Raw genomic sequence first — 72,089 nt, forward strand, 5'->3', positions numbered from 1 at the left:
CAAAAATTGTCCTTCACCCTAAATTATTTTATCTTGAAAGAGTATATTTAAAAGTGAGTTACAAATTAATTACAATTAGAATTTACCTATATGCCCTTATTAATAACATTAAATACACATATTAAATGAAGTAAAATGGAGCATTTCTATTGGTTAAAAACTTATTCTTTTTATTCTTACAAAATTTTCTTCTCATTTGAACCCTCCACTATATATATATATATATATATATATATATATATATATATATATATATATATATATATATTGCAGTTAATCTTCTATTTACATCACGTTGGTTCTGGATTGTTTACGTTTAATTCTTATGGTTTTCTGTACATTTTATTTAACGTGTTCGTTTAATTTAACAAAATAAACAACATTAAGAACTTATATTATATACATTCTATAAAAATAATGACGTAATTATAAAACAACTATGAATTATATGTAATAAAACTCAGATAAAAATTTTTCCTCCAAAAATCTCTACCAAACTAATCCAAACAAAAATCCCTACCAAACTAACCCACATCAACCCACATCCCATCTGCTTAAAAAAACATCCAAAGTGCCGCGCTATGGCCAAAGCGGGGCGCTTTGGTCTTAGTCAACAGACAAGGACTTCTGTCAGTCGTCCTTGTCTGTTGACCAAGACCAAAGCGCCCCGCTTTGGCTATAGCGCGACGCTTTGGATGTGCAAAAAGACAAATGGCGTGTGCGAATAGACCCACCCTTAAAGAATTTATCCCGAAGTGAAGCTAAAGGAATAGAAAAATCGGTAAAAGTACATGGGCACAATCTGCTAGTAATTAAAGTTAAAGGGGGTGAATGGTTTCTTAGAAACAAAGTAAGGGTGTGTAACTGCAATTAATCCAAAGACAGAGCGAGACAAGAACAAGAAGCGTATGATAAATTGCTAAACCATCAAATTTCAACTGTATTTGTCCATTTATTAAACAATGAATTTGTTTGGTAGATAAGGCAACCCGGGGCACTCCCGTGATGATATCACGGAACAAAGGTTGACGCGTTATAGCTCACCGCCAGTACAATGTTCAACGCGTTATTTTATAACGCAAACCCGATTTCGTGATGTATTCAACGCGTTATGGTTTATTTTTGTGAGGGTATTTGTTGGTTGGGGGGAAATTGTTGGGTGTGGTGGTGAGTGATGACCACCCCCACTAAAAATGGTTGTGAGTGATGGAAAAATGGTCAATGACATGGCGAAACTTGATTGGTGCTTGTGAGTGATAAATTCTATCACTAGTGAACCACCCCTAGTCCCCTAATGTTACACATAGGATTATTAGCACCTGTCCAGTCGTTTAAAAATTTACTTATTACTACTAGACAACATAATATTTGTTTATTTGATATCAAACATGGATATGCTGCTTGCATTATCAAAATACTTGATTGAAAATATATTGTTTAGAAAAACAAATAGAATTATATATGATTTTAGTCCATTACTCCATTTGATTTGATCCATATAACTATTTTAATCTAAAAGATTAAATTTGACTTTTTAATTAAATAGTTTGATCTTTTATCATTTAAAGTTAAATCTTTTATCATCTTGCATTTTCTTTTTTTTATGTTAGTTTCTTGTGAAGAGACAAAAATACTCTTAGGCTTTAGCCAAGAAAATAACAAAAAATTGGATGAAGTTAGCATATCAGGCCTTGATTGATACTAAACCAAAATATTTACATAGTAGAAATTAGTAACAACTTGATGCATAGAGGTGTTGTATCTCATGCGTTGAGTGGGTTTTAAAAAAAAAAAATTATATTACACTTTTAGCTCAAAACTATTTGATTTTGTACTTTGACCGAAAAGTTTTTAGTTTTTTCAGTTTAACCTCACGCCGGAGCCCGGTTAAGAGGGAAACCCCCACATTCCCCTCTTAACGAGTAACGGTGTTCTGTTTTGCAGGATTAAAACATCAAGTCGGAGCTCAAATATTCATTAGAAGATTAACCACTATGGTAGAAACATAAACCAAACTGATTAGTCCCTATAATTAGTTCAGTGTTTCTTCAATGCTGTTTGTCACGGTTTTACGCCCTCACCGCAACGCAGGGTAGCTTAATACTAATTGAACTAAAAAAAAATCAAATTTTCGCTTTTGGACTAAAATGAAACATGAGGGATTAAAATTGTATTTAACTCAAACAAATATTTTATGTTACACATCACTGACATCAGATTAAAAAAAAAAAAAAAAAGAATTTGAATTCAATCTTCTTCTTCTTCTTCCACTTGAAACCCTAGATGTAGAAATCGAAACTCTGGATCTTGATTACCGTATTCATGTCCTTTGTGCTACTGGATGCGATTCTCTCATAAGTAAGATATTCGAACTCTATTACTGTTTCTTTTGTAATAATTCGGCATCTATTTTGAATTCCGAATGCGATTGAAATATCATGCTTTCTTCGTTTATGTTCAACAACCATTTGTGAATAAAGCACTCGTCTTTTTTAAAGATTTGCTATGATTTTTCAGTGTTGTGATATTATTCATAACTGGGCCGTACCAGAGAATTCATGTCCCCTGTTCGAGCTCGAAAAAACGTGTCCTTAGACCTTAACGAAATTGGGCATTGGGCTCACTAAAGGTCTAAATCTAATGTCAATGGGCTAATGACGAATCTAAACCATAAAAATAGTTTTATAAGTGGGCCTATGTTGGTGTTTGTATGGGTATACCCTATTAATTTATTTATTTTTACATATACATATCAGAGGTTTTTTTTTAAATAGCGTGCCCTTCGAAATATTGGGCCCTGTCCGGTGGTCCTCCAAGCCCACCTTCAGGGCCGGCCATGCTCTCATTACTTGAAACTGTATTGGTTATTGAATGAACATGATTACTGGCTTGGTTTTAAATTGCTATGCGTTTGGTCCAAAATTCTGATGCGTGATGCGCGACTTATGTGATGCGCTCTTTATAAAAAATATTAAAAAGGTATTTATACATAAAAACTTATAAAAGCATACTTAAAGTAAAACAAATGACATAATAAGAAGATAAGGGTTGTGCTTTTTGGTTCAAACAAGGCATACTAAGATATTAATCGTTGAAAAAACCGAACCCGGTTCATAAAATCTGGAAAAAAAACATAAGAAACCATAGTTGTTAAAAGCCATCGCCTCTTGCGCCTAGGCCCATTTTTCAGGCGAGGCGAGGTAGTTGCGCTTTAAGTCGAGGAAATTGCGCTTTAATTCTCTAGGTGATGGTTTAGGCGCACATTCCGGCGAGATTCCTAGATTCCGGAGAGTTTCCGGCCAAATTCTCTAAATTCCGACAAGATTCTAGCCAGATTTCTACTTTTATCTAAGGAAAACTACTTTTCTACACTAATACACTAATATTTTTAGAACTTTTGGTTCTAAATAGATGATATATAGTTTTATATAATAGATTTTGTTTATTTTATTTGAAGAATAGTATTCTTTTTCTAATATATAATATAGTTTAACTTTTTTTCATTATGCGCTTAATTTTTTCTCAGGCCCTCGCTTTTTTGCGCTTTGCGCCTAGGTCCCAAGCGAGGCCTATGCGCCTAAGTGCACTTAACGCCTTTAACAACTGTGTAAGAAACAATGTTGCGTGCATCAGAGCGCATTATGCGAAATGCGCACAATATTCTCACATCACATAAACGCAACGCATCAGCTGTGTGGCTATGCGCTCTGATCAGCGCATCGGGCACATCACGTATTATGCGCGCATTTTAAAACCAAGATTACCGGAGAGGTACATATAGGAAATGGTTGGCATTAATGGCGTTTATACTTTATCGATCATGTGTCATCCGGACGGGGAATGTCTGTAAGATGTAGCTGTTGTGCCACATGTCGGTGTTATTGTGATATCACGTAGCGTTTAATACTCTACTTCGTTACCATTGTATTAGTTATTTGACGTACGGATGGTACTCGTATCTTGTTGTGTAGGAGTAACTATTTATTAATGTTGTTTAACTGTCAGGCCTATAAGACGCACTTGCATAGTGTTCAGTAATGCTACTTTTGTTATACACGGTAAAAAATTGACATACTTGATTTAAATAATTTTGTCGTCATTAAAACCCCGAGACAGTAATCTTCATGGCAACCAAGTGTTCTATCGCTCCAGCCGTTGTATGGAATTGGGTCATTGAAGCCCTAGCAAGTTCCGAACAAGCAGATATATCTACTTTAATCGGTACGCTCCGTTTACTTTTTATTCGTTACCGGAAACTTCCATTCGGTATGCTCATTGATCAATATTTCATTTCAGGTCTCGTAAAAATGGCTCCTGCTATCTCAGGTGATGCAGGGAAAGATACACGAGAGATCGTCTCTTTAAGAATATTGGAGAGCTTGTTTGATAACGGTAATGAAGCTACAGTGGATGGTAAAACCCCTAAAATAAGTTTCGATCCTTCGGAACGCTGTGAAGACGTTCTTAAGAAGATATTACATGAGGTAATACCGTAATATTGATAATTGCTGAAAAAGTAGATAGAACTCAAGCATGTTGGAAATTATGATTTGTGCTTATTTAGCTTATTTTTTTACTTTGTTTTTTTAATTTTTGTAAAGGAAAAATTACAAGTTTTGTCCTTTATCTTTATACCACTTTTCAGGCGGTGTCTTTTTTAACGAATGTTGACAGGTGGTGTCCTTTACTAGGTATTTTGTTGCAAGTTTAGTCCTTTCCACCCGACCCGGTTAAAAAACTCTGTTAATTGTTGGGTGTAAACGACTAAACTTGCAACAAAATACCTAGGTAAAGGACTAAACTTGCAACAAAATATTTAGCAAAGGACACCGCCTGTCAACAATTAACAAGTTTTTTTAACTGGGTTGGGTGTAAATGACTAAACTTGCAACAAAATACCTAGTAAAGGACACCGCCTGTCAACATTCGGTAAAAAGGACACCGCCTGAAAAGTAGTATAAAGATAAAGGACAAAACTTGTAATTTTTCCTTTTGTAAATGTTGCAGACACCGGGGCCGAATAAATTGGAAAAAGAAAAATGGGAAGTTGGGCCTTTCGTAAAGCATAAACGGTCTTCCTTGCCTGAATGCATGTTGAAAAAGGTGACGTATAATGTATATCTCGAATGGTTGAAGAAAATAAGATTTGTTGTCGATTTACATATTGCTAATTGGGTACGTTTTGTTTTTTATAAAACAGTTGAAGGAAGCGATACTTAATGATAATAATCCGCTTCTTGCATCACTAAAAGAAAAGAGTAACCTGGAAATTCCAAACGCATCGGAAGATACAAATCCGACTAACGATGAACCGTTGAACTGTAGAAACGATAAAAACGAATTACAAGAAAACATGTTGCAAGATGGCAACATGCCCCCCCAAGACATAAATACAGAGGGACGTAACGAAAGGGTATCGGTTGATAGCATGGAAAATTTGGAATTTGTTGTTAGATCTAAAGATTCTGAAAAAATTGTCCAACGAAATAACGAAAGAGCCAATGATGACGATGATGAGAGAACTGACGTCGCTGCTAAAAAAGATGCTTTTTTGAAGTCTCAATGCACAGTTAGTCAGGATTCGTTGACTTTGACCGAATGGTCAGAGATAGATCGTTGTATGAAGTGTAACGAAAGTGGTGAGTTGCTACTTTGTAGTTCCGCTTCCTGCCCGTTACGGTTCCATGAAAGCTGTCTGGGCTCTGCTGTCACACTTGAAGAAAACGGGAAATTTTTCTGCCCGTTTTGTGCTTATTCGCGTGCAATATCGAAGTATCAAGACGCCAAGAGAAACGCTTCACTGGCTAGAAAAAATCTACAAGCTTTTTCTAGCTTCACAGTGAAACCGAAACCAAACAAATCCTCTACAAAACAAAGCGGATTAGCGGAAAATGAAAATAGACGAATGGAAGCTAACGACGTTAATTGTATGTCGAACGAAAAAGATTCTGCCCAACGTGATCCGATTATACCAGATGTTAACGATGAGGATGGCGCGTCTCTTGAGCAAACTACCGAGTTGCCTCAGAATCCGATACCAGAACCAACTACCCCGAAACAGAAACGCAAGGAAAAAGAAAGTCAAAGGTCAACTGAGTCTAGTTTGACTACAAGACTCCGCAAGAGGAAAGCGGAACAGTAAGTTTTTCTCTTGGACTAAAGAAAAACATGTTAATTTGTCGATAAAAATTTAAAACCGTGGATAATCTTTTAAGTAACGTGTAGCGCCCCTCCACTGCCGGTTCTATTGGTAAGGCGAAAAAAGCTTCCTTGGACAAAATCAGAGGAAGAAACACTAAAGGTTAGTTTATGACTTATGTATTTATTTTGTAATGAAATTAATTTGATTAGCATATGTTTTATTTGAATGGTGAGAGATGTCATTCAAGTGAATTGGAGTTAAATGCCATTTTAGTCCCTGTGGTTTGGGCCATTTTGTCAGTTTAGTACAAAGGTTTCATTTTTCGCCTGTGGGTCCAAAAAGGTTTCATTGTTGCCATTTTAGTCCACTGGGTTAACTTCATCCATTATTTTTGTTAACGAGAAGGGCAATTCAGTCATTTATATGGCCGAATTGCCCTTCTAGTTAACAGAATTACATACAAAATGATGACCGAATTGCCCTTCTCGATAGCAAAAATAATGGATGAAGTTAACCCAGTGGACTAAAATGGCAACAGTGAAAACTTTTTGGACCCACAAACGAAAAATGAAACCTTTGAACTAAAATGGCAAAATGACCCAAACCACAGGGACTAAAATGGCATTTAACTCAGTGAATTGTTTCAGGAAGGTGTTGAGAGATATTCAAGTGGTAATAATGCAAAAATTCCATGGAAAGAGATTTTAGATTTTGGACACAATGTGTTCCACAAAGGGCGTACTGCTATAGACTTGAAAGATAAGTGGAGAAACATGTGCAAATGAAACCAATATATATGTATAATAAATTTATATATATATATATATTCTTTTTCCTGTCTCCAGTAGGTGTTTTTTTAAATACAGTTGATTTTCTGTAGTTTTAGTAGCACTTTTAGTATTGTTTTTTTTTTTTTTTTTTTTTTTTTTTTTTTTTTTTTATGTTTGCATTGTTGTTTTCAAGATGTTGTATGATTCAAAATAGCAAAAATCCTTATTACAAAACTTAATAAATTGGAATATAAAAATAAGAGTAAGATGCCATTTTCGTTACTGAGATTTAGCTAGTTTTGTGACTTTCGTCTAAAGGTTTGTTTTTTTGCATTTAGATCAAAAAGGTTTGAAATCTTGTCATTTTTATCTGACTCGTTAACTTCATTCATTTTTCTTTGTTAATTCAGGTATTTCTGTCTTTTTGGTAACTTAATAACCAATTCAGTCTTTTTACATAAAGTGAAAAGACCGAATTGCTCTTTAGGTTAACAGAAAAGACAGATTTAACTCTGACTTAATGGAGAAAAATGGATGGAGTTAACGAGCCGGGTGAAAATCGCAAGATTTCAAACCTTTTGGATCTAAATGCGGAAAAACAAACCTTTGGACGAAAGTCGCAAAACTGGTCAAATCTCAAGGACGAAAATGACGTTTTACTCTAAAAATAATTAAATAACGTAAAGATTCAGAGACGATTAAGAATAAACGAAGAACAGATCATACTTACCACCCCGATAACTCTAGGCGCAATGCCAAGACCCGTGCATATTCCACCACCATCTGATAGCAGAAGATCAAGTTTATCCAGGAAGGTATCCATATGCCTTAAAGTCGCTCACTCTTATACCGTTTCTGATAACTTTGCTAGAGTAACAGGGCCCGATTCCTCTTTTCGTAGTCCCGATGAACGAGTTGGCTAGCTCGGCGTCTCTCAGCTCATCTATTTCTTGATGATAATCGAAAAGTAAATGCCAACAATGGTACATTATTGTTGCCTTGGGAGTTATAGATGGTGTGTCCAGCATTAGCTCCACCCTATGGAATGCCAACAATGGTACATTATTGGTTTTAGAACGTGTGCATCAAGAGCGAATAATGCGCACACCAAATTATGCAGTTATGAGGTCGCATCGCTGCAGGTGACAATGTGTCACATAATGCGGCGCCTTATGAATTTAACCAGTATTTGAATAAATTAGACCGTTGATCGCAATGGGTCTAAGTTTCTACTCTGAACAAATGACGAAGAATAAGGGCAAATTACAAATTACGACCTTTATGTTTAGGGTCACTTGCACTCACCGACCTTTAACTTTGAGTGAATTTCAAGGATTGTCCGTTATCTTCATACCCATTTTCAGGCGTTATCCTTTATGTTCAAAATTGACGAGTTTTGTCCTTTTTGTTTTCATATCATACACATTTTGTCCTTTAGACCTAACCCAGTTAGTTTTTTCATTTAAATTTGGTCATATATTTTGCACATGAGGGCATTTTGTCAATTCAAAGGTAAGTTCAACGGCATATTTACACCTCAAAGCTTCTGCAACCTTTGAATTGACAAAAATGCCCACATGTGCAAAGCTCATGACCAAATTTAACTAAAAAAACTAACTGAGTTAGGCCTAAAGGACAAAACGCGTATGATATGAAAACATGAAGGACAAAACTCGTCAATTTTGAGCATAAAGGACAGCGTCTGAAAATGGGTATAAAGATAAAGAACAATCCTTGAAATTCACTCATTAACTTTAATAAATAAATTGAGTCACTTGTTGTACAAACCTAACCTTTAGCCTAATGTCGGTTTAATTTTACCATTAGAAAAAGGTATGTACTCCTTATGTGAGGGCAAACTTGGAATCATGATTTTACATGACAATTATATTAGATGTTAACAAAGTATAAATTAGCGATTTTTTTGTTGCATTATGTGTTGTACCCCAAACTTAGGGAGTTTTTTTTTTTTTTTTTTTTTTAAACTTTGATTTTTCATTTTAAACCCAAACATTTTCATATGTTATATTTTAACCTCTTTTAATTTTTTTACTTTTAAACCAAAGTTTTCCATCTTTTATAATTTAACACAACACTTTATTATTTACAACTTTGGTCACCCATGCTTTTTATCTTTCGTAAGTTTTACGTTTGATTCTAAATTTTGTGAGTTAACACGTCGTAGCGTGCATGTAAGGTTCAACGTTTTTTGCTCTATTTTTTTTAATATTTGACACACCCGTCGCAACGTGTCCATTTTTTCCCTTTTGACAAGTTCGCCGCAATGGGCGGGTCCTAGATAGACTAAGTTATTATTTTCTACGTTTTACGTTCCTGGTTAATTTCTTCGCATTAACAGACTGTAACGGGTGTGCGTGGTTCAACGATTTTAAATCTGCTTTTCGTTTAGTGTAATTTTTCCCATTTTATCTATTTTATTTTTACGATGTTGAGAGTCGATGCCGTTGTGGCATTGGTGCTACTTGGCACTGTTTTACGAACGTTTTTAACCTATTAAATTTTTTAATAATATTTTGTTTCGGTTTACCCCTATACTTCCTTTACTTAAAAACTATTTTTTACGTGCATATTTTATGTATGGGTAGGTATAAATATGATTTGTTCTACATTTCGACGTAAATTTTTTTTATAGATGAGTCAGGTCAAATATAATACGTTTTCGTTTAAAGAAACCATTTTTACGTGCATATTTTTATGTACGTTTTGGTATAAATTCAAGTTGTTCTACGTTTCGACGTAAACTTTTTTGGGAAATGATTCAGGTCAAACATAATATTTTTCGTGTTTATTTTATGTATGTTTCATAAAGTTTGTTTCGAACCGAGTGGAGTCAAATTATGGTTTATTTTTCTCCCCTTTTTTCGAAAGCTCTGATTAATTCCTTTTGATTACATGTGCAAATTTTCCTTTATACCCGTTACGTTTTCTATATATGAGTTGGGTCACATATAATACGTTATGATTCTTTGATATGAATTTGATTTACTTTACGTTTGATCCCATCACAATGTTTATACAGGTTACAGTGAGTTCAACTGGATACGTCTAAATGTATGTTTTCATATGGTTAATGCATCATATAACGTTTGGACCAATCCATTCAATATTTACGATGTACCGCGCCGCAACACGGGCGGGTCTTAATTCTAGTTATATAAGGGTGTCCGGAGTGGTAATCGGTAAAGGGTGGCAAACCCCTTTACCGAGTGGTAAACACCACCGCCAACAAGTGTTTAGTCACCAAAGTTTGCCAAATCGGTGGTGGCATGCCGAATCGGTGAGGGGAGGAAGGAGAGAGAGAGGGGGTGTGTGGGTGGGGTCAATTCCATCTCTCAACCAATCACACTTTTTTCCTTTTTTTTAAAGTTTACCACTTTATCAAATGTCTAAACCATTGCCAACACTTTTCACCAAAGTTTAAACACTTTTCACTGATTGACATGGCGCGTTCTGATTGGTCGGTTTTTTGGTTTGCCACTCCAAAGTGTTTAACTACTCCCCACACCCTAAGAATTGTAGAAATAATTACCATGCATTTCTTCTAACTTCGAATATTAATATATAAGTCATACTTAATATTAAAATGTCTAATTCTAAATAATCATCTATTAGCATCAGATCAAAATGGTTTTGATATCACATAAAAAAACCATGGGTTTGCTCAGTTCGATTCGGTTTTTTAGTTGATAGTAAAACCGAAACCGAATCATGGAACTAGTTTTTTTTTTTAATCAAAAAACCCAAAACCAAATCGTTGGATTTTTTTATTGAGGTTCGGTTATTTCGGTTTTATTATGTTGATTATTTCAGTTTCGTGAACCCCCTAAGTGATACAAGGTCGGCCTATGTACAGAAATGGTGATAGTACATTTAAGAACCAGGGCCGGCTCATAAGCCGTCCAACCCGTGTCGACGCTCGAGGCTCAAATTTTCAAAGGGCCTGAAAAGTTTTTATAAGTTTTTATATATTTATTAAATTATACAATTTAGTATATTTATCCGTTTATTAAGCAAAAAAGTGTTGGTGGTGTAGTGGAAAAAACCATCTCAAGATTATGTAAAGGTCTTACGTTCAAGTCTTGGCTCCACCACTAAAGTTATATTTTTTAAATTCATTTCCCCTTAACCACAATTTTGGGCCCTACTCTTTCTTACGCCCGAGGCCTAAGTTTTTTCGAGAGTTTTCGGAGACGGCTCTGTTGAGAATTATATGTTTTGAGGGAATATAAATTCATTTCCCCTTAACCACAATTTTGGGCCCAACTCTTTCTTACACCCGAGGCCTAAGTTTTTTCGAGAGTTTTCGGAGACGGCTCTGTTGAGAATTATATGTTTTGAGAGAATATGCTTACATGTCTATATGCTTACATGTCTTTCTCAGGTTGTACTTGCTGTAACACACAGTCATTCGCTATATGTCTATATGTTTACATGTCTTTCTCAGGTTGTACTTGCTGTAACATGCACCGTAGAATTTGCCTTATTTTTTGTGAATCTTATATAATATTTAGTATAATTTTCATATAAATTCATGATTCCATGTTTGCCCTCACATGAGGAGCACGTGTCTTTTATTTAAAGGTAAACTAAACAGACATTATGCACCATAGAATTTGCCTTATTTTTTGTGAATCTTATATAAGGGTAAGGATAGTGTAAAAAGGGCCTAAAGTGTGAGAAGTGTGAGAAGTGTATTATAACACTATATATAATACTATATAACACCATATAAACACCGTATAACAATATGTAACACCATATAATACCATATAACATTATGTAACACTATATATCATTATATAACAAATATAACACTATACATCTATCATAGACATGCTATCAGACAACCTATAGTGTTATATTTGTTATACAATGATATATAGTGTTACATAGTGTTATATGGTATTATATGGTGTTACATATTGTTATACGGTGTTTATATGATGTTATATAGTATTATATATAGTGTTATAATACACTTCTTACACTTCTCACACTTTGAGCACTTTTTACAGGATCCTCTACCTCTTATATAATATTCAATATAATTTTTATATAAATTCATGATTCCATGTTGCCCTCACATGAGGAGCACGTGTCTTTTATTTAACGGTAAACTAAACAGACGTTACGCTAAAGGTTAGGATTGTTACAATAAGTGATCTTTAAAGACACTCGATGTATTTATTAAAGTTAAAGGTCGATGAGTGAAAGTAACCACAAACATAAAAGTCATAATTTGTAATTTACCCTAAATACCCGAAGATTAATTAGTTAAACTTAAAGGGGTCGGGCGGACGTTGTTTTTAAATTTTCTTTTGAGAAAAATGCTCGGATAGTCGCTGTGGTTTGCCATTTTTTCACCTTTAGTCCCTAACTTTCTAAATTTACAGCTATAGTCCCCAACTTTTGCAGTTTCGTTCCCAGATAATCCATAGGCCTAACATCAGTTACTTTTCCCACTTAAGATGGTGTGAAATGAGAAAAAATACATTTCCTAAAAAAACAATAACTTAACCTATTTAATAGATGAGTAAATTACAAGTTTTGTCCTTTATGTTTGTCCTAAATTTCAGGCGCTGTCCTTTACCTTTAAAATTGATGAGTTTTGTACTTAATGTTTTAAAATCTTGCACATTTTGTCCTTTATGCCAAACCCAGTTAGATTTTTTGGTTAAATCTAGTCATGTGCAAGGCACATGAGGGTACTATTGTAATTTCACCATTTAAGGGGCTATTGTGTAAGTAATATATAGATTGGGACTATTGTGTAATTTCAGCATCACCACCGTACCCACCATCACCACCACCACTCCTGCCTGACTGCTTCCCTTGACAACTAAAAACCCAGCAACAACCCTGCAGCGGCATCGCCGGAATCATTTACACAACAACAGCTTCGGTCACCTCTTCATTTCGACACCTAACCCCAAATTCTAATCCAAATTCTGATCCGAAGCCTCGCTAACCAATGATCTGTAATCAATCATCATCAAATTCACATCAAATACACACCAAAAACACACATAGATCCGAACAAATTAACAAATTACGGCCATAACAAATTCAAAATCGACATAAGTTTAGTCAAAACCACATGAATTTGACTCAAAAAACAACTTCACTTAAACAAAATCGGTTAAATCGGAAGTATATACAGTCAAAATCGTGATATAAACAACATGAAATTAACGTGACAAATAGCAAAATTAACGAATGTTTATTACAGATTGATGAAACTGACCTGCAATTGACAGATTGTCTGACGGAGGATTCCGACGAGTCCGGCAACGCCGTCAAGCACCGCCTTTGGATCTTCTCTATTTTTCTCTGTGTATAGCTCCGGCATCCCTAAGACGTACTCGTTCCTCACCTTGACTCTCACCAACATCATCGTTTCCGGTACAGATTCCGGTAACTGCAACCATATATGTGATGAGAGAGAGGGAGAAAGAGGGTGTGTTTGACTGTGAAAGTGTGTAAGAGAGACAATGGGTGGCAAAAAGGGAAAGAGGGGCGGGTCGCGGGAGGTGGTGGTGGTGGTACACGGTTGGTGTGATGGTATTCTATGGTGGATGATGATATAGAGTAGTGAGAGCATTCACATCCTAACCATCAAATTATGTGAGGAGGGATTTTTATATTATAAAGGGTATAAAAAGTGGTTGTGAGTAGAGGAGAGAGAAAATGTTACTGTTCATCTGTATATTTGGAGGGACACTGTTCACCCGTTATAATTTTTTAATATATTTTGAAAGTGGTTGTGAGTGAAAGTGAGAGAAAAAGGTAATGATAATATTATTTAATTGAAAGGAGAGAGAAAAAGTATTTGTTTTTAGTGAAAATATATTGATATAGAAGTTGTTTTTTAGTGGAATGTATGTATAATTTGATGGATTGGATGTGAATGCTCTGAGAGACAGAGAGAGAAAGGAGAAAGAGCTGGACAGAGAATGAGATAGGGTTTTTGAGTTTATCTATGTTCTATTTTTTTTTTATAATTAACATATTTTATAATTAAATGAATATATAATTACAAAAGAAACCTCATCTACCTACTAAAATTACAAAAATACCCTTACTTAACAGAAAATTTTAACTGGGTTTGACATAAAGGACAAAACGTGCAAGATTTTGAAACATTAAGTAGAAAACTCATCAATTTTAAAGGTAAAGGATAACGCCTGAAATTTGGGACAAACATAAAGGACAAAAATTGTAATTTCTCTTAATAGATTTATTTATATGTGGGACCCACTCCTTTATAAAAAAAAAAAAAAAACAACCCCACCCTCACCCCCCCCCATTCATCTCTCTTTCTTGTTTCTTCCCCCTTTCCCCTTCCTCTACATCCACAACTGCAACCATCACCCTTCAACCTCGACAATCGAGCATCACCTGGTAGATGTTTTTTACACATAACCCGCTTGCAGAAAATTGCGTTTTATATCATCAAGAAATCACCTGTTTTATTGTATTTTGCTTTCATCTGTTTCTGTTATGTTGAAGTTTGGATGAATTATGAAGGATGTAATTGAAAATGCTTTTGTTTATGTTGAAAGATAATATGTGGTTATGTGTGTTGAATAATCTTTTACTTGTTCTTTGCCACATCTGTGGAATATAAATATATGATGACTAATTGTATTTTTGAGTCAAGTTTTTATTTTTCGCGCATTATAAAATGAATACATAAGTGAGAATTTGTCACAGTCATCAAAGCTACAAACTTGCTTATATTATTAAAAAAATATATAAAACATTATGGGTCTTGCTGTCATATTTATATAATCTTAAAGAGAATGGTCGGTGGCTGTCACATCAAAGCCACCGACCCATTCTTTTATATTTATTATCATAACCTGCAAGTTGCTAACAAGGTGAGTGTTGGATGAATTGGTTAAGTCTTTATTGTTGTACCACATAGATGCAGGTACGATTCCTTTCCACTACATATTCCGTGGCATTTTTTTTCATTTAGTAGTCTCAGTACTTTTTTCTTTTTCTGTTCCAATGTTTTTTTTATTTTTTATTCAGTAGGTGTTCTCAACATGTTTTCCCTTTTCTAATTTTTTTTTATTTTCGTTTTGTTTCTTTATTTTTCCTTTTCCAATGTACATTTGTTTATTATTTTTTCTTTTCCTGTATACATGCATATAATAAATATGATACCTATGAATATATGTAGGTTTGTATGTAGATGTTTGTTTTTCGTGTACGACTATCCACTTTCTAATTCGTACTTTCATTGTTTAGCTTAAAATAAAAAAAAAACTATATTTTCACATTGTTATTTTTAAGTATAAGTCGTTATAAGTTCACGTTTCGACGTAACTTTTCTCACGTATTTTTTTAGGAAACAAGTCGGGTCAATATAATGCGTTTCATGTTTATTTTTATGGGTGGCTATAAATTCATGTTTCAGTTTATATAAATTCACGTTTCGACATATTTTTTTTCGGAAACAACTCTGGTTAAGTATAATACGTTTTCATGCTTATTTTTGCATATGATTTTGGTTAGTCTATGTTTTGACGTAAATTGTGTTTGGAAACGAGTCTGGACTTTGGTTATTCGACAGTATAAATTCGGGTCACTGATTGTTGATGTTGCTAGGTCTTGATTCAAATATAAGGATGATGTAGTGGTTATGTGGAACCCTCACTAAACGAACCACCCCGGGTTCAGTTCTGTTTCTTTTGTAACTACAATGCTTATATAGGTTGTACTGAGTTAGATCAGATACGTGGAAACACACGTTTTCATATGATTAACGCATCACATAACGTGTCCTTAGCTATAAACAATTAAGTCGTTGCCGCCGCAACGCGCGGCCTATGGCAAGAATCTAGTCATATCCTGAAACAAAATGAAAATTAAAAAATGGTGATGAACTAATATATAGCAAGGAAAAAAGTTGCAGTTGTATATACTTACTGAACGTATTCGACATTAATTTTTCCCCTTTGAGATTTGGAGATTGCGGAGAAAGCATCATTGGACAAGACAATAGTCGAGGGACATGGACTTTTAGAACAATAATCAACCACCAGAACATCAATCGTCGATTGTCGAAGTTGAAGGGTGATGGTTGCAGTGGTGGATGAGGTTGAAGATGATGGTGGGAGGATGTGGTGGTGGCGTTTTTTCGATGGCGTAAGTTAGTGGTGGTTGTGGTGGTGGTGGTGAAGGTGGTAGAAGAGGGTGGGGTGGATGGAGATGTAGGGAGGGGGAAGAAAGAAGAAAGAGAGATGAAGGTGGGGGTGGGAGTGGGGTGAGGGTGGGGTTGTTTTTTTGTTTTTATAAAAGAGTGAGTTCCACATGTAAATAAATCTACTAAATAGGTTAAGTTATTTTGTTTTTTTAGTAAGGGTATTTTTGTCATTTAACACCATCTTAACTGAGAAAAACAACTGATGTTAGGCCTAGGAACTATCCAGGAACGAAATTGCAAAAGTTGGGGACTATAGCTGCAATTTTATAATGTTAGGGACTAAAGGTGAAAAAAGAACAAACTACAGGGACAATTCGAGCTTTTTTCCCTTCTCTTTTCATTTCATTAAGTTAAGGGCAAGATGAACTTTTCACTATCTTTACATAAGTTTTTACGTCAATCCACTCTAAGAAAGAAAAAGTGTTGCAATCGAGAAAACAATTGGTAACAAGTGAACTTTTTGTAAACTAAGAAAAAATATATAATATGAACTTTTTTTCGAACGGCAAGGAACGACGTGCCAACCACCTTGACACCGGACGTTGTGGCAAAGGTCGATTACTCGACCGCCTAAGTGAGAATTTAACACAGTCATCAAAGCTACAAACTTGCTTAATTTATTTAAAAAAAATATAAAACATTATTGGTCTTGCTGTCATATCATATCCTAAAACAAAATGAAAAATAAAAAATGGTGATGAACTAATATAGCAAGGAAAAAAGTTGCAATTATTGAACATATTTGACATTAATTTTTCCTCCTTCAGATTTGGAGATTGCGGAGAAAGCATCATTGGACAAGACAATAGTCGAGGGACATGGACTTTTAGAACAATAATCAACCACCCGAACATCAATCGTCGATTGTTGAGGTTGAAGGGTGATGGTTGCAGTGGTGGATGAGGTTGAAGATGATGGTGGGAAGATGTGGTGGTGGCGTTTTTCCGGGGTGAGTTAGTGGTGGTTGTGTTGGTTGTGGTGAAGGTGAAGGTGGTAGAAGAGGGTGGGGTGGATGGAGGTGCAGGGAGGGGGAAGAAAGAAGAAAGAGAGATGAATGTGGGGGTGGGGTGGGGGTGGGGTTTTTTTTTGTTTTTATAAAATAGTGGGTCCCACATATAAATAAATCTACTAAATAGGTTAAGTTATTTTGTTTTTTTAGTAAGGGTATTTTTGTCATTTGACACCATCTTAACTGAGAAAAACAACTGATGTTAGGTCTAGGGAGTGTCCGGGACGAAATTGCAAAAGTTTGGGACTATAGCTGTAATTTTAGAATGTTAGGGACTAAAGGTGAAAAAAGAGCAAACGACAGGGACAATTCGAGCATCTTTCTCTTTTCTTTTCATTTCATTAAGTTAAGGGCAAGATGAACTTTTCACTATCTTTACATAAGTTTTTACGTCTATCCACTCTAAGAAAGAAAAAGTGTTGTGGCCAAGGTCGAGAAAACAATTGGTAACAAGTGAACTTTTTGTAAATTAAGAAAAAATATATAATATGAACTTTTTTTAACCACAAGGAACGACGTGCCAACCATCTTGACACCGGGTGTTGTGGCCAAGGTCGATTACTCGACCGCCACCAGCCTCTTGGCTCTCCCAAACATACTACTACTATTATTATTTAATTGAAAGATTTGTTAAAGGAGCTATCTAAAGTTCTTACAAACATATTCCTAAAGAACCCAAATATTGTGACGATGTAACCAAGGAAACATCTCAAATACTGAGGGTTTAGGTAAAGATAAAAGCGAAGGCAGAAATATTGTTTTTTTCTCTTGTAGTTAAAATTATCCCGATATTATCATAAAAATCAACATCTAAATTATAAATAACTAGTGTCAACGACCACCAACACCGGAAAAGCTCATAAAACAAAATAAATAAAAATGGAAAAAGTAACATTGGGAGAAACGTAGACGTAAACTCATTGAACCACACACACCCATTGCGGCGTGTTAATACGAAGAAATTAAACTGAAACGTAAAATCTAGAAAATAATAACTAAGTCGATATAAGACCTGCGAGTTACGACGAACCTATCATATAAGAAAAACCGATGTAAAAATATTGAACCATATACACACCTTACGTCGTGTATGGACACAAATACATTTAAAATAAAAATAAATTAATGTGTATTACAAAAATAAATACATAATTTAAATAAGTAATAAAACTAAATCAAAGAAATCATAAAATAAATAATAATAAAAATAAAGATAATAATAATAAAATATAATGTCTCATGGACCTACAATTAAACTTTTTTGAAAAACTCATAAAACCTAAGGTACAACACATTTATGCTCACAAAAGTTGCTAATTGATAGTATGAAAATATTATTATAACTAGGATTGTGACCCGCCGCAATGCGGCGGGGATTCTTTAGTTATAATAAAGTGGATCTAGGACCCGCACGTTATGTTAAACCTGTCAAACAGGGAAAAAATAGACGATGTAAAAACGTTTACCCACACACGCACGTTGCGTCGTGTTAACTCGCAAAATTTAGAACGAAACGTAAAAACGTTAAACCAAAGACGCATGTTGCAATGTGTTAAATCACAAAATTTAGAACCAAACATAAAGCGAAAAATTTGCGGAAAATGAAAACTATAAAAGGCCAAAGTTGAAAGTAAAAAAAGTTTTGAGAATAGATTGCAAAACATAAAAAATTTTGGGTTAAAAGTAAAAAAATAAATAGTTTTGGGTTAAAAGTAATTTATGACATGCTTTTTGGTGAAAAGTAAAAAAAATCAGTTTTTTTGGAAAACCCCCAAAGCCAACGTTACGACAACCATATGCATAACCATTTTTTCTTTAGAAAACCCTCAAAGCACACCCCGTGTTGCGGCGGGGCGTAAAACGGTGTCAAATAGTACTAATGTCACACAACCGTCATCGACCACCAACACTGACTCGACCTAGGATATGCGTGTTGCGACGAACCTTTCAAACGTGAAAAAATTGAGGTAAAAACGTTGAACCACACATGCACGTAGCGTCGTATTAACTCGAAAAATTTAGAACTATACGTAAAACGAAAATTTGCGAAAGATGAAAACTATAAATGAAAAAAGTTGTGAAGTTAAATTGCAAATAATAAAAAGTTTTGGGTTAAAGTTATAAAACCAAACTATGTAGGGTTAAAATTGTAAAAGATATAAACCTTTGGGTGAAAAAGTAGAAAATCAACTTTTTTTTAAAAAATGTCCAAAGCATAGGTTACAACTCATTATGCATATACATGTTGCTTCTTTATATAGGTTTTAATTTCCTAAATATCCAGAAAAACAAAACCAACATGAGTTATTTAGCATAACCACACTAGATCAAATTTGATATATAAAAAAGAGTAAAATGCCCGGATGATCCCTGTGGTTTAGTAAAATAACACCTATACTCCCCAACTTTTGAAAATTACAATCACGTTCCCCGTGGTTTATTATTTTGTTACTCGGATAATCCCTGAGTCATTAGATAAATAGGCAAGTGTAATGACCCTCTTACCCCTTATGCTACTGAAAGACTTAATGAAATTAAGGAACAAGCTGTGAATTACATTGTTAGGTGGGGTGGTGGGACTAAGTATCAGGTGAGTGGAAAGATAAGTTCACAGTTTAGTGGTACAACGCATTCTCAGTATGTAGTAGATGTTGTGGAGAGGGTATGTAGTTGCAGGGAATGGGAAATATCAGGATTTCCATGTAGACATGTTGTTGCAGTTAACTAAGACATGGCTTTGAATGGGCAAGAGGTCGGGCCACCCAAATCTTGGGTGCTTGATTGCTATCTATTGGACACATGGAAGAGGGTTTACTCCAACAAAATTAAACCCATCAATGGCAGAGATGTGTGGCAAGAATCAGATTCTCCAACAACCTTAACCCTACCCTTGCATCACTAACCAATTGGCAGACCTAAGAAGAAAAGGAGAAAAGATCAAGTTGAGATGTCGGATGTGTTGAAAGGGCAGGAAAAAGTTCACAGGATGTGAGAATGATTGCATGTTGTCCACAATTGCACAACGCCATTGGTGAAGATGAACACAGAGATGATGAACGTTGTTGTGTTTGATGTAGGTTAGGTTTGGGGGAAATGTTTCGGTGGGTTTTAATTGTCACACCCCCAAAATCCACCTGCGGATAACACCCGCTTCGAGGGCGTGACTGACCAGGATCCAGCCACCAATTATACCGAATAAATAAATTGTTAACAAAAGTAATACTTACTAACCATAAGATTAGCAAGTATCAAGTTCAGAGTTTAAGGTTTCAAGTTCAAACAGTTAATAAGTAGCGGAAGCATAAGTAAAGTAGTTTAAACAAAGTTCATATTTCAAAATAAGGTAACACCCAACACAAGGGTGGACAGACACTACTCATTCCCAAGCAGCAAGCTCCTTCGTCACTGGTTACCTGCAAAGCATGCAGTAAGGGGTCAACAATAATGCTGAGTGAGTTCACTAGTTGTCCAGTTTTAATTACCAAAAACTTGTTTCACCAGTTAATTTATCCGTTTATACATGCCATGGGGAGCTACCCCAAAAGTTAGCGACTAAACTGTTTTTCCAATACCGAACACTAGGTAACCGAATGCGTTTCCGCAGGATGCCCCGATGTCAATGTTCTATCATCATTGACGGATGCCTGAGTACATTAGTTCACGACCGATCCCAAACCAGGGCACGGTGTGAGGCTGGTAAAACCTAAATAGCGCTATCAACTAATAACCCGTTCGCCTGGCCCCGGCGACTAATCGGTATTATGTAGTAGGGACTTGAGTGATAGAGTTGCGTTTAGTGCCGTTTGGTTGCATTCCGTATAAACAGTAATTAACTAAAAGGTTTCCCAATACAAGGGAAGGAAAAGTAAGTTTGTTCCCAGTAACTAGGGAAGGAATGTAAATGGTATCCCCTTTTACAAGGGGATAGGGTCGTTTTAGTCTCGTGTCCCAAACCACCGGGACGCATGCTTTTAAGTTGTGAACTCACCTTGGGTTGCTCGGTAGGTTTAGGTTACTTGTCAATCACGTTGGTCACCACGTCCTAACATGGTTACCGGCATAGGTCAGGTTCGGTGTACAAGCATTCACATACAAATCTATACACATAACTGGCACGTAGCATACACACAAGCAAACAGTCATGGGGTTATTGGGCCGGCCTAAACATTTAAGCAGTCAACAGCAACACATAATCCAGTCAACAGATAGCCCAAGATACACATAATGGCCCAATAACCAAAGTGGACAGCCCAGTCGCAACCAGAAGGTCTCGAGTCGCAACTAGGTGGTCTCGGCTTGTCACGCTGTGGTTGCGAGTCGCAACCGTGGTCTCGAGTCATCGTGCTGTGGTTGCGAGTCGCAACCGACGTAGTCTCGAGTCGCAATCGTGTGGTTTCGAGTTGTCACGCTTTGGTTGCGAGTCGCAACGGCGTGGTCTCGAGTCGTAATGCCGTGGTTGCGAGTCGGAATGCTGTCACTTTCATGCACACGTGATGATGCAGAACCATCAGTCCGATTTGTACCAAGAATTCAGACCCAGATTAGGAAACAACCAATAAGGTTTCTACAAACACTTTGCCTAATCTGATTATTAGTAAAATTAGATCAAACTTTGCCATTTTTAAATCTTCAAACCACATTCAAGAAGTTCATCCTATATTCAAAGTTTTCTAGGGTTTTCATGTCAAATATAACCATATTTTATGAGCCAAAATCATATGTTTTTAACAAGATCATGATGCAAAAACAAGAAAACACATACCAAGTTGTTCATGAATTACACACCATCCTAGATTCATCATCTTTAAATAACATTTTTCATACAAGAACATGTTTGGTCATAAGAATCCATCATTCATCTCCAAATTATCTACTATTTAGTTTGAACATACAACTAGTCATTTTGAACATGTAACAAGTATTTTACACATAAAAGTTTACACATAGTCAAACTTCACAAATCATCCTAAAGATCATGCATAATATCCCTAACCAAGCATTTCTAGTTCATAAACATTTCATAAATCTTTTATACATAAAGTTAACACTAACCGGTTGTGAGGAAGAAGAATGAGCCGAAAACAAAGAGATAGGAATCGAGAAGATGGAGTGTCCGAGTGATGATCTTGACCGAGTTCTTGTCCGAGATCCTTGCTTGAACCGAGATTTTGGAGAAGGAAAGTGGTGTTTGTTGAGGGTTTTCTAGTTGAGAGAGAAATAGGAGAAGTGTGGGTATGTTGTGTAGCAAATGAGGGAAATGAGGAGAAGGTTGGGATTTATACAAGGGGGTTTTCGGGTTGGGCTTGGGGTTTCGGCCCAAACCGGTTACGGCTCAAAGGCCCACTCGAGACCGAGTGGCCCACTCGCAACCGGGTGGTTGCGAGTCATGGTCTCGGGTCGTGGTCTCGACTTTCATACAATTATATATATATATATATTCCATACATATCACACATATCATGTAAAAGTCACGTTTTCATTTAATAATATTTATATACACAAAAAATATTACAAGGTGTTCGTTCGGAAAAACCTAGAGTGTCACATTATCCCCAAGTTTTAAGAACTTTCGTCCCGAAAGTTAAGGCAGCCACTGCCAAGCTAGCGTGTTTCAACGGGGTGTCACATCATCCCCCCGTTAGTTTGGAATTTCGTCCCGAAATTCAGTTGTAGCTTCAGTGCTGGGGTTTTCGTTTGGGAACAACTGGGGATACTTGGACTTCATCTGGTCCTCCCGCTCCCAGGTAAACTCTGGGCCGCGTCGTGAGTTCCAACGAACTCGCACAAGGGGTATCTGGCTACGTTTGAGGGTTTTGATCTCTCGATCCGTGATCTCAATCGGTTCCTCAGTAAAGTGTAGCTGTTCATCAATAGTGAGTTCCTTGAAAGGAATTATGAGCGTTTCATCTGACAGACACTTCTTCAGATTAGACACGTGAAAAACATTGTGCACTGCACTCAGCTCTGCAGGCAGGTTCAATCTATAAGCAACCTTACCGATTTTCTCGGTAATTTCGAATGGTCCAACATATCGCGGATTCAGCTTGCCTCGTTTACCAAAACGGACCACACCCTTCCAGGGTGAGACTTTAAGTAGAACCCGGTCTCCGACCTGGAATTCTAGCGGTTTCCTACGCTTGTTAGCGTAGCTCTTCTGACGGTCACGAGCTGCCGCCATGCGTTGCCTGATCTGTGAAATCTTTTCTGTTGTATCTACCACTAGTTCTGGGCCTGTGAGTTGACTATCACCGACTTCCGCCCAGCAAAGAGGTGATCGGCATTTACGACCGTACAATGCCTCAAAAGGTGCCGCCTGAATGCTAGTGTGGTAGCTGTTGTTGTAGGAGAATTCCACCAGCGGTAGATGCTTCTCCCAGTTCTTGCCAAAATCGATCACACATGCTCTAAGCATGTCTTCCAGGGTTTGGATGGTGCGTTCAGACTGCCCATCCGTTTGTGGGTGGTAAGCGGTGCTCATGTCCAAACGTGAGCCAAAGGATTTGTGCATAGTTTGCCACAACTCGGAAGTAAAACGAGCGTCTCGGTCGGAAATAATAGAAGTTGGCACCCCGTGCCTGGAGACTACTTCCTTTAAATAAATTTCTGCTAAGGTGGAAAACTTGTCTGTTTCCTTAATGGCCAGAAAGTGTGCAGACTTAGTCAATCGATCTACTATCACCCAAATAGTATCATTCCCGCGTTGAGATCTAGGTAGTCCCGTAACAAAATCCATGGAAATTTGCTCCCATTTCCACTTCGGGATTTCCGGTTGCTGGAGGAGGCCTGCTGGTTTCTGATACTCAGTTTTGACTCTTGCACAGGTCAAACATTTGCTAACGTAAGCTGCTATGTGGGCTTTCATGCCAGGCCACCAGTAAGTAGTCCTTATGTCGTGGTACATCTTATCTGAACCAGGATGTACTGAATAACGGGACTTATGGGCTTCGTCCATCACAAGCTCTCGTAGATCTCCGTAAAGGGGGACCCAAATGCGCCCTGCCACATAGTAGGCGCCGTCTTCTTTTTGTTCTAGTTGCTGCCTCGATCCTCGCAGGGACTCAGCCCTGATGTTTTCCGGTTTCAGAGCTTCAATTTGAGCATTTCGAATCTGGGTAGGGAGGTTAGACTGGATGGTAAGTTGTAATGCTCGCACGCGCTTTGGTATAGTGTCTTTTCGGCTGAGGGCGTCTGCCACGACATTGGCCTTGCCCGGATGATACTTGATGGCGCATTCATAATCATTCAAAAGTTCGACCCATCGACGTTGTCGCATGTTTAATTCCTTTTGCTTGAAGATATGCTCGAGACTCCTGTGATCGGTGTAAATGGTGCACTTGGTACCGTACAGGTAATGTCTCCATATCTTAAGCGCAAAGATCACCGCTCCTAGTTCCAAGTCGTGCGTTGTGTAGTTCCTTTCGTGTGTCTTAAGTTGTCGAGAGGCGTAAGCAATAACTTTCTCGCGTTGCATTAACACGCAACCGAGCCCATGAATAGATGCATCGCAATAAACCACAAGGTCGTCTGTTCCTTCAGGTAACGAGAGAATAGGAGCACTGCAGAGGTTATCCTTTAGTTTCTGAAATGCGGTTTCCTGAGCTTCACCCCATTTATAAACCATACCCTTCTGAGTAAGAGCCGTGAGAGGCTGAGCGATCTTGGAGAATCCCATGATAAATCTTCGATAGTATCCCGCTAGTCCTAAGAATTGGCGGACTTCAGTCGGAGTCTTAGGGGTAGGCCAATTCTTTATAGAGTCGATCTTTGCAGGGTCGACGTGAATTCCATCTTTGTTAACCACGTGCCCAAGGAAATGGACTTCTCGAAGCCAGAAGTCACATTTCGAGAACTTGGCATACAGTTGCTCATTGCGAAGGAATTCGAGGATAAGGCGTAGGTGATGTTCATGCTCTTCTTGACTTTTCGAGTAGATCAGGATGTCGTCTATAAACACGATCACAAACTTGTCGAGGTAGGGTTTGCATACCCGGTTCATGAGATCCATGAATACCGCAGGTGCGTTGGTCATTCCAAAGGGCATAACGAGGAATTCATAATGACCATAACGAGTTCTGAATGCAGTTTTGGAGATGTCTTCATTACGGACCCTTAACTGATGGTAGCCTGATCGCAGGTCAATCTTAGAATAGTAGCTTGATCCTTGCAATTGATCGAATAGGTCGTCGATTCGAGGGAGAGGGTAACGATTCTTGATGGTAACCTTGTTCAGCTCACGATAGTCGATGCACATTCGGAACGTGCCATCCTTCTTCTTGACAAAGAGTACTGGTGCTCCCCAGGGTGATGAACTAGGGCGAATAAACCCTTTATCCAAAAGTTCCTGTAGTTGAGTAGAGAGTTCCTTCAATTCTGCGGGGGCTAGTCGATAAGGTGCACGAGCTATTGGTGCTGCTCCGGGAGCTAGCTCGATTTGGAATTCGACCTGACGGTGGGGAGGGAGTCCAGGTAATTCCTTAGGAAATACCTCAGGGTAGTCACGCACAACTGGAAAATCTTCAATCCTCTTTTCCTTTTCCTGCGTGTTGGTGACAAGTGCTAGGATAGCGGTGTGCCCTTTTTGTAAACACTTCTGGGCTTTCAAGAAAGAGATAACGCCGGAGATTTCTCCGCCTTTGCCACCTTGTACAATGAGGGGTTTGCCAGAACGGCGAGGAATACAAACTGCTTTCTCTTGACAGAGGATCTCAGCGCGATGCTTGGATAACCAATCCATACCAATAACGACGTCGAAGCTTCCAAGAGTAACAGGGAAAAGGTCGATACTAAATGTCTGACCAGACAACTCTAGTTTGCAGCCCTTGACAACATGTGAGGCCTCGATGTTTCTACCATTAGCTAACTCGACGGTATGAAGAGAACTTAGTAACGAAAGCGGACGCTTAAGCTTCTTACTAATACGTAGGGATACATAACTAGCATCGGCACCGGAATCAAATAACACAGAAACATAACGATCATCAAGTAGGAACTTACCCGCCACGACATTGGGGTCATTCCTTGCTTCACCAGCTCCAATCACGAAAGCCCTTCCTCTAGCACCATTCTCAGCATTGTTGTTTTGATTGTTGTTTCCAGCTCCCTGGTTGTTGCGATTCTGATTCAGTTCAGGGCAATCCTTCTTAAAGTGCCCTGTTGCCCCACATTTAAAACATGCTCGGTCGTTTCCTTGCTGCTGTTGCTGTTGAGGTTGTTGCTGATTCTGTCTTGCTGGGAACTGGCTCCTACAATCCTTGGCTTCGTGCCCCATCTTGTGGCATCGCTGACACTGGCCCTTGTTACATGCCCCATTGTGGTGTCTGTTACACTTGTTGCACTTAGGGTAGCTTCCCCGGTAGCCACCCTGTTGCTGAGTGCCTTTGTTGTTTTCAGTTTTCCTTTGCTGTGCTGGGGCCTGAGTGGGGTTAGCATCCTTGCCCTGACTTCCTTCCCACTTACGCTTGTTGTCACTAGAAGTTCCGACAGTAGCACTGATCCTTTTGGGCAACCGGCCCTCTTCTACGGCCTGATCAGTAAGTTTGTGAGCAAGTCGAACAATCGGCTGAATGGTAGTGTGGTTGGCTGAAGTTACATGGCTTCGAATTTCTGGAGCCAAACCCTTGATGTACAGTTCGATTCTTCGATACATAGGTCGAGACATGTTTGGGCAAAGAGCAGCATAGTTATTGGACAGCTTGGTGTAAGTTTCAATCTCTGACCCAACCATCTTGAGCTCATAGTACTCATTCTCAAGCTTGTGGATGTCATCCCGGTGACAGTATTCCTCCTTAATCATATCCTTGAAATCCTCCCATGCCGTAGCATTTGCAGTTTCCAATCCAAACATCTGAATCTGCGCCTTCCACCAAGAAAGCGCGCTTCCTTCAAGCGTAGCAGTAGCAAATTTCACCCAATTTGCAGGGGGACACTCGCAAACAGCAAAAACAGCTTCAATTTTCTCAATCCAATGCAGAAGACCTATGGCACCCTCAGTGCCGTTGAAAGGGAGAGGCTTGCAATCCATGAAAGTTTTGAAAGTACACACTGGTGGTTGCGCAGGTGCATGCTGACCTATAGGGTGAGAAGCGAAACGTATAGGTTTAGAGGCGAAAAGACGATGTGGCGGTAGGATCTAAACATCCTAAAACAACGAGCTTACCTATAGGGTGAGCTGCGAAAGCTGCAGCCACTGTGTTGAGTAGGTTAGTGAACTGAGCCTGCGTCATGTTGATGTTTCCTCTTCCACGTCCACTCATTGTCTTCAAATCAGAAAACGCAGTATGAGTGTGATGTCGTAGTGTAGCGAGAATGAGATAGAAAAGAGAGGTGTATCTATCTAATTAGGCATACTAATATGTATAGCAAAACAGGAAACATAAAGTAAGCAAACAAGTAAACACTGGTCCGAGCTATGAGGTCAAAAGTGTTGAGCCTTGCACTTGGAGTGTAGTGTCGTCGCGAGTCACGGGTTATAGTCTGGTTTTCTCCAAAAAGATTTTCCCCTTTTTAAAACCAAGTTCACTATAACCAATGGCTCTGATACCAATCTGTCACACCCCCAAAATCCACCTGCGGATAACACCCGCTTCGAGGGCGTGACTGACCAGGATCCAGCCACCAATTATACCGAATAAATAAATTGTTAACAAAAGTAATACTTACTAACCATAAGATTAGCAAGTATCAAGTTCAGAGTTTAAGGTTTCAAGTTCAAACAGTTAATAAGTAGCGGAAGCATAAGTAAAGTAGTTTAAACAAAGTTCATATTTCAAAATAAGGTAACACCCAACACAAGGGTGGACAGACACTACTCATTCCCAAGCAGCAAGCTCCTTCGTCACTGGTTACCTGCAAAGCATGCAGTAAGGGGTCAACAATAATGCTGAGTGAGTTCACTAGTTGTCCAGTTTTAATTACCAAAAACTTGTTTCACCAGTTAATTTATCCGTTTATACATGCCATGGGGAGCTACCCCAAAAGTTAGCGACTAAACTGTTTTTCCAATACCGAACACTAGGTAACCGAATGCGTTTCCGCAGGATGCCCCGATGTCAATGTTCTATCATCATTGACGGATGCCTGAGTACATTAGTTCACGACCGATCCCAAACCAGGGCACGGTGTGAGGCTGGTAAAACCTAAATAGCGCTATCAACTAATAACCCGTTCGCCTGGCCCCGGCGACTAATCGGTATTATGTAGTAGGGACTTGAGTGATAGAGTTGCGTTTAGTGCCGTTTGGTTGCATTCCGTATAAACAGTAATTAACTAAAAGGTTTCCCAATACAAGGGAAGGAAAAGTAAGTTTGTTCCCAGTAACTAGGGAAGGAATGTAAATGGTATCCCCTTTTACAAGGGGATAGGGTCGTTTTAGTCTCGTGTCCCAAACCACCGGGACGCATGCTTTTAAGTTGTGAACTCACCTTGGGTTGCTCGGTAGGTTTAGGTTACTTGTCAATCACGTTGGTCACCACGTCCTAACATGGTTACCGGCATAGGTCAGGTTCGGTGTACAAGCATTCACATACAAATCTATACACATAACTGGCACGTAGCATACACACAAGCAAACAGTCATGGGGTTATTGGGCCGGCCTAAACATTTAAGCAGTCAACAGCAACACATAATCCAGTCAACAGATAGCCCAAGATACACATAATGGCCCAATAACCAAAGTGGACAGCCCAGTCGCAACCAGAAGGTCTCGAGTCGCAACTAGGTGGTCTCGGCTTGTCACGCTGTGGTTGCGAGTCGCAACCGTGGTCTCGAGTCATCGTGTTGTGGTTGCGAGTCGCAACCGACGTAGTCTCGAGTCGCAATCGTGTGGTTTCGAGTTGTCACGCTTTGGTTGCGAGTCGCAACGGCGTGGTCTCGAGTCGTAATGCCGTGGTTGCGAGTCGGAATGCCGTCACTTTCATGCACACGTGATGATGCAGAACCATCAGTCCGATTTGTACCAAGAATTCAGACCCAGATTAGGAAACAACCAATAAGGTTTCTACAAACACTTTGCCTAATCTGATTATTAGTAAACTTAGATCAAACTTTGCCATTTTTAAATCTTCAAACCACATTCAAGAAGTTCATCCTATATTCAAAGTTTTCTAGGGTTTTCATGTCAAATATAACCATATTTTATGAGCCAAAATCATATGTTTTTAACAAGATCATGATGCAAAAACAAGAAAACACATACCAAGTTGTTCATGAATTACACACCATCCTAGATTCATCATCTTTAAATAACATTTTTCATACAAGAACATGTTTGGTCATAAGAATCCATCATTCATCTCCAAATTATCTACTATTTAGTTTGAACATACAACTAGTCATTTTGAACATGTAACAAGTATTTTACACATAAAAGTTTACACATAGTCAAACTTCACAAATCATCCTAAAGATCATGCATAATATCCCTAACCAAGCATTTCTAGTTCATAAACATTTCATAAATCTTTTATACATAAAGTTAACACTAACCGGTTGTGAGGAAGAAGAATGAGCCGAAAACAAAGAGAAAGGAATCGAGAAGATGGAGTGTCCGAGTGATGATCTTGACCGAGTTCTTGTCCGAGATCCTTGCTTGAACCGAGATTTTGGAGAAGGAAAGTGGTGTTTGTTGAGGGTTTTCTAGTTGAGAGAGAAATAGGAGAAGTGTGGGTATGTTGTGTAGCAAATGAGGGAAATGAGGAGAAGGTTGGGATTTATACAAGGGGGTTTTCGGGTTGGGCTTGGGGTTTCGGCCCAAACCGGTTACGGCTCAAAGGCCCACTCGAGACCGAGTGGCCCACTCGCAACCGGGTGGTTGCGAGTCATGGTCTCGGGTCGTGGTCTCGACTTTCATACAATTATATATATATATATTCCATACATATCACACATATCATGTAAAAGTCACGTTTTCATTTAATAATATTTATATACACAAAAAATATTACAAGGTGTTCGTTCGGAAAAACCTAGAGTGTCACATTAATAATGAGGTGTGGGGGTTTTAATGCAATAATGGATGAAAATGCCCTTACATGTACAGCACGTGACTACATTTAACGACAGGAACGAACGCCCGTTGACTTAGGGACTATCCGGATTACAAAGTAATAAACCACAGGGAACATGAATGTAATTTCCAAAAGTTGGGGACTATAGGTATTATTTTACTAGGGTGGGGTTCGCCTCCAAAGCCCATTTTTCCTACAAAGTGTACAAAGTCATAAAACACCACAGCTTCAGTAATAAAACACACTCACAACTCACAAATAACACAGTGAAGATCGTTAAAACACAATATCCAAACCCTAACAATCCATAAAACTTCAAACACACCATCTTAGAACTATGAATATAAAACACAACATGATAATCAACATAAAACACACTAATGTTAGTCATTTAATAATCAAAGTCTTATCATCCAAAACACAACAGAAAACCCACAAATATGGTGTTTTAGTAATCTTCACTTTGTTATTTGTGGGTTTTGAGTGTGTTTTATGGTTGACATTATGGTGTTTTATGACTTTTTACACTTTGTAGGAAAAATGGACTTTGTAGCCAACTCCCACCCTATTTTACCAAACCACGGGGACTATCCGGGCATTTTACTCGTATAAAAATTAAGATGGTCGTTGGGCAGGTAGAAAGAGGGCGTGGTTGACGTCAAATGACGAATGCAAAGTAACATCAAAACCCAATGGTTGATGCACTCAAGTATTCGTAACACCTGAGGGTAGGGCACGAAACGGACAAATGATATGGATGAAATTCAAATCACATAAAAGTATTTAGGATTCAGTTAGTTTGTCGTTAAAAAAAAGACACCGTATAATGCTTGAAGTAAATCATGTTTATGTTTTGTGCGTAGGACATCCGATAACCTCCAATGGGTTTGTCTTAACTGTAACTATTTTAACGGTGAATATTACTCTTCTTCTACTCTTACTCTTACTCTTACTCTTAAATTACATCAATATATTCTTAGTTTTAACCCATGTTAGGAATTGAATTCTTCCTAGGTAAGAGCCTCTAAAAAAAGATTATGGTAACATTTAGAAGATTAACTAAGAACAATATATTATTCACTTCTTGTATATGCAAGCCATCATCTTCGTATTTCTATAAATAAAGTTGCTATATTTAAACAAACATATAAGATAAAATAATAATAGAAATAAAATAGATTTATTTTTTTATTACTTCCTCCCCAAGGAACATAAGTTAAATTTGGTAACTGACTAAGTTCCCATCACCAAATCCTTATTTTACTATAATAAAATTGATCTAATGGATAATATATAAAACCCTCCTTTCTCTTATACTAATCATATAACACATCGATCACAAATTATATGCACCAAATCCTTCTTTTACTATAATTGATCTTATTCTTGTTCCGGTGGTTAGATACTATATAAAACCCTCCTTTCTCTTATACTAATCATATAACACATTGATCACAACTTATATGCCAATGAATAAGGTTCAACGTGGTCGTGGTAGACCGCGTAAAAGACCTATTGACGATGATAATGTTGGGAACTTGTTATCCTTATTTGCAACAATAGGCAGAAAACCTAGGACCAAAAGGATTAGAAAATTGGTTGCCAATGGTTCTTGGAATCTTTTATCACCTAACGATTTGTATCTTTGTTCGTCGAGTGCGAGTAAAAGTGTCAAGACCGAAGATAAACGTTTGGATGGTCGTGTGGCACCTTTCGATCATCATTCAAGTGAATCTCTACCGCCACTATCGATGGTTGATATTCCTGGACCTATTCCGAATCTTGATAACTTGAGGATGCAAGCGTACCGGTTGGATAGATTTTTCGAAGACATGCCCGATTTTTGAAACCCTACAAGAAATTAGAAACCTTCATACGTTATTAGTATAGTTTTTTTTTTTTAATTACTATTATTTGTGAATAATATTTACAATTTTTATCCATCTGGATATCCTTCTTTTGTGTGAAATTTGAAAATTAGAACTATTTTTGGCATTGAATTAACAATACTTTTTATTGATTTTATAATGGATTCAGAAAGTATATGAAACATGTAATAAATAATTCAATCAACAAACTAAAAACCTTGATAACTATCATTAATGACCGATTAGGTTTTGAGTTTTCGTTTCAATCAAACTTAAATAATTTTCAAATCGTGTGAAATTTTACTTGTACACAAAATCAATAATCGGATAGAAAAACTTTTTTTAAGAAAAGAAGTTTTCTATGTTTTTTTTGAACAGCAAAACTTCTATATAAAATATAGAAACCGGGCCACCAAGAAGGTGAAACCCGAAATTACAACATTACATCACGAATGTTAAACTCTTTCCACCTATCCCATACGAGATTACATAAATTCGATCTACTAGACACCAAAAGAAAGGACTCTTCTTTAATGACGTCGGCCGTTCGAATAAAATGAACATTCCGTTCCTTGAAGATCTTCTCGTTTCTCGCTTTCCATATCTCCCAAGCTGCCACTTGCATAATTGCCCCTATTAATTTTTTCCAGCGATTCGACCCATTCATCCCCAAAGCCACGCCAAGAATTTGTTGAAACGAAGAAACTTGAACCGGAAAGGGAATCTTTAACCATATGAATATCTCCCACCAAACTGACTTAGCAAAAAAACAATCCCAAAGAAGATGGATAGTGGACTCTTCGCACATGCCGCATCTAGGACAGAGAGTATCCCCTACCAAGATACCCCTATGCGTAAGACTTTCTTTTGAAGCGATACGGTTCATTGACGCTCTCCAACAAAATATATTAATTTTAGGGGATATCCATTTGTTCCAAAGAGGCCATTCGACCTCATTTTGGTAGTCCACAGCTTGAATTTTTGTCCGAACAAAAGCCACTGAAAGAGGAGTGTCCTCGGCCCCTTTCCACACCCAACCGTCCTTTTTATTAGTGCACATAACCCCCGACAAAAGTTGTTGCAGGTCGCAAACTTGCTGCAGCTCCTGAGCCGTTACAGGCTCGCGAACCCACTGCAAAACCCACTGACCCGGGCTGCCCTGCTGAAAATACTCACTTACTGTTGCATTTTTGTTGTTTGCCAGCCTAAACAGGTCTTTAAAACAATCTTTAAGCGGTCCGGTACCGATCCAGAAGTCAACCCAGAACTGAGTAGATATTCCGTTGCCAATTACACTTTTTAGATTGGCTTCCAACGACAAGTTGCTCCGTGAAAAGTCTTTCTCCAGCATACCAATATCCTTCCAAATCCCAGCAAAACGTTTGTTAATAGGAATGGATTGGAAACTATTTGGTTGAAATTCGAAGTATGAAATTTGATCCGTAAAAATATACGAAATAACTTCAATGGGGTTGAATCGTCGTAACGTTTTGGTTGGATTTATGAACACTATTTTGTAAACGTCAGTTGCTAAATTATTATGTCAAACTAAAGCATTTGCATGTTACCATCACGCTAATATCTTGGATGTTTATAATGTTTTAAAGAGTTAATGTTATTTTAGTCTCTGTGGTTTGGGCTATTTTGGTAGTTTAGTCCAGAGATTTCATTTTTCGCCTGTGGGTCCAAAAAGGTTTTACCGTTGCCATTTTAGTCCACTGTGTTAACTTCATCCATTTTTTTGTTAACAATAAAGACAATTCGGTCATTTTATTTGGCCGAATTGTCATTCTAGTTAACAGAATTACATATAAAATGATCGAGTTGCCTTTCTCTTTAACAGAACTAGTGAATGAAGTTAACCCAGTGGACTAAAATAGCAACGGTGAAACCTTTTTAGAACCATAGGCGAAAAATGAAACATTTGGACTAAACTGATGAAATGACCCAACCACAAGTACTAAAATGACATTTAACTTTGTTTTAAAAGACTTTATATTTGGCAGTTTGTAAAATTTTGTGCAAACTACAGGGACTAATTATGTAATTAATTCTTTATTTATTTATATTAATAGTGTTTGAGTTAGGATATGACTAGAATGAATTTAGTATAAATAGATGGTTAGGGTTATTGTATTTGTGTGTTTTTCATTGATAAATAATATAAGAGTCGAACAGTTCGTTCATACCGTGTTTTACGCGTTTGATCAAGGGTCTAGTTTCCAACAAAAGTTTCATATAGATAACGAAAAAAACCAAATATGTGAGGACATGCATGAACGGATTCTAAAAATTTCAAAGTTATTGTAGTTTAAGACAGTGTACTACTACATCTTTAACACCTTATGGTAGTTAATGATCACACTTGTCAAACCCAGGGTACCAATAGCCATCTTGATTACAACCTTTTAGGTATTTCCGTATTGGTTTGGTTTTGTCTAAATGACAAATATGTGAGTTCTTTTTCTATGCTTTATAATTTATATAGCATGAAGTAGAAATATGTAAGGCCACTGGGAGAGTTTGAACGAAAACTCGGTGGAAGTTGGACTTTCAAAATCTAAATCGATGGGATCCGGACTCTTAAAAATCTAATATTTTACAAAAAAAAAAAAAAATCGGTAAACTTAACATTACGAGTGAAAAATCGGTGAGGTCGAGGCACCCCCAGCCCCAATAAAGCTCCACCCTTGTGTAAGGCATGCATGTTTTATACCCATCATATCAAATTTGAAAGGGTTATTCCATTTTATCACCCCTAACTATTGGCCATTAGCCGCTGCCACCTCCAACTATCACTTTGACGTCCGCCACCCCCAACTTAACACTTACTTTGTTCTGTCACCACGTCGTTAACTGATCACAAACTTTTGAGCTTGTTACTATACTTTTGGGGGTGTCCAAAGATCCCTAAAACCTTTATAAGATCCCTATGACACCCCTAAAAGTATAAAAACAACATCAAAAGTTAGTGATCAGTTAGCGACGTGGTGACAAAATACACTAAGTGTTAAGTTGGGGGTGACGGACGTCAAAGTGATAGTTAAGGGTGGCAGCGGCCAATAACCAATAGTTGGGGGTGATTAAATCCAATAACCCAATTTGAAAATACTTCATAATTCTAAATTTTCATAAAAACATACTTTTTTTTAAATGACTACGCTTACTCATACTCTAATTTTTTTTTGAACGGCTAACTAAATCACTGGATAAACATTCTGGGATGCTCTCAATCTAGCAAATGCATTGCTTCCTCCGTAATGGTCAGAGTTGGATGCATACCCGAACCACCAGTTCCGGGAAAAACCCGTCCGCCCGAAGACCCACTGTAATAAAACCTGGTTTGGCTCAATTTCAAACTAGCGACCTCCAGAGAGACCTAGTTCTAAACTTCATTGCTACCACCAATATCATTTATCGTAATAACAGTGGGAGTTAGAAATTGAAATCTCAAACTTATTCAAAATAGTAAAATCTCATCACAAGTGTCTTCACACTTGGAGCCACAACTGCATATCCACGTGGAGGCCCACATGAGGCTCTTCAGATACTTCCACTTCCAACATACATTTACGCCTACGCAACAAACTCACACACCACAAACAAAAAAGATTCATCTTTCAACTCTCTTTCCAGTTGTTTCTCCATCATTTTTCTCCAAGAAACCTGCCAAAAATCATGAACACTCTCCACCGATCTCATCTTGATCTCAACACCCCTTGTCCCGTTTCATCAATCTACACCAAAATCCCTCAAACACCCACTTCAATTACGTGCTACAAACACCCATTTTCTTGTTTCAGTGTTACTCGTTATCGTATTACTCGTAGCAGGTGTAAAGGATTGCCGGTAGCGAAAGCTTTACCTAAGACAAAAGTAACAAAAACGAACCCACAAGTTGGAAATGGTGAATTGGTTGAATCTAATAGGAAACTGGTTGATTCTATTGCTAGAGGTTTGATTGGGGTTGTTGCTGCGGTTTCTGTGTGTTTGGATTCTCCGGCTATGGCTGAGTCTTTGACGATAGCGTTCCCGGCTTCTCGGACTCATGAGGTAGTTGATTATATCTTGTTGGTGGTTTGTTTGAGTTGTGCAGATAAGGTGTTTGATGTTTTGCCTGTATGGGTTTCTTCCAAGTTTGATTTTTTTTAGCTTGAATATAAGAGCTAAGAGTATCCACAATAGGACGTTTTTGAGCGTTTTTGCCACATCGCCATGTTTTTCTTATTGTTAGACTCGTTTTTAAGTGATGTTTTATTGTGTTAGTTTTTCCACAAAACACCAAAAAACTAACTAGTGGTGGGCCCTAGTTTACTGTTAATATATGTATTATGTGGGGAGAGAATGAACGGTTAAAAATTAATACGGTGGTAATGATGTGGCATGTTTTTTGTTTTTTTTTTTAGTTTTTGAGTTTTTATGTTTTTGAAGAATGAGCGTTTTTTCTGCCGTAACAGTTGACTAGGTATGTTTTTTTTTAATTTTTGAGTTTTTATGTTTTTGAAGAATGATTGTTTTTTCTGACAATGTGGCATGTTTTTTGTTTTTTTTTTTAATTTTTGAGTTTTTATGTTTTTGAAGAATGAGCGTTTTTTCTGACGTAACAGTTGACTAGGTATGTTTTTTTTTTTTTGAGTTTTTATGTTTTTGAGGAATGAGTGTTTTTTCTGACGTAACAGTTGACTAGGCATGCTTTTTTTTTTTTTGAGTTTTTTGTGTTTTTGAAGAATGAGTGTTTTTTGTGACGTAACAGTTGACTAGGCATGTTTTTTTTTTGGTGTTTTTGGGTGTCTTATTGTGAATGGTTTAATATGATAAGATGATAATTTGGTTTGACAGGTAAATGCCGTACAGCGAACGCTTGTGGAGACTTGGGGTTTGATCAGAGAGACGTTCGTTGATCCAACTTTTAATCATCAGGGTAGAGTAATTTGTTTGTGTGCTTAACTCTTGTTTTGTTTTCATTTATAAGATGATGGTGGAATATATCATATTGTGTGATTTGATATATGGATAGAGAAATAAAGGAAAAATTACAAGTTTTGTCCTTTATCTTAATACCACTTATCAGGCGGTGTCCTTTTTAACGAATTTTAACAAGTTTTGCCCTTTATAAGGAATTCTGTTGCACGTTTTGTCCTTTAGGCTTAACTCAGTTAGATTTTCTTGTTAAATCTTGTCACCCAAGGGTATTTTAGTCTTTTTACCCATTTATTTAATAATACTTAAAAGAATAAAACAAAATATTTTATGGTTGACACTTGAAATAAATGGGTAAAAAGACTAAAATACCCTTGGGTGACAAGATTTAACAAGAAAATCTAACTGGGTTAAGTCTAAAGGACAAAACGTGCAACAAAATTCCTTGTAAAGGGCAAAACTTGTCAAAATTCGTTAAAAAGGACACCACCTGATAAGTGCTATTAACATAAAGGACAAAACTTGTAATTTTTCCAGAAATAAAACTTGTTTTGCAGATTGGGACTCAAAGCTACAACAAACAATGGTGGAAATGCTTCCTCTTAGAACAGCTGATGCAGCATATAGCAAGATCAAAGGAATGCTTTCTACTCTTGGAGACCCGTTCACTCGCATCATCAGTCCAAAGGTACATCAACCGGAGTTCAAGTTTTCACAAGATCAACTTTCATTATTTTTAGTTTTTTTTTTTTTTGTATTATCTAATGCTGAGTTATGACTCAAACAAGCAGGAATACCAGAGTTTCAGAATTGGAAGTGATGGAAACGTGCAAGGAGTCGGTCTCTTTGTCAATACTGAACCAAAAACCGGTCATCTGGTTTGTGTAACATCCTTTTTTTCGACATATTTTCTTGATCGATTACGATTTTCTACAATGCTGAAACGTTGAGCATCTTGTTTCAGGTTGTACTATCTTGTGTTGAGGGTAGCCCAGCCGATCGAGCCGGAATCCATGTCGGAGATGAGTTGGTTGAGATCAATGGTATAATAATAGCTGTCACCTCTAATCCCCATTCGGGCAGTGGCGAAGGTTGACCAAAAGTTTCGAGGGGGCGTAAAGTGATGGGACCCAAAATTTTTTTTCATATCGTTATGTTTCGGGTCGGGTCAAATAATAATAGTTTCAAATAAAACAAAGTGTATATTTACCAAACTAACCATCATTTATATACAAAGTTTATAAATATTTAGGATATACAATTTAGGAAAAAAAATCGGGGGGGGGGGGGGGGTGATCCTATATAATTTTAAAATTTTCGGACGAAAAATCAAAACTTGTACACTTCTAACCGAAATATTGGGGTGGGCGGGTGCACCCCCGGGCACCCACTATCCTTCGCCTCTGCATTCAGGATTTATTTGTTTACCTATTTAACAACAATATCTAAATGCAAGTTATCGAATCTTGTTTACCACCAGGTGAAAGACTTAACGGAATTAGCGGTGAGGCAGCTGCACAGAAGCTCAGAGGTCATGTCGGGACCAGTGTTACGGTCAAAGTTCATAATGTAAGCTTACCAACTTGAATGTTGTTACAGATATGTGCAAAACGAATAAAAGTTCTGATCTTTATTGTGTTTGTACAGGGCAAAAAGTTGGCGATTGACTCCAGTTTTCGAGAGGTTAGATTACCTCGTGAGTTCATTAAGCTTTCTCCGATATCAAGTGCCATTATTCCTCATAGAACTCCCGACGGTCATGTGTCCAAAACTGGATATGTAAAGTTGTTAGCTTTTTCCCAGGTGACCCAGTTGTTAAAATCCAGTTTTAGTCTATGTTACATTAAGAACAGTTAATTCGCTTCGTATCTTAAACTGATCAGACTAGTGTTGTAAACAGACTGCTGCTGATGATATGAAACACGCGATTTACGAATTGGAAAATCAAGGTGTTGAGTCATACATCTTGGATCTTAGAAACAATCCGGCAAGTACCCGAAAATCAACTTTTTAAAAAGAGTAAACTGCCATTTTGGTCCTTGAGGTTTGGTCACTTTTGCCACTTTAGTCCAAAATTCAAACCTTTTGCATCTGGGTCCCTGTAGTTTTAGTTTTATTGCCATGTTGGTCCAAAAGTGAAATCATGTGATATTTGTCTTATAAAATCCTACTATTTTGTCATTTTCCTCAGGGGCAAAATGGTCATTTTGATAAGATAGCAGGATGGTTAGGAAAAATGGTCATTTTTGTCAGGGGCAAAATGGTCAGGAAAAGGACAAAATAGCAGGATTTTATAAGACAAATATGACATGATTTCACTTTTGGACCAAAATGGCAATAAAACTGAAACAACAGGACCCAGATGCAAAAGGTTTGAATTTTGGACTAAAGTGGCAAAAGTGACCAAACCTCAGGGACCAAAATGGCAGTTTACTCTTTTAAAAACAACATATGGTCATGTTTTGTTTAACCTTTCTGTAAATCATACTTGAATGAACATACTGCAGGGTGGTTTAGTCAAAGCTGGACTTGATGTTGCACAAATATGGCTAGATGGAGATGAAACTCTTGTAAACACGATAGATCGAGACGGCAACATGCTGCCTATTAACATGATCAACGGACACGCTCTCACACATGATCCGCTAGTCGTTCTTGTAAGTTTCATCGATTTTCAAGATTTCGAAATAAAGTTTATTCAATTATTTTTAGGCATGTAAATGAACTGAACGAACACGAACAAAGACATGTTCGTGTTTGTTCATTTAACTTTAACCGAACATGAACATATAATCGAACACATTTTTTTGTTCGTGTTCGTTTATTAAGAAAAAATTGGGCATGTGCGTGTTCGTTTATGTTCATTCATTTAAAACATAAACGAATAGTTCACGAAAGTAAACAAACAAACGTAAACGAACATAATTTAACAAACAATAAACAACACAACTGAATATAATTGAACAAACATAAATGAACACAAATTAACATAACTGACTAAACATAAACGAACATATAGTAATTTTTTATTACTATAAAGCCAATTAACAAGTAGTTATGTTTATATAAGTAGTTAGAAAGTTTGTTTTATGTTTCATATTCATATAAATATAACTACTTATGTATTTATATTTAAACGAACATAAAGGAACAAACATAAAAAAATGTAAATAAACGAACATAAACGGACGTTCACAAACATAAATGAACGAACAAAACATGCATTCATGTTCGTTCGTCTAATTAAATGAACAAAAAATTGTGTTCATGTTCGTTCGTTTATTCGAACTTCCGCAGAACAAGTTCACGAGCAGTTCATCAACGTTTGGTACGTTTAAAGGCCTAATTATCTTCATTCTTGAATATAGGTAAATGAAGGGAGTGCAAGTGCAAGTGAAATCTTGGCAGGTGCACTTCATGACAATGGTAGAGCAAAGCTTATTGGCAACAGAACATTTGGGAAAGGAAAAATTCAGGTAATTCTTTGAAGAGTTAAATGCCATTTTAGTCCCTGTGGTTTGGGTCATTTTGCCAGTTTAGTCCAAAGGTTTCATTTTTAACCTGTGGGTCCAAAAAGGTTTCACAGTTGCCTATTTAGTCCACTTGGTTAACTTAATCCATTTTTTCTGTTAACGAGAAGGCCAATTTGGTCATTTTGTATGTAATTCTGTTAACTAAAAGGGCAATTCAGCCATATAAAATGACCGAATTGGCCTTCTCGTTAACAGAAAAAATGGACGAAGTTAACCCAGTGGACTAAAATGGCAACTGTGAAACATTTTTGGACCCACAGGTTAAAAATGAAACCTTTGGACTAAACTGGCAAAGTGGCCCAAACCACAGGGACTAAAAAGGCATTTAACTCTTCTTTGAATCTTTTGATTTGCAGACTGTTTCTTGTTATTTATAAACCATATGCTAACTTGATGAAATGATATGTTGATGAAGAGTGTGACCGAATTACACGACGGATCGGCTCTCTTCATTACGGTTGCGAAATACTTATCACCAGCACTTCATACCATAGATCAAGTTGGGATAACACCAGATGTTCAGTGCACAACAGAGATGCTGAATGCACCTAAAGAATCAGGGCTTTTAAGAAAGAAAAGTGCAGTCTCTTCTTCATCTTTGGAAGGGGATTCTTGCATTTTGGTTGCAGAACATGAGTTGGATAATCAAGAATCTAAAGGCTCTGCATCCTGAAATCTTAATTTGAATCCTGTAAATATTATATCTGTATTTGTGTGTATATATATATATAGTTGTAATCAGAGTATATTGATGAACTGTTGATTAGTTCTGTTTAAACATAAGGGAAAACATAAAAACATACCTGTCACCGCAGACAGTGCAGTGAAGAATCCAGTGAGGGAAGAAGCCATAGAGTTTGACATCTTAGTCAAGGTGAGATCTGGTTCCTCCTTAGGGTGCAAACTGATGATGGTAATGATGAAACCGAATAGGGAGTTCGGTTTAGGAGAGGAGGCGAGTTCTTAATGTTATGTTAATTAGGTTATGTGTCTAACCTTAGAACCTCTACATAAGTCTCCTTATACAAGCATACAAGAGGAAACCAAATTAGTTAATAAGTGTAATATGGTCCACCAACAATTACCAACTAATTATTTAATAGGTTGTTATATATTTTGATCTATATTATGTAAATGATTATAATGGCTACTAGATTAAATATTAAAACCAGATATATTAAATGGAAAACATCCAGTTTTCTACATTTGAAGTAGATTGTTGTTCAACATCAACAATATAAAATGCAACACATACAACACAAATATTGATTTCAGTTACAGAGATCCATTTGCATTACATAAAATGCAACACACACAGACACACACACACAAAACATAATATAATTAGATAATATAATAACACACATCCTCTTAGATGATCTAGTTCAGTTCCTAAAGTGAGCTACTGCAGTTAGGATGCAAGCCAGTCCAATGAAGGTGCCCGGGACTGGTGAGGCGAACCCGGATCCGGTGTCGGGAGCGGGTGCGGGTGCCATTGCTGATACTGAAGAGGCTAATGCTGCAATGAAGAAGAAGAGGATGGTGGTGGTGGTAACATGGGCCATTTTGTTGATGACTGAATATGGTTAGTTAGAGGGTTGGAAGAAAGCATGCAGATGAAGTGGTTTATATTGAGGGGTGAGAGTGTTGAGATGTGACAACACAATGGTGGCAATTGGGTGAGAGAGGAGGCTGGCAACTGGGGTGTACACGTTTATGTTAACTTTTAGTTTTAGTGGGGTTTTGAGACCCCTCATTGTGGTTTTCAAATGTTGGACAGATGAGTGGGTGTTTGAATATAATTAATTGTGGTACTTTTCCTTATATTTTGAACCATTGGGTGTCAGCCCAGTGGCCATCGACCCCCACCTTAAACCAGCCTGAGGACACTTGAGGTCACGGGTTCGACACATGTTTCAGCCTCTCGGGTTGGCAGGGGTTTTACCGTCAGGCAGCGTTATCAGGTCGCTAGCTTGGGAAGGGGGATCCATTCCGCGGTCAGAGGTACCGTGCATCTACCTTTTTTTAAGTTTCTTTATATTTTGTTGCAATTAGACCGGTGTTCGCAAACGATGCGGCGGAGAATATAACACTTATGTTGGTGATTTTAAGGGTATGTACAGGGCGATTGGATTCGGTTTTGAGCCATTACCATAACCAAAACAAAAATTTTCGATTCAATTTTGAACCAGCCTATGATACAAGAAAAAAAATAAACTAAGCAGACCGAATGTCCCATTGGAGAAGCTAAACAACGCAGCTAAGAAGTTCTGTTGACTTACTCTTCTTTTCTGTTTATAATCAAGCAAGTGATGTAAGACACTAAATTTCCTTAAGTGTTCTAAAATCATAGCAAATATAGTTTTTTTTTTACCCTCCAATAGGGCTGTAAACGAACCGAACGTTCAGCGAACAGTTCGTGAACCGTTTGGCAGGAAGTTCGTTTACGTTCGTTCGTTTAGTTAATGAACGAACATGAACAAAAAATTATGTTCGATTAGTTAAATGAACGAACACGAACAACTATCTCGTTCGTTCAATTGCGTTCATGAACTTTCGGTAACGTGTTCGTGAACATTCGTTCATGTTCGTTTGTTTATGTTCATTAATTTTTTTAGCAATTATTTATTTTAACTAAACCTTTTATATTCCTTAATTCTTATTTATCTCATTACCCAAACAAATAAAATAGGAAACCCTACCTCCACCTTTTTTTTCTTATTATTCACATCGAAAAATACAATTGAACTTCGTCGATTTTATCTGTGTTCGTTTGTGTTCGTGAACCGTTCATGAACACGTTCATTTCCTTAACGAACAGACACGAACAAAAAATCTCGTTCGGTAAGTGTTCATGAACCGTTCGTAAACACATAATATTCTTAACGAACGAACACAAACAAGGCTTTGTTTGTGTTCGTTCGGTTCGTTTACAGCCCTACCCTCCAACCAGTTCATTCATAAGATAATAAAAACCATTAAAATCTTGGTCAGTTTAACTGGTTTGAGATTATCCAATTTGGCTTGTCAGCTTTCAAAACCGTTGTTAATATCCCTACAACTTTTGTCAAAACAGAATAAACTGGACCATAAATACCACTAGCTGGAGACAGAATCTAGTTCAACTTTAAAATCAAAACAGATATAGAGTCGATACGAAATATTAATAAACTAGTTTCGGAAGGCAACCGATAGAACCAGAAGACAACCCAAATGATAATATAACAATTCGATTAAGTTTCACTTAGATTTCTTAGAACCCTTGCGTTTCTTGAGCTTTTCCCTTGCAGCTTCAAACTCTTCTTCGGTAGGCTCTGAAGACGGTTCACCTCCGCCATATTTACTCACCAAAGACGAAAACATCTCGTCTACCCGTCCTTTCCTTTCGCTTTGCCTTTGTGAAATAATAGCGTATAAATCATCCGACTCTTTCTTTGGCCTGCATTTAGTCAAACGTCAGAATTCAAAACAACATAACTAGCCTAACGAGACCCAAATTCACAAAAAAAAAAAGAGTAAACTGCCATTTTGGTCCCTGAGGTTTGGTCACTTTTGCCACTTTAGTCCAAAACTCAAACCTTTTGCATCTGGGTCCTTGTGGTTTCAGTTTTATTGCCATTTTGGTCCAAAAATGAAATCAGGTCATATTTGTCTTATAAAATCCTGCAATTTTGTCCTTTTCCTCAGGGGCGAATCAGGTCATATTTGTCTTATAAAATCTGGTATTTATTTATAAAAAAGAAATGACCATTTTGCCTCTGAGGAAAAGAACAAAATAGCAGGATTTTATAAGAAAAATATGATCTGATTTGATTTTTGGACCAAAATGGCAATAAAACTGAAACCACAGGGATCCAGATGCAAAAGGTTTGAGTTTTGGACTAAAGTGGCAAAAGTGACCAAACCACAGGGACCAAAATGGCAGTTTACTCGAAAAAAAAAAAAAAAAAAAAAAAAAAAAAAAAAAAAACAGGACTCACTTTCCCCTACGCTTCAACGGGTTTGTGGGTGGTTCTGTTTCAGAAACTTTTTTACCCCATTTTTGATAAGCTTTGGTTGACTTCAATTCTCCTGCAGAGTAAGACTAATGTTACAAAATCTACGTCTTTTTGTGGGAAAATTGGCATCTTAAACTTACCAGCAGAAATTGCCTCATCGAGTATATCTTTGAAACGATGTGAATCAAGCTTAGGATCTGAGCATAGCATGGAACAGAAGAGCCTGTGGAAAATTATAGAAGTTAGAAAAAAACGAATCTCAAAACGAAACGAACCATTGGTTTAAAAATGATTTTACATATGTACCTGTCCATACGACCTTTGTACTTCTTGTAAAGATCAAGCAAATCGTTTTTCTCAGACTCGGATCCTCGGTAGTTGGATTCAAACTCCTCAATATCAGCTTCTGTAACCTACACAATTATTTGTGTTTCAATCTTATATACAAATTAATGAAACATAGTAGCATTTATATATGTTTTGGGAAGTCTTGACGTACCTTTTTATACATAGTTCGAAAGAAATCCTTCAAATTTTGAACCACATCTCCAGCAAGATCCTGTTAGAGAATAGAATAAAATCTTCTATCTACTATAATAAAAGAAAACCAACTTTGGACACGTGTCATTCATTAAGGTATCCTTAAATATATATACTTATCTTATATTAACTAAATAAATAATAAACTAATATTAAATCTTATCATACTTTAATAAAATATTATCCTCAAATCTAAATTGTTAATTTAATATATTTTTAAATCAAATATCTATCTTTCCTACTTATCTTATATTAAATATATAAATAATAAACTAATATTAAATGTTATCCTAATTTATTAAATATATAACTTTTTTTATTATTGGTATACAAAATTATACTCAACTCGTGTAAAACGCGGGGTTTTTAAAAATTTAACTTTTTTTTTATTATTTACTATACACAGTTACATTTATATAACCCGTGTAATACACGAAGTTTTTAGAGAGTGTTTGGGATTACGTTTTGAAGTGATTATTTGATTATTGCGTTGTAAAACATAAATAATCTAAAAAAGTGTTTAGATGAAAAAGTGATTATCTGCTTCCAAAACGTAGTTTTGGAGAAGCATGTACCTACATGCTTTTTCAAAACGCAGTTTTGAAAACGCATAATCTATTTTGAAAACGCAACACCAAACACCCCCTTAAAGATATAACTTTTTATCATTTGCTATGTAAAAATAGATTTATTCAACACGTGTAATACACTGGGTTTTTAAGGATATAATTTTTTTTCTTATTTGGTAGATTTTTCAACCCGACTATACTCGGGTTTTTTAAAGATACGACGTTTTTAGTATTTAATATACAAAATTACATTTATTTAAACTGTGTAATACACATGGTTTTTAAAGATATAACTCTTTTTTAGATCTATTCAACACGTGTAATATATGGGGTTTTTAAGGATGTAATTTTTTTTATCATTTGGTAGATTTATTCAACCCGATTATACACGGGTTTTTTAAAGATACAACGTTTTTAGTATTTAGTATACAAAATTACATTTATTTCATCTGTGTAATACATATGGTTTTTAAAGATATAAATTTTTTTATTATTTGATATATAAAATTACATTTATTTAACCCGTACAATATACGAGTTTCATAAATATATAACTTTTTATTATTTAATATATAAAATTAAATTTATTCACCCCGTGTAATACACGGGGTTCTATCCTAGTAAAATTATATAAAACGAATCCAATCAACAAAACTCGGAGCAATATGATATGATGTGAAGAACGATACTCACAGCATCATCAACACATCCAGTCTGGTCATAAACTGCGCGTTTCTCCTCGTCACCAAGTATCGAAATAACTTTCTGCAGATGCTGAAACTTTTCTTTGGCATCCTGTATATGCATATGAACAAGTTAACAAACGGTTAAACTGTCTGAACGATTACATGTGATGTAACTGATGCAATGAGACTCGAACATTCACCTCATCACCAGGATTCTTGTCAGGATGTAGCCGCAGTGCAAGCTTATGATATGCTTTTTTTATTTCCTGTTGAGACGCAGTTTTTTCCACCCCAAGTATCTACAAGACACAGAATCAAGATAGAATTTATCCCCAACTCCCAACCATATACGTAAACATTAGACAGTTATAGTTATAGGGGAAGGTTCATTTGAGAAGAAAATATAATTGAGAAGAAAAAGTACAAAGGGTAATTTTGTAAAACATTAAATAGTTTTTTCACTTATCTCATTTATTATCATCTTTGACTAATTAATTAGTCATAAAGATTATCATCCTCCACACTAACTTTTTTTGCCTACACACATAAAAAATTATCCTACATATTTCGAAATTTATCCTACATATTTCGAAATTTATCCTAAACATTGAAATTTATCCTAAAAAGCTCGTAATTTATCCTATACACCTCGTAATTTATCCTACAATTTAAATTATTTTATTTTAGTTTTTTGAAAAAATATATTTTGAAGATAAGTTACAAAAAATTTATTGTTGTTAGTTATTAAAAAGGAAAACTACAAATTAATGATCTATGTAGATTTACCAATGTACCCTTATAGTAACATTAAATACTTATATTAAATGAAGTAAAATAAAACATTCTTATATCTATGCAGTTAATGCGGTAAAATATCGGATATCGGTCAAGGACCGATATTTGAGATATAGGTTTATCTTGGTGAGATATCGGTGGATATCGGTAATTTTAATATCATGCAGAATTTATACATATAGCAATTTAACACCAATAATTCATTGATATATCAATGATATATCGGTCAAATATTGGTGATATATCGGTCAATATCACGGATAATATCGGTACCGATATTTGACACAATTATTTAATTAGGAGACCGATGTAACCAATATATCACCAATATTAACTGCATAGGATTATATTCTTATATAGTTAACCTTTTTCTGCAATCTATATCTGGATTTTAAAACTGGGTGGAGATCTAATGCGTTTTAATCCCAAAAGCCGATGTGTGATGCGCGCACATCACGTATGCGAGACAGTCGTTATTAAAAGAAAACTAAAAGATTACTTAAAAATAATATGTATTAACTAAATTATAAAATATTCTCATCATCTCTAGTCAGATTTGTTCAAATACTCAAACAGTCAAACCCATTGCTCAATCAATGGTCAAATTTGGTCAATCATATTTAAACAGCTTAGGCCCATTGCAATCATAGTCCAATTTGTTCAAATACCAGTCAACTACATAAGGTGCCACATCAGACCGCACATATACAGTTTACCTTTAGAACATTCTGCATTCTATATTAACAGACTAGTTATGTAACTATCATATATTATTCTCTGTATATGCTATGTAACCCTGTTAGACACACAATTTTTAGGTCTTTTTTTTTACAGAATACACTAGTCTAAAAATAGTTGAAACATATAAATATCTAGCAACAAAGAAACAATAAGATCTCTAATATTATATACGCAGCCCTAGGGCTGCACACGAACCAAACGAACACGAACAAGACCTTGTTTGTGTTCATTTGTTAAGAAAAATATGTGTTCACGAACACTTACCGAACGGAATTTTCCGTTTGTGTTTGTTCATTAAGGATATGAACATGTTCGTGTTTGTTTGTGAATTTTAGGTATTGGACAAATGCGAATGCAAACGAACACAAACGAACGTTCATGAACTGTGACGAAAACAAACGAATGTTCATGTACGCAAACGGATACAAACAAGTGTTCATTAACGTAAACTAACACAAATCTTTCAACACAAACATGACGTAGATCCGCCCAAGATACTAGACATAATCTTGATAAACATATTTAAATATTTTATTATTTATTAAATAATATCTTAGTGGTAATTTTTTTGTATTAGACAAAATATAGTTGTTAAAAACCCTAATTAACTATCCAACATAAACAAACAGAAACGAACAAACACGTTACCAAACGTTCATTTATTAAACAAACGCTACCTCTGTTCATGTTCATTTATTAAACGAACAAACACAAACGAACTTCCCATCGAACGATTCACGAACAACTGTTCGCCTAACGTTTGGTTTATTTGCAGCCCCAAAATGATAGCCTAAAGTGCTTTGGTACAGTGATCGATTACAAAATTTGGGTCATGTGTATGTCAAGTTAAAACAAAAATTAGGGTTTAGACAATTCACAAAAAAAAAAAAAAAAAAAAATAGTAAGCTTCGAATGATCAATGTCTATTTAATAAAAAAGCCCTAATTTAATAGGAAATCAAAATTCAAAAGGGGCCCTCAATCTTTGAATTGAATAAAAGAGAAGATACCTCGTACAAGCTCTTATCATTGGAAGAGGATGAAGATTCGGTCTGATTTTGTTGGTCTTCTTCTTCTTCTTCATGAATCGATGATGAGTTTGACTTCTTTCTTTTACCCATTTCAAAGCAGAGAACGTACGTATAACAAGACCCAGTTGACGTGTATATATATTATCAGAGGAGGATGTATACTGCTAGCTAGCTAGCAGGGTGTTTGTTTTAAGTAATTCGGGACCAGAACCTTCCAGGGTTTCATTTTCCCGCCATCTTCTTCCTATTTCCCGCGGGGTGTGGCTCCGGCTAAAGCTAGGTTTCTAGCTAATTTCAAGTTTTTTGTTATTTTTTAATTTGTAAAGTTTTATCTAATCTAACTTATAATAAAACTAGGTTAGTTCCCCGTGTGTTATACAGGTTGAACAATTTAAACTGTATAATAACAGGGTCGGCCCAAGCCCAGGGGCGGACCTAGGTTGTCCCCAAGGGGGGCGGGCGCACCCCATGACTTTTTTTCGGTTAGTATATATGCGTGATGCGCCCCATATGAAATATTAACACCGCACCCCTTGAAATATTAACGCCGCACCCCGTGACCAAAGAAGAAAGAGTAGAACAAAGAAAAAGTATTCCGGTGGACAGAAAGAACTTACAGGGAATAACGGAGGAGCTCCAGAAATTAGAATTGAAAAAGGGAGACATAGAGAGGAAGATGATCTTTGAAATGCAATTTAATGCATAATGCACTACAGCACTAGTTAGTTATGTTATGTGTGCTATTTGCAATACATTTGTTTTTATGGTCAATAAAGTTCCGTGTGCTATTAAAAAAAGTTAGTTGAAGTACATCGAAACTTGAGTTGGTAATTTCCAATCTAGAGGCACAATTTAAACAAGCGTGAGGAAATCATTATTATTATTTTACTTTTCATATTATTAACATATTATAAATTAGCAACAAATTTGTGCATTGATGTGTTGTACCCCATGCTTTGGGGGATTTTCAAAAAAAAAAATTGATGTTACACTTTTAACCCAAAAGTCCTTGATTTTTTTACTTTCAACCCAAAAGTTTTCTTCTTTTTCATTTTAACCTCACAACTTTTTTTACTTTCAACTTTGTCCGCTATACTTTATATACTTCTCAAAATTTTCATTTTACGTTTCATTCTGAATTTTACGAGTTAACACGACGCAATGTACGTGTATAGTTCGACGTTTTTACGTTTTGTTTTACGCTATGCTCTAAATTTTGTAAGTTAACATGGCGCAACGGTGCGTGTGTGATTCAACGTTTTTACATTGTCTATTTTTTCCCGTTTGCCAGGTTTGGCGCAATGTGCGGGTCCTAAGTCGACTTAAGTTTTATTTTCTATGTTTTACGTTTTGGTCTAATCCTTCGCATTAACACGCCGCAACTTCAGTGTTGGTAGTCGTTAGCGGTGGTGTGGCATTAATGCTATTTGTCAAGGTTTTACGCCCCCGCCGCAACGCGGGGGACTTAATACTAGTTATTCATTAATTTTTACTATGTAAACACTATGAATTATATTACTGATCTTTTATATTACCCTTTTTACATTTTTTTTTACTAATTTGTTTATAATTTACAATTTAAAATATTTTCATATCTTCTTTAAAATTAAATACATGCAGTTTTAAATTTTGAACGATTTATACCACGCATAAAAACTAAGGATTTTCATAATGATATTAAAATAGAGATGTTATAATGGTTACATTTCAAAGAACGTAAACCCGTAAGGATATTGTATTTTCTATTATGCAATTGAACAAAGATTAACGTACTTTTTCTTGATTATATAAAATTTAGTTTGATTATCTTTTTATATGATCCGAATCGGTCCGATCTGACCCGAACCAAACCGAAAAAATTTATTGTATAGCAATAAAGCAAAAACCCCTGAAAATTTCCGCACCCCATGAAAAAATTTTCTGGGTCCGCCACTGCCCAAGCCCAAGTATTTTGAGGCTTGGGCCTCAGGCCACCAAATGTATAGGGCCTCAAGATTTAAAAAAAAATATACTATATGGGTATGAGCCTTATGGGTATGAGCCTTGTTATTAAAAGGTTGTAGCCCAGTTGGCGCGCATGTCATCTGTGTACCTTAAGGGGGCGGGTTTGAATCTCCGTTAGGCCGATCGACCGTCGTTTACTCTTTTTGGATAAGAAAAAAAATAGGCAAGAAGGGCCCCGATTTTAAAACTTGCTTTAGGCCTCTAAAATGGTTGAGCCGATCCTATATAATAAATATTTCTTGTAAATGCAAATCAAAGACGGACACACTTATATATATTTGATAAATAATGAAACTAATAATAATAGTAAAAAAATCTCATACATGTGTATACTCATTTAAGTAATCGATATACATTTGATGTTATCCTATATTTTTTGTATTCAATTAACATTTTTCTATTTAGTATTATTTACAATTATTAGAAGATATATATGAAAGAAAAGCGGGAAAACTTAAAAAATATGTGTCTTCAATAAATGACACGTGTTACTATATATAGAGTATAGATGTTACTGAATTTTTGAAGAATAATTTTTAAGTTTGACATATATATTCAAGCTTATAAGTATATAATATAGTCATGAATTTTTAATAAATCCAAAAAAAATATGTGATTAATGGCAAAGTGTGTTTTAGCCAAATCCTAGAATTTAAAACATAAAAGACCAGGTGCAAAAAAGCGTGAAACCCTTTAAAACTTCAATAAAAGGGTTATAGTTATCAGATAAACATTTTTCTATTTAATATTATTTACAATTATTAAAACATTTTTCTATTTAATATTATCTACAAATTAAAAGATAAATTGTTAGAAGATAAATATAAAAGAAAGGCGGGAAAACCAAAAATTAGATGCCTCAAATGAATGACACGTGTCACACATTGATTTACTTTATTATATAAATATAGATACTATAAATAATGCCATGTGACATTATCTCCTTTAACCAATTAAATTTTATTTATATTTGTTTAATTAATAATTTCTTTTAATATTATTAACATATAAATAAGCAACTTGAATATGCATACATGTGTTATAACATGTGCTTAGGGAGTTTTTCAAAAAAAAAAAAAAAAAACTACAATTTTCCTTTTTAACCCTAAAGTTTTTATCTTTAACATTTTAAATTTAAAGTTTAATCTTTGTTTCCTTTTTAACCCTAAAGTTTTAATCTTTGACAATTTAAGTTTAAAGTTTTAATCTTTGGTAACTTAACCCTTTTGATTAATTTGATTTTTCACTTCTAATTCAAAAGTTTCTATCTTATACGCTTTAACCACTTTGATTAATTTGATATTTCACTTCTAATTCAAAAGTGTTCATCTTTTGCAATTTGACCACTTTGATTTTTTACTTATGTGTGGTAATCTTGGCTTTGGGGGGCTTTTCAAACAAAATATGGTTATGCATATGGCTGTCAAAAACTTGGCTTTTGGGGGGTTTTTAAAAAAATTTGATTTTTTTTTTACTTTTCACCCAAAAGTATTTCATAAATTACTTTTAATCCAAAACTATTTGTTTTTTTTTACTTTTAACACAAAACTTTTTATCTTTTGCAATCTATCCTCACAACTTTTTTTTTATTTTCAGCTTTGCTCCTTTATAGTTTTTGTTTTCCGCAAATTTTCGCTTTTTACTTCGTTCTAAATTTTCTGACTTAACACATCGGAATGTGCGTCTTTGGTTTAACGTTTTTACGTTTCGTTCTAAATTTTACGAGTTAACACGACGCAACGTGCGTGTGTGGGTGAACATTTTTATATCGTCTACTTTTTCCGGTTTGACAGGTTCAACATAGCGTGCGCGTCTTAAATCGATTTAGTTATAACTAAAGAATCCCGGCCGCATTGCGGCGGGTCGTAATTCTAGTTAAAAATAAAAGAGTGAATTACAACTTGTGTCATTTATTTATATATCAAATTTCAAATTTCAGGCGATATTATTTATCTTTAAAATTGAAGAATTTTGTAGTTAATGTTTTAAAATACTATACGTTATGCTTTTTAGCGTTAACCTAGTTTTTTATGCAGTTAAGTTTGATAATACGATTTGCACGTAAGGACAAATCAATCATTTTACCCACCATCCCCATTTCCCCCCAATTTATGGTGCGATTGCAGCGGTGGGGTCGGTAGGGTGGTGGTGGAAGGAAGTGATGGTGTCGGTGAAAGAAGGTGACAGTGGTGCTGGAAGTATAGAGAGAGATGGAGTAGAAAGAGATTGAGTAGAGAGAGAAAGTGTTTGTTTAGATAGGGAAAGGGGTATATACTTTTTTTTATTTATTTTTCATTTTTAGATGTTTTCTTAAACAGTATGTTAAAAAGACAATTATACCCTTATGTGCAAGTCCCATGATCATATTTAACTGAAAACATAAACTGGGTTAGGACTAAAGGGCATAACGTGTAGCATTTTAAAACATTAAGTACAAAACTCATCAGTTTTAAAGACTAAGGACGCTTGGAATTAGATATATACATAAAGGACAAATGATACATGAATCTTTGTCTTTGTTTAATTTTCTTTAGTTTGACGTAAATTGTTCGATTATGAATTGTTATTTGAACTATAGTGGCTAAATCTATGAATGTTTGCATGCACATGTGACAACATTCTACATTGGTCCAACGCCCGGTATCAGTTGCTTCTAAGAATACCTGCAAGTGATCATTTGAATATTTGGTTTTAACGTTTGCGGGCATCTTGACCTTGGTTTGAAACTCGAAGTTTGTTATCATGTGGGAGAAACAATATAAGGAGCTAGGATTGTAAAGCTGAAAGAACTCGTTAGGTCGTCATGGCGGTTCTCCACCGCCAGCGCTCCTTGCGGAGCCGAACCTCTATTCACTATTTCTCAACTTGCATGTATTTAATTTGTGAATTGTTGCCATATATAGCCTTTAGGCCATGGTTGGTTGTACCAAGACATCATAAAGGCAGATAACTGGGTGCGTACAAGATTGGCACCAATTAGGATAAAATGAAGCTGAACAACAAAGGTTTATGTTCAAAGTAGCACTTCCCCATGGTTGGCACCAATTAATTACGACTCAAGAGAGATGTTGGACATTCCTTGGTATAGACAACTTGAATGAACCTACTAATATGAAAGAACTGTTAGTCTCACCGCATGAGGAGGCCTCCAGTGATCAACATCCAATGTGATAATAAGTCTGTTATTTTTTGGGGGTGATAATGGAGGGAAATAGCTGAGGGCTTAAAGTTTAGAGGTTGGGTTGTGAATGAATGCTTGAGGCACCTAAGACACCCTTATATAGTGAGGGCTCCCGCCTAAACTAAGCTTGGACATTTGCTTCATGCCTTCGTTAGGTTATCTTCTCTCCTTTTTTTAATTTTTGTGAGGGTCTGACCTTTGCCTTTTAGACTATGAGGTGTAGAGGGGGTAGTCCTCAAAGAATGATCCGCTACGTAGGCGTTCACGTCAGCGGGCGTGGGAATGAACCTACAGTGTGGGGATGAGCCTCAATATATATATATATATATATATATATATATATATATATATATGTGTGTGTGTGTGTGTGTGTGTGTGTACAAGAAGATGAAACGAAGAAGAAATACTCATATATTTTTGTATAAATTTCGTGGACGAAATTTCTTTAAGGAGGGAACAGTTGTAACATCTTGTTATGTAAACCAATAAGATTATATAAAAGTTTATATTTTGTATATTGTTGAACGAGTAAGTAACAAGTAGGATGGTTAATTGAAATGTGAGATATCTAGATGAACATTTAGTGTTACAAAATATTGTTTAATTATAAGAATAAAATATATTATATTTGACCTTACTCCGTGTTTAACGAAACTAATTAGATGAAAACGTAGAGAAAAATAAGCTCGTCTTAATAATATCTTTGTAATTTTGTAAAACGTCATATTTTAAAAGTTATAAAAGAAAAAAAGTAAAGTAATTGAATTAATTATAACAATATAAATTATATCATACAAATACAAGTATCACGTAAACTAGCAAGCTAGTACGCAACATCAATGATACAAAAAAAAAAAAATTCTATATATACAAGGATATATTTTTTTCTTAGATATCAGTTTCTTTTAACGAGAACGCTTTAGTATAAGAGAATCCCGAGTATACGATACCCTGTTGGGTGTTGTTAGTAGTCGTTTTTAGAGTACTAGCAGGGAGACTCTACATCAACTTGTCGTAGATAGTATTACGATATTTATATTGGTATTATTATTAGTTAGTATTATTACTTTAGGTATTAGGGTTATTGTCAGGGCGGGTATTGGGTAGCTTAGCCTTAGTTAGGTATGGTCTGATCACGCATGCTTAAACAAGGTAGTGTTAACGAATATCCAACCATGGTAATAACTCATTATGTATACCGTACTACTGTTACCTAACTTAGGATTATGTGAATTATGTCATGTGTGACAACCAACAAAATTAATGGTAATTCCGTACAACTTAACAACTATTTATACGTCTAATTGTGTTCATTTATGACTTAATTTGTGCATGATTAGGTCATATAAGTCTAGCATTCCTAGGACATATTGTGTCACACCCCCAAAACACCACGTGCGGAAACCACCGCGAGGCGTGTGACGTACCAGGATCTAGCCACTAATCACATTGAACTAACAGTAATATAATAAATTCGAAATCTCATTCAACGTGAAAAGTGTAATTCAAAATATCTGATTTAAAACAAAATACATTCAACAGAAGCATTTGGAAATTGTTTTAAGTACTTGAAATCAAACTGTTCATAAAACATAGCATAACAGTTGACGTGTTAACAAACGGCACGACCCATGACATCCTCAGCTCCTCCGGTTACAAGCTCCGTTCCATGAAATCACCTAACGACCTGCAAGCATGCAGAAAAAGTGTATCAGCATTGGCCATGTGGTTAAGGTCATTAGTTCACGCCCGTCCTCCCCGGTACGGTGTGAGGTTGTCAAGCCTAATAGCGCTATCAACTAATACCCCGTTACCTCCCCGACAACTAGTTCGTTAGTAAGTAGGGACTTTTGTGATAGAGTTGAGTTTATTAACTAACATCGAAATTGAACCAAAGCGTTTAAAGGTATTCCTCCCCGGAATACTAGTTTGAAAAGTATTCTTCCCTGGAATAGTAAGTTGTTTGTTTGTTCCCCCATCCCCCGGGAAGCATGCTTGTGAAAAAAAAGTAGTGAACTCACCTTTATTTTGCTCGGTTTGATAATGTACTTCTAATGTTCGTTAACTGTTAGGTCCGTTACACGCGGCCTAAGGCACATTAGATATAAGTATACGTATGTGGGGTCATGCAATACCACAATGTATCCAAACAACGAGTGTTTATCCATTACAATTAGCAAGTTTAGTTTAGCAGTATACACAGTAACACGCTGTTGAACGAAACAATTCACATAACTCGAAACTTTCCCTTTTAGTTTCTAAGTTTCTTAATAAGTTCATACTCCAACAAACATACCCACTTTCTTAATTATGTTTGGCCCAACTAGCATGCATCTATATATATAACTTGTTTTTCTTCTGGAAAAAAGGCAACTAAAAGAATAATACACTTACGTAAATCCAGACCATATATGTTAACACATTTGTATATCTTTATCATACTTCGTATACATGGACACAATTTAAGAATAAATGGACCGTGACTAACTATCCACATCGGCCCACAAACAAATAACTCCGGCCCAATACTTGGCGTGGGTTATTCAGACTATGTATACCCTTCAAATTCATTCTGCAGGTTATATTTTTAAGTCACTCAAAAACAAAGAAACTATAATAAGCATAGAAGATCGGTCATACAAGTTTTATATCCTGAACATGATTATTAGTTACTGTTAACCGATAATTGTGGGATCACAATTATCACTTCCTTTGATTATGGATCACAATCATTTTGTATTTAATTGTATTATTCTGTATTCATTTGTTTCCGTATATATATCCTGTATTGTACCTATTTATAGGGAATGTTGATTGAATGAGAAAGTCAAGCAATTACCTTCAATTACATGGCATCACCCTCAAGACTTGTTTTCGAACAGTCTTTTCCATCCTTCTGCTGATCTCGATCAGTCACCTTCACATTCTCCTTGCTCCTTTATTTTTGTCCCTTATTTCATTTTTTTTCTTTTTCAACAGTAGCCACCCATGGGCGACCAACCACCCGCAATCACAGCGGACGCCACGAACTCCCACAAACCTCTTCACCCGGTTTATACTGTCTCCAATATTCAACACAAAGTCCGCGTGCTAGACGGCACTAAGGTTTCTTATGCTTCGTGGGTACGTCTCTTTATGCTTCATGCTAAAGGATATCATGTGCTCTGTCACATTGACGGTACGCCGCCACCCGCAAAGGACTCGTCTGATTTCGCCTCTTGGGAGAACATAGATTCCATTGTTTTGCAATGGATCTATGGAACCCTCTCGGATGATCTTGTCGTTCGAGTCTTAACCGATAAGTCCACCGCTCTTGAGGCTTGGCAACGGGTCAAACGCCTTTTTGAAAACAACAAAGGCCCTCGTTCCCAGGCACTCCAACATGAACTTGCAAACCTTACCCTTGCTTCCATGCCCAGCCTCGATGCGTATTGCCAAAAGATACGGGACTTAACGGACCAACTCTCTGCTTTAGGTTTTCCCATGAATGACCAGCAACGGGTTCTTCATCTCGTTAAAGGCCTTCCCAAAGAGTACGATACCATCGCATCGATCTTAAACAACTCTCTCCCAACTTGGGAAGATGTCGTCGACCAACTCATCTTCGAGTCTGGTCGCCTCAAAACCCGAGATGCGGTAACCAAAACTCCTACTATTGCGGCTGCCATACCTCCAGCTCAATCACCAAACCCCTCCGAACCTAATTACCAGAACCACAATCCACCAAACTCCCACCCGACTCATACTACCTACCATAACCAAAACAACCGCAACAATAACCAACCCAACTCTCGCACCAATCGTGGCCCAACCTACACAAATAACCGCAACCATCCTGGCCCACCCCAAAGCCATTACAACAGGTCCTACTCTCAGCCTCCATCCTACCCAAATCATCCTAACCAACAGCCTTATTACCCACCATTTTGGGCCCCTCCCTACTGGACTCCACCCTTTTGTCCCTATCCTACCAACTCTTGGGCTCAACCTTGGCAACCGCATGGGCCTTCTCCGTACCATGACAACAACCGTGGTCGCAACCGTAGGTCGGCACAAGCAAATCTGGCTGAAGTTGATCCGCTAGAGCCCACACAACTTATTGCAGCCGTTCATGCCCTCTCAGTGGATTCAGGTGACACTGATACTCAGTGGAACTTCGACACAGGTGCTTCATCTCACATTTCACTTGATAAAAATAATATTGACAATTTTTCTACGTTTGCACCCATAGCGTCAATAATTGTTGGTAATGGCAATAAAGTTCCTGTTTTGGGCTCGGGACACTCAACCCTCAATTTTGCGTCCAAACCATTATACCTTAAAAATATCCTCTTTAATCCTAACATTGTCAAAAACCTAATCTCTGTCCGTCAGTTCAATATTGACAATAACACTTCTATTGAATTTGACCCATATGGTTTTTCTGTGAAGGATTTCAAGGATGGCATGATCCTGAGTCGTCACAACAGTACAAGTGACCTGTACCCGCTCACCCCAAATGTTTCCGCCACTGCTTGCGTTGCATCTACCCAAGAATCTCCTATTTGGCATAATCGACTCGGCCACCCGGGTCAACCTGCTATGGATTTTCTTCGTTTAAATAAATTTATTTCTTGTAATAAAGTCAAGAGCTCGTCACTTTGCCATGCTTGTCAATTGTCGAAACACAAAAGTTTACCGTTTTCGGATTCTACTACTCATAATTTACGCCCGTTTTCTTTATTGCATTGTGATTTATGGACCTCACCTTTATTAAGCCATGCGGGATATAAATACTATTTGGTAATAATCGATGATTTCACACAATATACATGGGTCTATCCCCTTCGTTTTAAATCTGAAACTTTTAGCAAAATAACATATTTTCACCAATTTGTAACCACTCAATTTCGCCTACCCATTCAAGCCATTCAATGTGACATGGGCGGCGAGTTTGACAACACAAACTTCCATAACTTCGCTTCCCAAAATGGTATCCAAATTCGTTTCTCTTGCCCACACACATCTCAACAGAATGGCAAAGTCGAGCGCATGATTCGTCGCCTGAATGAAATCATGTTTACCCTCCTCACCCATGCCTCTCTACCCTCCAATTTTTGGGTTGAGGCCCTTCACACCGCCTCTTACCTCCACAACATCCTACCCACCAAACTACATCAAAACCGTACCCCCTTATCTCTCCTATACCTTAGAGAACCTTCATATGACCACCTCCGCGTCTTCGGATGCCTGTGTTACCCTAACTCTTCCGCTACCCGCCCAAATAAACTCACACACCGGTCCGCCGCATGCCTTTTCCTTGGCTACCCTGCAAACTACCGCGGATACCGTTGCCTGGACCTAACCTCTGGCAAAACCATTTTTTCCCGACATGTCACGTTTGATGAGGACATGTTCCCTATGACCAACCCACAGACCACCCCACCCTCACATGACTTCCTCGATCCTCACCCTTCCCTTTTTGACCAACATTCCTTCTTCACCCCTACACCCGACCACCCAACCCAACAACCACAGCCGGCCTACACCCCATCCTTTCACTCGTCCCATACACAATCCTCGGCCCACACCCCCAGCCCAAATCCACCTACACCTTCCACCCCAAACCTTACGGCCCACAACCTCAGCCCAACTCCCTCTCTGCCTCACAACCAATCGACCCTACCCCCACCCCTTCCTCTTCATCACACCTCTCACGTCCAACCTAACCAACCACCTGCATCCCCACTGCCATCCCATCCCATGCAAACCCGGTCCCGCTCGGGCATCTTCAAACCAAAACAACCCTTCAACCTCCACACTACCACCATGTCTCCGCTTCCCAAATCCCACCTCACCGCCCTCTCGGACCCAAACTAGAACATTTCCATGACCGACGAATATGAAGCGCTATTGGCCAACAACACGTGGGAACTTGTCCCCCGACCTCCTGATGTCCTGGTCATCCGCTGTATGTGGCTCTTTAAACATAAGTTCCACGCTGATGGCTCGCTAGAACGCCATAAGGCACGTTTGGTTGTTAATGGGAAAAGCCAAACAGTGGGGGTCGACTGCGATGAGACTTTTAGCCCGGTGGTCAAACCCACCACCATTCGAACAGTTCTAAGCCTCGCGGTTTCACGAGGATGGCCTACACACCAGCTTGATGTCAAGAACGCATTTTTACACGGCCATCTAAAAGAAACTATATACATGTTTCAACCTCCTGGCTTCACCTCCACCACCCATCCCAAATACGTTTGCAGGCTAAACAAATCTTTACATGGTCTAAAACAGGCTCCTCGAGCTTGGTATCAACGTTTTGCAGGTTATTTACACAGGTGTGGCTTCAGGAGCAGTGTTTGCGATACATCCTTGTTCATTTACCAACATGGAGACCAGATGGCCTACCTCTTGCTTTACGTGGATGATATCATTTTAACCGCTTCAAGTGACGGTCTACTACAGAATATCATCAAGTCACTCACTGCTGAATTTAAGATGACTGACTTGGGCAAATTGCACCATTTTTTTGGGAATTGCTGTCACAAAACAGGCTACTGGGTTGTTTCTATCCCAAACTACTTATGCAAGCGACATTATGTCTCGTGCAAACATGTCCAATTGCAAACCTGCCAGCACCCCTGCCGAAATTGGATCTAAATTAAGTACCGACAGTGGTGCTCCTTTTTCAGATGGTTCGTTATACAGGAGCTTAGCCGGGGCCCTTCAGTATCTCACCATCACCAGACCCGATATTGCCTATGCTGTTCAGCAGGTCTGTCTCTTCATGCATGCTCCTAGAGAACCTCACTTTCAGTTTCTGAAGATGATCCTTCGTTATATTAAGGGGACCTTAGATCATGGCTTATTGATTTCCCCATCATCCTCCACTGCCTTAACTGCCTACTCTGATGCTGATTGGGGTGGATGCCCCGACTCCAGACGCTCCACGTCCGGCTACTGTGTCTATATGGGATCCAACTTGATCTCCTGGTCTTCCAAACGACAATCAACAATCTCCAGGTCAAGTGCAGAAGCTGAATACAGAGGCGTGGCGAATACGGTTGCAGAACTTAGCTGGGTTCGCAATCTCTTGCTTGAATTACGTGTTCCTGTTCGCCACGCGTCCATCGTTTATTGTGACAACATCTCGGCAGTCTACCTATCCGATAATCCAGTTCAACACCAACGCACCAAACACATCGAACTGGATATTCACTTTGTCCGAGAAAAGGTTCGCCTTGGCACTGTCAAAGTCCTTCACGTCCCTGCCGACTATCAATATGTAGACATCTTCACGAAAGGTTTACCGAAGCATTTGTTCCAAAAGTTCCGTTCCAGTCTATGCCTTCGGTCTCCTCCGGCTCAGACCGCGGGGGCGTGTTAACCGATAATTGTGGGATCACAATTATCCCTTCCTTTGATTATGGATCACAATCATTTTGTATTTAATTGTATTATTCTGTATTCATTTGTTTCCGTATATATATCCTGTATTGTACCTATTTATAGGGAATGTTGATTGAATGAGAAAGTCAAGCAATTACCTTCAATTACAGTTACTAGTTCGGATCCCACAGGGAGCTATGTCCTCAACACAGTTTTTAGTAAAGTCTGAATCATGCGAAATCTTATATATATGGTCGGCCCTTAGGTAAAATATAAAAAGAAAAACCCTGATGTTTAATTACCCAAACTCGGACCACACAAATAACCCTGATTCCCCTTTTATATTCGGAACATATGGATTTTTCCAATGTTTATATAACAAAACTCGGACCCTATGCTTCATACTTGGACCCTATGCTTCATGTGTAAACTCTGTTGGAACCCCAACCTCACAAACTCGGAACACCTTTATAATTTTCCAAAAATCCGGATTCATTAAACCCCACCTAAACTCGGACCTTTATGTTTGTGTTACTAGTAAAATCGGACAATAATAACATTTAATAAACTCGGACTCAAGTCTAATCACACCTAAACTCGGATACATTTTTAAACTTGTAAACTCTGAAACAACAAACCTCGGACCACTCATGTTGAGAAACTTAAGTTCTGAGTTTATTTTTCTATTAAATCCTTACCACTTAAACTTTTTATATCAAACTGTGATAATTCCACTTAAACTCGGACCTATATGATTCTTTTAAATTCAGACAGCACAATCATTATGCAGAGTTTAACAAAGAAAATCGGTTCGTCCATACATATATTTGGACCAACAAGAAACCCGGACCACCTTTTTATTCACATTAAAACTCGGATTCTTTGTTTTATCAAAACTTGGACTCCTTGTGTCTATATCAAACCCTGAACATCATGTTCACACGACTCAATAGTAAATCCTGAAAACAAATCCTGCACATCCCTTTATCTTGAAAACTCTGACTAGAATATAAACTCTGATACTTTTTAAAACCCTGACCCTCATAAATAACTAAGTCCTGACATGAGTAAACTGGGACTTTGTGACTTCACAAAGCCTGTGTCACACCCCAACCAATGGCGGAAACATCGGGATGAGACGAAGTGTGAAGATTGCTCGAGACATCATAACGCTATTTGTGACAATAATTTAATAATCCAAATTTCATTTCCAAAATAAATGTCAAAACATTACAAGAAAAGCAAATAACAACATTGTTCAACATAACATAAACAAAATTGATACAACACTTTAAACCTAAACGTCTAAGTGAGTATCTAGGCATCTTTGCTATCCGTTTTCATTTCATCATCATCAACCTGTAACATGTTTAAAAATACAATTCAATGCAAAAGCAAAGGCGAGTATACAAGTTTGGTACGTACATAGCATAAGTTAAAAAGTGTGATCAATTCCTCATGGCAAGCATATGATTCAAGATAAACCTTAAATATGGCATGTGTCTAACATATCAAACCAAGAAAACGCAATATGCTCAAGACATAACCTCAAGTTTACGGGCGGGTCGTTAATCCTATAGCGCTACATATGTCAAGGTTTGGCTCGTACGAAGTTAATGATAAGTTCAACACATAAGAATAACCCAAGTTTAAAGTATCAAGTCATCACGTATACAAGCATGTTATAGGAACGTTCATGTGTTTAACAAAGTGTTCATGTGTAAGTTAATAGGTAAACATGTTACACCCCAAAAGTGGTAAAAGTAAAAAGGGGGAAATACGAGTATACTCACGGTTTACAAGTGGTGGCTTGAAATTCCGAGAGCAAGTTTGTAGATGAATTAGTTCGGAGCACCTTGTCCTTCTACACAAGGAAACGTAGGTGTGTGAGTTTGGCGTATAACGGAAGATTATAGATTCGGAGTTTTTAATATATAGAAAGTAACATAGGTGAAAATAATCATCTTGTACGCATAACTCTTGTTCTTGACACTATTGAAACTCAAAAGAGTTGGTATGATTTCATGGATTCTAAGATCCATTAGAGTCGTAACAAGGGCATGGTCATAGATGATGTAACGTCCACTTAACAAATAACTATTAAGTCATCATCAAGTCTTAGTTACTTAGATGTATACATATAGAATAACTTAGATATTATATAGTTTACAAGTCTTATGATTCAAGCATGAGGTAGGAGATTAATGTCTCCATTTAGGTACCTCTTTGTGTCATAGAATACATACATGAGGTAGGAAGAACAAGCTTCCATTTAGGCACCTCTATTGTTCACCACTACACTTGTTGTTATAAACAACAAGGAGGGTCATGAACATACAAGTATCAAGGTATTAACAACAACTAATCTATAGCAAAACATCAAGTAATGAGTGGATTCTTATGAAGGATAGCCCAAGCTAATCCAACCATCACACATTCAACAAGTTTCACACTTGAACATTACTTGTGGGTAAAACCCTAATTAAAAACAGAAAGTTTATGAGGTTTTAACCTCTGATTTAGATGTCTCAACCTTGTTTTTAAGCTTAACCAACCATGGGATAAGTTGTAAGCATTAGGACATAGGTATGAGATGTGTTGGACACAAGTTGCATAGATTTAAACAAGTTTTTGATGAACATAAAAACAAACAGAAAGTTTATGGACTATTTCGGGGCATTTCCAGGTCTGATTTCTCCAAGGAGAAGTCTAGGAATCGAACCCCATGATTATACAAGCAAGTAGGAAAAAGAATCGAGTGAATCGGATAAGAATTGAGTGAGTTATGCTCATTTTCGTGAAGGGGTGTCAATCTACTCGAACCTTTGCTTTCAGCTACGGTTTGGAGGATGTTTTGAGAGTTTTTAGTGTTGCAAAAGTGGTAGGGAGGCTGGTTATAAGTGGTATTTATAGGGGGAAGGATTAGGGTTTCAATGGGTTGGGCTTTGGAAGTGTTTAGAAGGGGTTACACCTTGAAACTAGCCCACAAAACCCAACTATATGGGGCTGAATTTTGCTGAATTTGGGCTGCCATGTTTCTTTAGTTTTTTATTTTTTTAAAACATTATAATGAGTAATTTTATTAGTTAAGTTGTGTAATAATATGCAACAATGTTTCCCCTAACTTGTAACAAGGTGAAATATGAAATAAAACATGATTTAACTAGGCAAAAAGTGTAATGTACAAGTATGTAACATGTTTGTAAGTAACAAGTATATGTCACATATTTACAAGTTCAACATATGTTTGTAAGTATCACAAAGAAGTATCAAATGATCTCATGATTAATCATATTATGGTGTATGTATAGTATGTAACAAGGAAATGCAAGTTTTCATTCATGATCAAAATCTCGAGTTTACAACGAGTACTAGAAGGAACGAGTACAATGATACAAAGCTTCCAAAATTAGCAACACGAGTAAGACAAGCTATAAATAGAAAGTACAAAACACAGGGCGTTACAGTCTCCCCTCCTTTAGGAAATTTCGTCCCGAAATTTAGGAAGACTCAGGGAAAAGATGAGGATATTTCGATTTCATTTCGCTTTCGAGCTCCCAAGTAAATTCAGCGCCACGTTTTCCTTCCCATCGAACTTTGACAATAGGAATTCGACTGCGCCTCAATTGCTTGGTTCCTTGGTCCATGATTTCGACCGGTTTTTCTACAAAGTGCAGTGTTTCGTTGACTTGCAAGTCTTCGAGAGGAACGTGCAGTCCTTCGTCAGCTAGGCATTTCTTTAAGTTGGACACATGGAAGACAGGGTGTACATTGCTGAGTCCTTCAGGCAGGTCCAGTCTATACGCAACCTTGCCAATCCTTTCGAGAATCTTGAAAGGACCAACGTAGCGAGGTGCGAGTTTCCCTTTCTTGCCAAATCGAACCACGCCTTTCCAAGGGGATACCTTGAGAAGCACGTTGTCACCTGTCTCGAATTCCATAGGTTTGCGTCCTTTGTCAGCGTAACTCTTCTGTCGGTTCCTGGCTTTCAATAAGTTGTCTCGAACCTGTAAAATCTTGTCCGTAGCCTCTTGTATAAGCTCGGGACCGGTGATTTGGGCTTGACCAATCTCGTGCCAAGAAATAGGCGAACGGCACTTGCGACCATACAATGCTTCGAAAGGAGCCATTTGGATACTCGTGTGATAGCTGTTATTGTACGAGAATTCAGCCAAGGGCAAGTATGTATCCCAGTTGCCACCAAAATCTATTACGCATGAACGAAGCATATCCTCTAAGGTTTGGATAGTACGCTCGGTTTGACCGTCAGTCTGAGGATGGAAGGCGGTGCTAAGGTTAAGCTTAGTACCCATAGCAGATTGAAAAGTTTCCCAAAGACGAGACGTAAAACGAGCATCACGATCAGAAATGATATCAATGGGCGTCCCATGACGACAGATGATTTCCTTCATGTAGACCTTAGCCAATTTCTCGACTTTGAAGTCTTCACGAATGGGGAGGAAGTGAGCTGATTTGGTCAATCGGTCAACGACGACCCATATGCTGTCATGACCAGCTGTAGTGCGAGGAAGCTTAGTGATGAAATCCATGGCAATGCTCTCCCACTTCCAAACGGGAATTATTGGTTGTTCGAGCAAGCCAGAGGGACGTTGATGTTCGGCTTTTACTTTGGAACACGTAAGACATTTAGAAACGAAGGTGGCTATATCCTTCTTCATTCCAGGCCACCAATAGGAAGTACGCATATCATGGTACATCTTATCGGCACCAGGGTGAATAGAATATTTCGTGTTATGGGCCTCCTTCATCAGGAAATTGCGAAGATCGTCACGATTGGGAATCCAGATGCGATTGAGATAGTATAGAATACCATCGGGTTTGGACACAAGACTATTCTCAGCACCACATTGCATTTCGTTGTAGAGGTTACCCTCATTAACGGATGTATACTGGGCGTTACGTATGCAATTTTGAAGATCGTGGACGAGTTGGAAACAACGGATACTTTGGACGTGAGTTTTACGACTCAGGGCGTCGGCTACTACATTCGCCTTACCCGGGTGGTATTTGATTTCGCAGTCATAGTCGTTTAACAATTCCACCCAACGACGTTGACGCATGTTTAGTTCTTTTTGATTGAAGATGTGTTGAAGGCTCTTATGGTCGGTGAAGACTACACATTTAGTACCATAAAGGTAGTGTCGCCAAATCTTCAATGCAAAAACGACCGCACCAAGTTCAAGGTCGTGAGTAGTATAGTTTTTCTCATGAATTTTGAGTTGCCTCGATGCGTAAGCGATAACTTTGTCACGTTGCATAAGGACACAACCAAGACCAAGGTTTGAAGCGTCGCAATACACGACAAAATCATCGTTACCATCAGGAAGCGTTAGGATAGGAGCATTGCAAAGCATGTCCTTGAGCGTTTGAAAAGACTCTTCTTGTTCGGGACCCCAAACAAAAGGTCTCTCTTTTTGAGTCAAGGAGGTCAAAGGAACAGCGATTTTCGAAAAGTTGGAGATAAAACGACGGTAGTAACCAGCAAGACCAAGAAACGAACGGATTTCGGACGGAGATTTAGGTGCGACCCAATTTTTCACAGCTTCGATTTTTGCGGGATCAACGTGAATACCAAGTTTGTTGACAGTGTGACCAAGGAATTGAACTTCTTGTAACCAAAATTCACACTTGGAGAATTTGGCATATAGGTGTTCAGTACGAAGGAGTTCAAGAATAAGGCGCAAGTGTTGCTCATGCTCTGCTTGCGTCTTGGAATAGATGAGGATATCGTCGATGAAGACGATCACAAAACGGTCCAAGTATGCTTTGCACACGCGGTTCATTAAGTCCATAAAGACAGCAGGTGCGTTGGTCAAACCAAAGGGCATGACCACGAACTCATAATGACCATAACGCGTACGAAAGGCGGTTTTAGGCACATCTTCTTCGAGTACTCGAAGTTGATGATACCCAGAACGAAGATCGATCTTTGAAAAGCAGGTTGCGCCTTGCAATTGATCGAAGAGGTCATCAATGCGAGGAAGAGGGTATCGATTCTTGATAGTAAGCTTGTTGAGCTCACGATAGTCAATACACATACGAAAGGACCCATCTTTCTTCTTGACGAATAAAACGGGAGCGCCCCAAGGAGAAGTACTAGGGCGTATGAAGCCTTTGTTAAGAAGCTCTTGAAGTTGACTCGAGAGCTCTTGCATCTCAGAGGGTGCTAAACGATAGGGGGACTTAGCGACAGGCGTAGCGCCAGGCACTAAATCGATGCGAAAATCGACAGAACGAGCAGGAGGAGGACCAGGAAGGTCTTCGGGAAATACATCCGGAAAGTCACGTACAACAGGAACGTCACTTATGCTTGGGCCTTTATCCTTCTTTTCCACGATGTGGGCGAGAAAGGCGAAGGTACCCTTGCGTAAGCACTTGTTTGCCTTGATGCATGACATAAGCTTAAGGCCTTGAGAAGGCTTTTCACCATAGACGTGTAGAGAATCACCATTTGGAAGAGGCAAGCGAATAAACTTCTCAGAACAGACAACTTCAGCACGAACTCGCCTAAGCCAGTCCATACCTACTATGACGTCGAAACTACCCATTTGCATAGGTATGAGATCGATTGAGAACGTATGATCGTTAAGGATTAGTGAACAGTTGGAGAGAACAGAATTGACTTTGACGGTTTTACCATTAGCAACTTCGACAGTGAAAGATTTTGGCAACTTAGAGCGTTTACACTTGAGCAAAGACTCGAATTCTAACGACACAAAACTTTTATCGGCACCAGTATCAAATAGGCATGAAGCATAGACATGGTTAATGAGAAACGTACCAGTGATGACGTCGTTTGCATTTTGAGCCTGAGCTGTGGTGAGAAGGAAAGCTCGACCCCTAGCGGGTTCTTGAACCTGTTGTTGTTGTTGGGGTTGTGGCTGTGGTTGTTGCTGTCGAGGTTGTTGTGGTTGATATCGTTGAGGACACACATTGGCCATGTGGTTGGTATCACCACACGTGAAGCATGCTCGCACAGGGGCGACTTGATTTGGAGCCAAAAGAGCTTGGTTTTGGTAGGCCTGTGGGGGGATACGACAGTATGGCGAGAGATGCCCATACCGGCCACACTTGTCACACTTTCGACAATGAGCGTTTGGGGGGTGATGATATCGGCATTTGTCGCACTTTGGGTGCGTTCCAGTATAAACCTTGCGTTCACCATCGAAAGCAGGCACAGTTTGAAGGGGTTGTGGGTTTGGCGGAGTGACGACCGCGCAGTTTTGGCTTGAAGCCTTCCGCTTCTTGCCTTGGTTTCTCTTAGATTGCTGGGAGGGTTTAGACTCATTAGGGGAGTCAATGGTGGCTTGGTGCGCATTCTTTGTTGAAACCTTGTCAAAGGTTCCATGAAGAACACAATTGTTGTTAAGTTCGGTAGCTATGCGGTACGCGTCTTCAATGGTTTGAGGGTTGGCAGATGCAAGATGGTTTGTTAAAGAAGGTGCAACACAACGAATGAATTTGGCCACGGTTTTGGGGGCGGTTTCTACTTGACCAGGGCATAGAACACTAAGCTGCTTGAAGCGTGTAATCAAACCATCCATGTCACTCCCTTTTTGCGTGAGGTTCCAGAATTCATTTTCCAACTTTTGGAGTTCGTGAGGGGGACAAAAGTGATCCTTCATAAGTTGTTTGAGATCGTCCCACGGCATAGCGTGTGCGACCTCGTTTCCTCTCTTGTTACGCTCAGTTGTCCACCACTCAAGTGCCTTTTCACGAAACACACCGGTTGCATTCAAGGTTCTTAGTTCGTCAGGGCAACCACTTTGCAAGAAGGTAAGCTCGATGGCATCAAACCAGTTCATCATGGCGGTAGCGCCATTCTTGCCGGTAAATTCTAAGGGTTTACAAGCCATGAAGTGCTTAAATTGGAAGGTCGATTTGGGTTTGTCGGCCTTTGAGTCGACCGAACCATGGGGTGAATCGGTTTGGATCTTGCTAACAATGTCGGGTAGGACCTTTGCAAATTGTTTAGCCATAAACTTCATACAATCCTTTTGGGACATGGCGGAGGAGGTCGAACCCTTCTTTGACTTGAGTTTCTTGGATGAACTAGAAGACATCTAAAAGATTTGAAAGAGAAGGGAAAGGATGAGACTTTGATCATTAATTGAAAACAAGGTTTGTGTATGCAAAGCAAGTAGATGTTCAAGTACCAAGTAAAGTTCACATAAAGCATAAGTTTCCAACACACATTCAACATGTATAGCACATAAGTTGCGAATAGGAAAATATAAATTTAGTTGGTTCATGAGAATTATTATTGTTTGTGATTGCGATAATGTGCGACATGATTAAAACGACATTTCGAAATGAATGAACGTTCAAGTATAAAATCACATATAAATTGAGATACATAAAAGAGAGGCTCAATAAAACATAGGAATGTTTCGGGTAGAGAAACGTCGACAATTCCAAAGTGGGTCGAAAGTCCTTTCGATTTAGAGATATTGTGCTTTGGCCTATAAGTAAGATACTCTCGTCGAGAAGCGATTAACGGTATCTTACCCTTCCGGTTACTACACATCTCTAAATGATTGGAACATTCGGGACTTTGGCGAGAATAAAAAAAAATCAAGGAATGGGACTTAATCGACAAGATGCGGGTTTCACCCCTAACTTGACGATTTCGTACCCTAAATGTGGTTGGTACTTGTCGGCCAAAATAAAATTTTGACACTTTGACAAGGGTCCACTAGAGTTGAAATGGAAATTACCATTAAGTTGTGGATGTCACTCCTAGCTTAATGGTGAAATTTCGTGCAAAAATAGATTAAAGGTAGAGTGAGAGTCGTTTACCAAATTGTGGGTTTCACGCCTATTTTGGTAAAGTTGTCTCGTTGATGTTACAAGAGTATAAAATAGCAAAAGTGTATTCGTGTTAGCCTTAGGAAAGGCACATAAATTTATTAACAAGAAGTGTAGCTAGGAAGCATGTAAGATAGAGCACAAATGTTTTAAACAACAAATAAGAGACAAAGTTCCTAAAACTATAGACTAGGGCAAAAGCATGGCAATTTTCCTAATTCCCTATAGTTATGGCTCTGATACCAATCTGTCACACCCCAACCAATGGCGGAAACATCGGGATGAGACGAAGTGTGAAGATTGCTCGAGACATCATAACGCTATTTGTGACAATAATTTAATAATCCAAATTTCATTTCCAAAATAAATGTCAAAACATTACAAGAAAAGCAAATAACAACATTGTTCAACATAACATAAACAAAATTGATACAACACTTTAAACCTAAACGTCTAAGTGAGTATCTAGGCATCTTTGCTATCCGTTTTCATTTCATCATCATCAACCTGTAACATGTTTAAAAATACAATTCAATGCAAAAGCAAAGGCGAGTATACAAGTTTGGTACGTACATAGCATAAGTTAAAAAGTGTGATCAATTCCTCATGGCAAGCATATGATTCAAGATAAACCTTAAATATGGCATGTGTCTAACATATCAAACCAAGAAAACGCAATATGCTCAAGACATAACCTCAAGTTTACGGGCGGGTCGTTAATCCTATAGCGCTACATATGTCAAGGTTTGGCTCGTACGAAGTTAATGATAAGTTCAACACATAAGAATAACCCAAGTTTAAAGTATCGAGTCATCACGTATACAAGCATGTTATAGGAACGTTCATGTGTTTAACAAAGTGTTCATGTGTAAGTTAATAGGTAAACATGTTACACCCCAAAAGTGGTAAAAGTAAAAAGGGGGAAATACGAGTATACTCACGGTTTACAAGTGGTGACTTGAAATTCCGAGAGCAAGTTTGTAGATGAATTAGTTCGGAGCACCTTGTCCTTCTACACAAGGAAACGTAGGTGTGTGAGTTTGGCGTATAACGGAAGATTATAGATTCGGAGTTTTTAATATATAGAAAGTAACATAGGTGAAAATAATCATCTTGTACGCATAACTCTTGTTCTTGACACTATTGAAACTCAAAAGAGTTGGTATGATTTCATGGATTCTAAGATCCATTAGAGTCGTAACAAGGGCATGGTCATAGATGATGTAACGTCCACTTAACAAATAACTATTAAGTCATCATCAAGTCTTAGTTACTTAGATGTATACATATAGAATAACTTAGATATTATATAGTTTACAAGTCTTATGATTCAAGCATGAGGTAGGAGATTAATGTCTCCATTTAGGTACCTCTTTGTGTCATAGAATACATACATGAGGTAGGAAGAACAAGCTTCCATTTAGGCACCTCTATTGTTCACCACTACACTTGTTGTTATAAACAACAAGGAGGGTCATGAACATACAAGTATCAAGGTATTAACAACAACTAATCTATAGCAAAACATCAAGTAATGAGTGGATTCTTATGAAGGATAGCCCAAGCTAATCCAACCATCACACATTCAACAAGTTTCACACTTGAACATTACTTGTGGGTAAAACCCTAATTAAAAACAGAAAGTTTATGAGGTTTTAACCTCTGATTTAGATGTCTCAACCTTGTTTTTAAGCTTAACCAACCATGGGATAAGTTGTAAGCATTAGGACATAGGTATGAGATGTGTTGGACACAAGTTGCATAGATTTAAACAAGTTTTTGATGAACATAAAAACAAACAGAAAGTTTATGGACTATTTCGGGGCATTTCCAGGTCTGATTTCTCCAAGGAGAAGTCTAGGA

General features: G+C 37.5%; 4 protein-coding genes across 10 annotated transcripts; 2 read left to right on the top strand and 2 right to left on the bottom strand.

Annotated features, from left to right (window-relative positions):
- The first annotated feature begins 2,215 nt into the window (after positions 1-2,215).
- LOC110939830 lies at positions 2,216-6,984 on the top strand. Of its 6 annotated transcripts, none has more exons than XM_035990630.1 (7): positions 2,216-2,358; positions 4,117-4,221; positions 4,297-4,484; positions 5,008-5,103; positions 5,201-6,138; positions 6,226-6,301; positions 6,790-6,984. In XM_035990630.1, exons 2-7 carry the CDS (start codon positions 4,125-4,127, stop codon positions 6,925-6,927), a joined length of 1,533 nt encoding a protein of 510 aa, XP_035846523.1. In that variant the 5' UTR covers positions 2,216-2,358; positions 4,117-4,124; the 3' UTR covers positions 6,928-6,984. The 6 variants fall into 6 exon arrangements, 5 of the variants coding, with proteins under 5 accessions (XP_035846523.1, XP_035846522.1, XP_022037090.1 ...); XR_004894091.1 differs by having other exon boundaries at positions 2,229-2,358; positions 4,097-4,221; positions 6,216-6,301; positions 6,790-6,818; XM_035990629.1 differs by having other exon boundaries at positions 2,229-2,358; positions 4,006-4,221.
- A 25,478-nt stretch (positions 6,985-32,462) lies between these two features.
- Positions 32,463-33,380, bottom strand: LOC110942577. Its single transcript, XM_022184349.1, has one exon. The coding sequence runs from the start codon at positions 33,378-33,380 to the stop codon at positions 32,463-32,465; it is 918 nt and encodes a 305-aa protein (XP_022040041.1).
- A 2,110-nt stretch (positions 33,381-35,490) lies between these two features.
- Positions 35,491-41,260, top strand: LOC110939832 (carboxyl-terminal-processing peptidase 3, chloroplastic). 2 transcript variants are annotated; one of them, XM_022181403.2, is made up of 11 exons: positions 35,491-36,082; positions 36,869-36,950; positions 37,507-37,637; positions 37,741-37,827; positions 37,914-37,992; positions 38,430-38,518; positions 38,597-38,752; positions 38,850-38,936; positions 39,457-39,606; positions 40,318-40,425; positions 40,898-41,260. In XM_022181403.2, the coding sequence occupies exons 1-11, from the start codon at positions 35,708-35,710 to the stop codon at positions 41,153-41,155; spliced, it is 1,602 nt and encodes a 533-aa protein (XP_022037095.1). In that variant the 5' UTR covers positions 35,491-35,707; the 3' UTR covers positions 41,156-41,260. The 2 variants fall into 2 exon arrangements, with proteins under 2 accessions (XP_022037095.1, XP_022037096.1); XM_022181404.2 differs by lacking the exon at positions 38,850-38,936 and having other exon boundaries at positions 35,503-36,082.
- A 2,284-nt stretch (positions 41,261-43,544) lies between these two features.
- On the bottom strand, positions 43,545-49,576 carry LOC110939833 (chaperone protein dnaJ 6). The gene is made up of 8 exons (XM_022181405.2): positions 48,821-49,576; positions 46,476-46,574; positions 46,283-46,384; positions 44,980-45,039; positions 44,787-44,893; positions 44,621-44,703; positions 44,463-44,553; positions 43,545-43,921 (listed from the first exon to the last, which is right to left on the bottom strand). The coding sequence occupies exons 1-8, from the start codon at positions 48,929-48,931 to the stop codon at positions 43,723-43,725; spliced, it is 852 nt and encodes a 283-aa protein (XP_022037097.1). The 5' UTR covers positions 48,932-49,576; the 3' UTR covers positions 43,545-43,722.
- Between the last annotated feature and the right edge of the window lie 22,513 nt (positions 49,577-72,089).

Source organism: Helianthus annuus, chromosome 5, assembly GCF_002127325.2.
Source record: "Helianthus annuus cultivar XRQ/B chromosome 5, HanXRQr2.0-SUNRISE, whole genome shotgun sequence".
Taxonomy (NCBI): Eukaryota; Viridiplantae; Streptophyta; class Magnoliopsida; order Asterales; family Asteraceae; genus Helianthus; species Helianthus annuus.

Excerpts from the sequence above, each read along its gene's own strand:
- LOC110939832 (XM_022181403.2), top strand. The coding sequence starts at position 35,708 with ATGAACACTCTCCACCGATCTCATCTTGATCTCAACACCCCTTGTCCC. Across the intron at positions 38,753-38,849 it reads AGTTGTTAGCTTTTTCCCAG|ACTGCTGCTGATGATATGAA; the intron begins GTGACCCAGTTG and ends TGTTGTAAACAG. Across the intron at positions 39,607-40,317 it reads ATGATCCGCTAGTCGTTCTT|GTAAATGAAGGGAGTGCAAG; the intron begins GTAAGTTTCATC and ends TCTTGAATATAG.
- LOC110942577 (XM_022184349.1), bottom strand. The coding sequence starts at position 33,380 with ATGCTGGAGAAAGACTTTTCACGGAGCAACTTGTCGTTGGAAGCCAAT.
- LOC110939830 (XM_035990630.1), top strand. The coding sequence starts at position 4,125 with ATGGCAACCAAGTGTTCTATCGCTCCAGCCGTTGTATGGAATTGGGTC. Across the intron at positions 4,485-5,007 it reads TTAAGAAGATATTACATGAG|ACACCGGGGCCGAATAAATT; the intron begins GTAATACCGTAA and ends TAAATGTTGCAG. Across the intron at positions 5,104-5,200 it reads CTGAATGCATGTTGAAAAAG|TTGAAGGAAGCGATACTTAA; the intron begins GTGACGTATAAT and ends TTTATAAAACAG.
- LOC110939833 (XM_022181405.2), bottom strand. The coding sequence starts at position 48,931 with ATGGGTAAAAGAAAGAAGTCAAACTCATCATCGATTCATGAAGAAGAA. Across the intron at positions 44,554-44,620 it reads CGATGAGGCAATTTCTGCTG|GAGAATTGAAGTCAACCAAA; the intron begins GTAAGTTTAAGA and ends CTTACTCTGCAG. Across the intron at positions 43,922-44,462 it reads CCGTTGAAGCGTAGGGGAAA|GCCAAAGAAAGAGTCGGATG; the intron begins GTGAGTCCTGTT and ends GACTAAATGCAG.